Genomic DNA, 72,089 nt, shown 5'->3' on the forward strand with positions numbered 1-72,089 from the left:
CCAGGGCGAGGAGCTGCCTTGCGCATTTGGTCAAGGCTAACCACTCGCTCCTAAGGTCGGGCAGGGCCAAGCATGGACTCCTGTGGGAGGCCAGCGATAGGCATGGGCTCCCGCGGCAGGCTATCACCAGCCACGAGTACCCACAACCGACTAGCACCAACCACGAGCACCTGCAGCCGCCCAACACCAATCGCCACCGGCCGAGTGCTGGTAGACTCATCGAAGTTGGAAGAGAGGGAGACGACCTTACTTGGACCGAAATCACCAGAAACGTTCTCTGTCCTCCTCGCGCAGCTACTGCGCCGCCAACCAAAATTAGGGCAAAAGGTTTGGGATCAGATAAAGAGTTAATGTTGGTGAGGTTAGCACTAACGATTTAACCCAGATTTTGATGAATGACAAATCAGGTTAAGTTAGTTTGTTGTTGTCTAACACTTTGATCGAGTGTGTAGGAGAAGTCCAGACAGGTCGACGGGCTGACCGGATGTCTGGCGCGAAGCCCAGCTAGGTCGACGGGCTGACAAGATAGCTGGCACGAACCCCAGCTAGGTCGACGGGCTGACCGGATAGCTGGCACGAAGTCCAAGCGGGTCGACGAGCTGACCGGACGCTTAGGCACGAAGTCCATCTAGGTCGACGGGCTGACCGGATAGCTGGCACAAAGTCCAGACGGGTCGACGGGCTGACCGGACGTCGGGCAGGTAAGTGAGGTAAGTCACTGGATGGGAGTGACTGCGAGGACGCGTTCTCGGGAAGGGAACATTAGGCGTCGATCCGGCTTAGATCCATTTCGGATATCTAAGTCGAGATCGTGACTAGATTCCGGTCTCGGAAAGATGGAATCTAAGTCATACTCTGTTTTGCTAATTCATACTCAATTTGCTTATCTATAAAACTGTGCTAACAATCTGTGTTGCAGGGTATATTTGCTTCGGACTAACCTTTTCTTGCAGGATAAGGACTTTCTGGAGAAGAGGGGTCCGGGCGCCTGGAGGCGAATTTTATCCAAGCCAAGTCGTCGCCACGTGGAGTTCGCTGATTAGATTTGCCACGTCTCACCAGGGTGCCCGGAGCAGCATATAAAAGAAGCCCCAGGGGTGGAGCTTCATCATCAACTCAGAACTCTTAGTCTGCTTGCTCTGTTACTCTGCGCTCCAATGACGCTAACGAAGCTCCGACAACGCGTTTTTTTCCTTGTAGCTTTCCTTCTGTCGGTATAGCTTTGTTTTACTGTTTATTAGCATTTCTTGTACTGCCTTTGTAATTATCATTTCGAACTGCTAGTAAATTGCCCAACGAAAGTACTCACGGAGTACGGGCCTTCGAGTAGGAGTCGTCACAAGCTCCGAACGTAGTAAAATTACTGTGTCTATTCTTTTAAATTCTGCTGCGCTTAACTCTTTTTCAACGTTGTTTTTCGAATCGATATTCACCCCCCCTCTATCGACGTTTCACGATCCAACAAGTGGTATCAGAGCAGGTACCGCTCTGATTTGGTGCAACCACCAATCAGACAGGGGGTAAAAAAATTAACCTTTATTTTTTTTCCTCGATTTTCAGTTTTACGCTTAATTCCAATCTGGTATTATTACCTGTTTTGGAAATTTTTTTCGTTGCAATTAAATCTAAATTGGTGCAACACCAATTTAGATACTTTTATTATTTTTTCCCGCACTACTAATACAAGACCAAGTCTTGGGATATTTTTTTTTTTGTCGTTATTTACTTGTGTGAAGGATGTCTCAACTAGAAGGGTTCAGCACAGTACGTCCTCCCCTATTCAACGGGGATGACTTCTCGTACTGGAAGAAAAGAATGGAGGTGTACCTAAAGATGGACTACGATCAATGGTTCAGCGTCATAAAGGTCTACCGAGCTCCAGCCGACAACTCTGAAAATCCACTAGACACGGAACAGTGGACTCCGGACATGAGGAAAAAGGCGTCGACGGAAAACAAAGCAAATCAACACACTACACTGCGGTCTAACATGAGAAGAGCTGAACCGGGTCAGACCGCATCAGAACGCTAAAGAATTATGGGACAAACTGATCGAGCTGCACGAAGGAACGAGCGACGCAAAGGTAATAAAAAGAGACTTACTTTTAAATAAAATATTTAATATAAAAATGTAGGAAGGGGAAACGGCAAGTCAACTGCACGCGAGGATCAAGGACATCCTCAACGGACTTCACGTGATAGGCCACCAGATGGAAAACAGAGATTTAATAAGGTACGCACTAAATGCTTTTCCACGTAATAGTTTGTGGGCATCAATCGTAGATGCCTACAAAATTTCTAAAAAATTATCTAAATTAAAGTTAGACGAGCTTTTTTGTGAGTTAGAACTGCATGAATAAACTAATGCTGGAGCCGAGAAAGGTGTTGCTTTATTTGCAGGCTCCTCCAAAGAAAAGAAGAGCAAGTCTGAATCTGAAGAAGATTCCGATCAAGATTCCGAAGACGAAGAATACCTGGTGAACCTGGTAAGAAAAATGTTCACCAGGAGAAAAAGGAGCTTCAAAAAGAAGACCCTCAAAGCAACATGGGACGACTCCTCGGACGAATCGGAGGTAGAAGAGCAGAAACACCAGAGCCACCTCGCGCTGATGGCCCGCGAAGCTGAAACGGAAGACGAATCGGATGACGGGTCCGAACCCGAATCGAGCCATGAGTCCGTACTCGTTTCCGAAGGCCCGGATGAGGTATATTTTAATTTAAACAAAAAAAATTTTAAAATTATTTCCTGCTTAAATAATAAATTAGTTAAAATAGAAAATGAAAACAAATCACTCCTTGAGGAAAATCAAGACCTCAAGGAACAAATCAAAAATTCAAATCCAACTCAAGATCTAACACTTGAGGAGAATTCATCATTCAAATCAGAAATTAATAAGTTAAAAGAAATGGTAGAAAAATTCACTACAAGATCAAAAAATCTAGACTTAATCCTGAACAATCAAAAGGCGTGTTATAATAAAACCGGACTCGGATACAAGTCGAACTCAAATAAAACTTTTAAATCATTAATAACTCAATACAAATTAACTAATCAAGCTTGGGTTCCGAAAGCGTGTTTGACCACGCAAGTAGGACTTAATCAATATTATATACCCAAAGAAAAAATATATTCTATAAACTCGAATAAACCAAATCAAAAACCAAAATACAAACCTAAGTCAAAAAATTCAAAATTTAAACATTTTAAAACTCAACAAAATATAAATTATCACCAAGTTAATTATAACTATAAAAGAAATAGACACAAACCTAAAACGAAAATTTAAATTAAAAGCCAATAATTCAGGGGGAGGCTCCAGAATAGCTGGCACCTCCAAAACTAACTTACCCGACAGGGTAACCCAAATAAACTAACCCGGCAGGGTAATTAGGATTAGTTAAAAAGGGACCCAGTTTAACTTGAATCATGGTACTGGTGAAGTTTTTTGATGATAGTACGTTGGGGAAGCTTGGGCATCGCATGTCTAGAAAGATATGGCTTCAATCTGGTGCATTTGGCCAAGTGGAACCTACCGAAGCTACCTTTAAACGGATCCTAACTAGTTAGACCAAGGTTTAGTACTAAGCTCCGTGGATAGGACTATTCGGAAAACCTCGAAAGGTTGGTTACTTCTAATGACGTTCAAGTGACTCACCAAGCTTAGAAGTTTATCCGAAAAATGTCTATTTGTTGAGACCAAAGCTAAACTTCAATCTAACACAAGTTAAACCAAACTCTATAATTAAATCTAATTCATCTCACAAAATCATAGGATTCCCTGATTGAAAACTTAGATCGGGTGAAGATGACTAAGGATTAAATTAATTAATTTTCAAATTAAAATTAATTAAAATTAAACTTTGAATTTCAAATTAAAAATTAAATTCTGAATTTCAAATTAAAATAAAATTAATTAAAATTAAATTTCGAATTAATTAAAAAATTAAATTTCCAATTAAAAACTAAATTATTTTTTTAAAAAAAATTAACTTAACTTTAAAAATTAAAATTAACTTTAAAAATTATTTTTAAAATTTTTTTATTAAATTAACTTTAAATTATTTTAAAAATTATTAAATTAACTTTACAAATTATTTTAAAAATTATTAAATTAACTTTAAAAAATTTATTTTAAAAAATCAAATTAACTTTAAGAATTATTTTAAAAATTAACTTAACTTTAAAAATTATTTTACAAATTAAAGTAAACTATTTTAAAAACTAAATTAACTTTAAAAATTAAATTAACTTTTAAAATTATTTTAAAAATTAAAGTAACTTTAAAAATTATTTTAAAAATTAAATTAACTTTTAAAAATTAAAGTAACTTTAAAAATTATTTTAAAAACTAAATTAACTTTAAAAATTATTTTAAGAATTAAATTAACTTTAAAAAATTATATTAAAAATTAAAGTAACTTTAAAAATTATTTTAAAAACTAAATTAACTTTAAAAATTATTTTAAGAATTAAATTAACTTTAAATATTATTTTAAAAAAAATTAAATTAACCTTAAAAATTATTTTAAAAATTAAATTAACTTTAAAAATTTATAATCTTAAAAGACTAACCTTAATTCCTACTCATTGTAGGAAATCAAGTGGATTTTGGACAGTGGTTGCTCCAAACACATGACTGGATATCACACCAAGTTCACTCAACTCACTTACAAAAGCTTAGGAACAGTTGCCTTTGAAAACAACGACAAACTCAAGGTAATTGATATAGATAATATTGAATTAAAAATAGATTTCATAATTACAAATGTTCTACTTGTCGAGAATTTTAAATACAATCTCCTGAGTATAAGTCAATTGTGTGATACTAGGTATAAGGTTAAATTTCTATCCACAGAGTGTTTAATCAAACATCTAGATAATCCTACTATAAGCCTAAAAGGTTTTAGAAAATACAACATCTATGCTATCAACTTAACCACTTCTTCAATTAAGTGTTATTTAACACAAAAAGAAGAAACTTGATTATGGCATAGAAGAATGTCTCACACTAATTTTAGAAATATAAGCAAATTAAATGGACTAGTGAGAGGCTTACCAAAATTACCTAACCTAGATTCAACCATATGTAATGCTTGTCAACAAGGTAAACAAACAAAATCCACTCACAAAACAACCAATTAGCCACCAACCAACTCGATATTAGAACTTCTACATTTAGACCTTTTCGACTCCCATGGAGTCAAATCCATAAATGGAAACTTATACTGTTTAGTAATAATAAATGATTATTCTAAGTTTACTTGGGTAAAATTCTTAAAAATAAAGACGAAACTTTTGAAATCTTTACAAACTTCTGCAAACAAATTGAAAACGAAAAAGATCTTAAAATTAAAAGAATCAGGAGTGACAACGGGGGAGAATTTAAAAATTATAATTTTAACAAATTTTATCTTGAAAATGGCTATCATCACGAATTTTTGTATCCAAAAACCCCCCAACAAAATGGAATTGTAGAAAGAAAAAATAGAACCTTACTGGAAGTCTCTAGAACTATGTTAAATGAATATAACTTACCTAAATATTTTTGGGCAGAAGCTGTTAGTACAGCCTGCTATGTGCAAAATAGAACAACATTAAATAAAATACATAATAAACCTTCTTTGAAATATTTTATAACAAACAACCCAACATAAAATATTTTAAAGTATTTGGATGTCCAGCCTTCATCTTAAATACTAGAGAACACTTAGGAAAATTTACCTCTAAAGTAGAAAATGGAATTTTTGTAGAATATTCTCTAAATAGTAGGGGTTACAGAATATATAATAAAATTACGTTAAAAATCGAGGAAACCACAAATGTAAAATTTGAAGAAACCCAAGGGCAAACTCAACTTCAACCTATTGAAATTAATAATTCTGAAGAAACCAATCAATCCCTAGACAATGAAGAAGATGAACACACTCAAGTAAATCAACCCTCTATAACTATAAGAGTCAACCCTAACCATCCAACTGATCAAATAATTAGTGACCCAGACCTAAGGGTTCAGACCAGATCATCATTTAGGAACCTAAGTCAAACTTCCCTGATTTCAAAAATTGAACCCAAAACTGTAGCTGAATCCTTACTTGATCCAGATTGGATCATAGCAATGCAAGAAGAACTAGCTCAATTTGAGCGTAATGAAGTTTGGGATCTAGTACCACCACCTAAAGATAAGAAAGTAATAGAAACAAAATGGGTATTTAGAAACAAATTAAGTGAAACTGGCAAAATTAGTAGGAATAAGGCTAGACTAGTTGCCAAAGGGTTCAGTCAAGTTGAAGGACTTGACTACGATGAGACCTATGCCCCAGTAGCTATATTAGAATCCATTAGAATGTTACTAAGTTATGCAGCCCATAAGGGATTCAAGCTATATCAAATGGATGTTAAGTCAGCCTTTCTCAATGGACTAATAAAAGAAGAAGTTTATGTAGGTCAGCCTCCTGGGTTTGAGAATCTAGAACACCCTGATTATGTCTTTAAGTTAAAGAAAGCATTATATGACCTTAAACAAGCACCCAGGGCATGGTATGAAAGGCTAACATCTTATTTAACATCCAAAGGATTCAATAAAGGTCAAATTGACCCAACCTTTTTTGTTAAATTACTAAATAACGACATATTTATAACACAAATATATGTAGATGATATAATATTTGGTTCAACTAACTCAGACTTTTTAGAAAAATTTATTAACCTAATGGAACAAGAATTTGAAATGAGCTTAGTAGAAAAATTGACTTATTTCTTAGGATTACAAATCAAACAAACAAATGAAGGAAATTACATTTATCAACACAAATACACTAAAGAATTACTTAAAAAATTCGGAATGAAAAATACAAAAGAAATAAAAACACCTATGGCAGTAAACACAATCTTAGACAATGACCCAAATGGAAAACCAGTGGATTTAAGGTATTATAGAAGTGTAATAGGTAGTCTACTTTACTTAACTGCAAGCCGACCTGATATTTTATTTACAGTTAGTATGTGTGCTAGATACCAAACCTGTGCTAAAGAATCCCATTTGACTCAAGTCAAAATAATTTTTAGATATCTTAAGGGAACAACAAATGTAGGAATTTGGTATCCTAGGACCAATAATTTTGAATTAATAGGATATTTTGATTCAAATTATGCTGGGTGCAAATTAGACCGCAAAAGCACAAGTGGTGGATGACAACTACTAAGGCTATCACTTGTTAGCTGGTTTAGTAGAAAACAACACTGTGTTACACTATCTACAACTAAGTCAGAATACATAGTCATAGGAGAATGTGTAGATCAATTATTATGGATGATGTACACCTTAAAAGATTTCAACTTAAAAATCACAAATGTAAAAGTCTTAATTGACAATATTAGCTCAATCAATTTAACAAAAAATCCAGTGCATCATTCAAGAACCAAACACATTGAAATCAGGCACCACTTTATCAGGGATCATGTTACTAAGGGTGACATTGAGCTCAAATACATTGAGTCCAAGTCAAACTTAGCTGACATATTCACCAAACCACTCCCTGAAAGTGAATTTAGCAATTTGCGTAGAAAACTAGGAATGTGCCTAATAGACTAGGAGTTTCGAATTTTGAAAATATTTTCAAAATGATTGTTCTCAAATTATAGGTTAAACATGTTTTATTTTCAAAACTTTCCTAGTTTAGATTTTTAAAAATACTTTTAGCCTTAGACTAGTTCAACATCCTTAGAAAGTATGTACCCATAGGACTAGTTTATGAGCATCTCACCGACACCCTAGGCTTACCTTGCTTGTGTTTGACGAACATAGAAAGGGGTGAGATGCATAGGCCACTTGCCTAAGACTTAAGATGCTTATTTCAGTGCATCGATATAAGTATGGGCGTTAAATACAAAATATACATTAATCAAGTTAAGGTTGAACTTAACTTGACTAACCAAGTGAAAGCTACTATCTTTTGATAGTTAGTCAGTAACAAACTGGTTAGACATTTGATTTAATGTCAGGTTCAGGGGGAGAAATAAAACTACTTTAGTTTTCCAAATTGAATTTTAAAACTTAATTTTGAAAATCAAAGTTTAAAAACAACTTGTTTAAAATTGTGAAAAAAAATTTTCACAAACTTTTTATCCTTTTTATTTAGTTTTTGAAAACTGAACTTTTCAAGTATTTTAAACGATGGTTTTGAAACTAGTACTTTTGAACTTTGAAAAGTTGATTTTGGAAAAAGAATTTTACAAAATTATTTTGAAAACTCCTTCATTTTACTTTCCCAAAATTCAAAATCACTTTTCTTAATGTTTAAATTTAATTTAACTTCACTTTGAAAATTATCCTGAATCCAGTTCTGAAAAATTAGGTTTAACTTAATTTTGATTTGCAAAAACTTAGTGTTGAAAATTACCTTTTGAAAGTGATGTTTGCAAACTTAAAATTTTTACTAAGTTATAAATCAGCTATTTTTCAAGACTTAGTTTTTTTTAAGGATTTAAGAAGTAAAGGTAAAGCTATCTTTTAATTTTAACTCCCCTAGGTTAACTTGACATTATTTTGTCTGAAGTCTGTATTTCTGCTTACTTGACATTAGTTCTTTTGATGAATGTCATAGGGGGAGGGTTAGGTGGTTAAGTTAGCTAAAACCAAACTGAAAATATAAACTAACTTAAAAATCCACATAAATGCATGTTGTTACTTGTTCTTTTCTTGCATATGTGTTTCACTAACTTAACCAGGTTGTCATTCCATCAAAAAGGAAGAGATTGTTGGTGCGGTTAGCACTAACGATTTAACCCAGGTTTTGATGAATGACAAATCATGTTAAGTTAATTTGTTGTTGTCTAACAATTTGATCGAGTGTGTAGGAGAAGTCCAGACAGGTCGACGGGCTGACCGGATGTTTGGCACGAAGCCCAGCTAGGTCGACGGGCTGACCGGATAGCTGGCACGAAGCCCAGCTAGGTCGACGGGCTGACCGGATAGCTGGCACGAAGTCCAAGTGGGTCGACGGGCTGACCGGACGCTTAGGCACGAAGTCCAGCTAGGTCGACGGGCTGACCGGATAGCTGTCACGAAGTCCAGACGGGTCGACGGGCTGACCGGACGTCGGGCAGGTAAGTGAGGTAAGTCACTGAAGGGAAGTGACTGCGAGGACGCGTTCCCGGGAAGGGAACATTAGGCGTCGATCCATCTTAGATCCATTTCGGATATCTAAGTCGAGATCGTGACTAGATTCCGGTCTCGGAAAGACAGAATCTAAGTCATACTCTGTTTTGCTAATTCATACTCAATTTGCTTATCTATAAAACTGTGCTAACAATCTGTGTTGTAAGGTATATTTACCTCGGACTAACCTTTTCTTGCAGGAGAAGGACTTTTTGGAGAAGAGGGGTCCGGGCGCCCGGAGGCGAATTTTATCCAAGCCGAGTCGTCGCCACGTGGAATTCGCTGATTATACTTGCCACGTCTCACCAGGGCGCCCGGAAGGGATCCAGGTGCCCGGAGCAGCATATAAAAGAAGCCCTAGGGGTGGAGCTTCGTCATCAACTCAGAACTCTTAGACTGCTTGCTCTGCGCTCCAACGACGCTAACGAAGCTCCGACAACGCGCTCTTTTCCTTGTAGCTTTCCTTCTGTCGGTATAACTTTGTTTTACTGTTTATTAGCATTTCTTGTACTGCTTTTGTAATTATCATTTCGAACTGCTAGTAAATTGCCCAACGAAAGTACTCACGGAGTACGGACCTTCGAGTAGGAGTCGTCACAGGCTCCTAATGAAGTAAAATTACTATGTCTGTCCTTTTAAATTCCGCTGCGCTTAACTCTTTTTCAACGTTGTTTTTCGAATCGATATTCACCCCCCCCTCTATCGACGTGTCACGATCCAACAGTTAAAAGGTTAGGTTCCTTTTGCGACAAAAATAAACTTGTTGTAAAATTCATCGTAAATCTGCGACGAATTTCAGAATTCGTTCCAGATCTGCGATGAATTTCAAAATTTATCCCAGATCTGTGACGAATTTCAAAATTTATCCTAGATCTGCGATGAATTTCAAAATTCATCCCAGATCTGCAACGAATTTCAAAATTTATCTCAGATCTGCGACGAATTTCAAAATTCATCCCAGATCTGTGACGAATTTCAAAATTAGTCATGGATTTGAGTCTTTTTATATATAAATTTAAATTTTTTTGGGTCGGTTGAGGTACTTAGAGAGCTCAGAATGAGATAAAAACAAGTTCCTATGAGTTTCTAAAAATCCTCTGATCATATAGATGTCCTTAAATATAAATTTTACTTAATATAGTGAGATTATTGATTTTATGAAGGTGATTAATATTTTTTAGACATCTTTGAGGTAAAAAAATCACCGATGGGATAAAATTAGTGCCTAAAGATCTCAGAATAAGATTAAACCAGTTCCTATGGGTTCCTAAAATTCCCTTGATCATAGAAATACTCGTAAAAAATAATTTGACTGATTATATTTATTTCTAATTTGCTAAATCAATTGTGAGCAAGTAAGACTTAGTTAAATTTATATACTAATGTGTATTGAAAAGTCACACTTATTTTGAAATATTCGAAGACAGTTGATACCTAGAGAGCTCAGAATGAGATGAAATCAGTTTTTATGAGTTCATAAAATTCTCTTAATTTTATAAATATCCTCAACCACTAATTTTATCCCACCGGTTATTTTTTCCACAAAGATGTTTGAAAATTATTAGTAACCTTCATAAAATTAATAATCTTAATATATTGGGTAAAATTTATATTTGAGGGCAACCATATGATCAAGGGATTTTTAGAAATCCATGGGATTTGATTTCATTTCATTCTGAGCTCTCCAGGTACCTCAACCGGTCCCTGAAAATTTCTTTTTCTAAAAAAATAATATTCACAATCTGCGATGAATTTTTAAATTCGTCGCAGATTTGAGTTTTTATATATATAAATTTGGAATTTCCGGCTGCTGGGTAAACAAATGATTTTTTATGACGAATACTAAATTCGTCACAAAATTGTGACGAATCCTAAATTCGTCTAAAAATTTACGACGAATCCTAAATTTGCCACAATATTTGCAATGAATATTTTAGTTAGTTGCTAATTTCCAATAAAATTTGCAACGAATATTATTTTGTTGCTAATTGATGATGAAATTGTTTTTGTCGTAAACGTTGTTGCTAATCTGCCACAAGTTCTTTTTTTTTTGTTACAAAAGATGTCACAAATTTGCGACGAATAATTTTTGTCGCAAATATTTGTCGCTAAATTGCAGTTTTTTTTGTAGTGGAAGGAAAAAGTTTGTCGTCTCTTTATAAAAGATAGCCCTATCTGGTATTCAAGGTAAATACGTACTGTAACGCCCCGACCCGGGCGGCCCCATCTAGACCGAACCGGGAACGACACCAGAATTACCTATCGGTTTGATGACTAGCTCCACAGACCACCGGAGGTCCTTTCAGCGTGCTTTGTCCTCACTCGCACGCACCCTGGAAAACTTCCCAGGAGGTCACCCATCCTCAGATTTCTCCAAGCCAAGCACGCTTAACTTTGGAGTTCTTAAGTTTGGGCTTCCGAAAAGGAAGGTGCACCTTGGTGATATGGATAGTACCATCTAACCTTTTAAGTCATATTTAACCAGAATCTCAGAACCGGGGTATTACAATCACCCCCACTTAAAGACACAACGTCCTCGTTGTGTAACCACAAATCACACCACAAACAAATCCCAGAATCTCCCTCGCTAGGTGGTGCCCTGGGTGCTTCTACCACAGGCGCACTCACGGTCGCAAGGTCGCTCTGATACCATCTGTAACGCCCCGACCCGGGCGGCCCCATCTAGACCGAACCGGGAACGACACCAGAATTACCTATCGGTTTGATGACTAGCTCCACAGACCACCGGAGGTCCTTTCAGCGTGCTTTGTCCTCACTCGCACGCACCCTGGAAAACTTCCCAGGAGGTCACCCATCCTCAGATTTCTCCAAGCCAAGCACGCTTAACTTTGGAGTTCTTAAGTTTGGGCTTCCGAAAAGGAAGGTGCACCTTGGTGATATGGATAGTACCATCTAACCTTTTAAGTCATATTTAACCAGAATCTCAGAACCGGGGTATTACAATCACACCTATGTACATCAAAATTCTAATATTGTTCTTTTCCTCATCCTCTAACTTAACGTCGGAGTGGCTATATTTGGCAACCTCTTATTGTCATTCTAACATCTTTTTCTCCTATTTGATGTTGTCCAGGCTCATAGAACCATATCATCCTCACTGTCATCCAATGATTGGTCATTAAATTAGTAACAAAGTTAATTCATCGATGATTCATTCATCGACATTCCTAGACAAGATTAATTTCCAAGCATGTTGAATTTATAAAATAGATGCGCGTTGCATTTATCGAAGTATATTATGTTTAAAAATTCTTTTTGATAAAAATTAGGTTATAAGGTGATTTATAAATTAATTCATGCCTATTTTTACTAAGTACTCGGTGCAACTTATTTTGATTAACGCTAATCTGAAACTTTGAAATTAAAATTTTAAAGTCAGTATAAACTTCTTGACGTAATTTTTTTTCTTGACATCATCTTAAATATTGATATTGATGTTTTTATTTTAATTAAAAAAATTAAAAGTAAAATAATTTATAGGTTATTTACTTTGCTCGTGTTGAATTCGAAAGTCTAATTGATTTATGAATCAATTTACATTTTTTTTAAAAAAAGGAATTTTGGCGAGTTTATAAATACTTAAATTATTTGTGTATTTGATGGATTGTCCATAAATATTCTTTTGATGTCTGCGATGGCATTTTGATTTTCGGTCAACAAGAATTCGTCGCACGTGACGTCTGGGTCCATCGTCTGGCGCATCTATCTGTGCATGATATGAACCATCTGGTCCAATTGTTGACCTGCCTCTCTAATCTCACTCTTATTGGTCATCTCACCCGGCATTAACAGCGCCCGCACCGAGGAATCCGACTGGATTCCACTCCCTACTCTTACCCTGCACCCAGTCACCCGCCCACGCACCTTGCACGACCGATCCTCCGTCAACCTCATCCACACGCACGACGACACGGTGGGGAGGTTACCAGTACGATCGGTGACCCAATCCGATGTGCACGGGCAGCACAGGACCTTGACTGCGCCCCATGACCGGACCCACCAACCTCTTCCGCCCACGTGATCCCAGGTGTGATCACCCTACCGGACCCACCACCGCGTCGACACTTCCTGCCGAGGCCATCCCGCACTCCCTGATTCGGTAACGTCACCGCGCTTACAGCGACCCGCACCTTCGCGAATCCGACACGCGGACACGGTGGGCCCGCTCGGCAGCGCAATAATTCGTGCAGCGGTGGGCCCCGTCGCGTCCGCATACGAGTGCCTTGCGTTTCCGCAGAGTCGGGGGCATTTGGGGGATTCCGAAAGTTAAGCGGAGCCTCCTCGGGACGTGGTGTGTCCGTGCGGCGAGCTGACTGCCACCGCCACTGCCGCCGGATAAAAACTAGCGCGCTACCTGCACGTTGAGATGCTACGCGTACGGCTTACGGGCAGAATGAGAGCGTGACAAACGTCCCGTCACATCACAATTTTCTATTCCCGCGACCCTACTGCAGCGCCGACGGAGATATTGTGGGTACGGCCTCCTTCAGTACACCAAAAAAGTGGTAGGCCAATCGCCGGAATCCCACAGGAACGGTCCGGATCAATTGGCGCCCGCTTGGACGTTGGGGATTGCTGCTGTGAAATTTTATCTTTTTTTGCCTACCCTTTGTGAAAGAATCTATTAGAACTGAAGTGGGTCCGCTCCTTCTTCACGTCAACATCCAATGACAAGTAAGGTAAAATCAAAAGGAGGCGAAAGCGGTGTGCGCAGCGCTACCAAAATAAAGAGCTAAATGAAATGAAATATGAGCCGTTCGATTTGACTTGGGGATAATCCGATGTTGATTATAATGTCACGCATATAGATTTTATGAGGTGGAACCGTGGAAGGCAGGTATTTTTTTTATTAATTTGAATTTTGCGGGCGAGGGTAACCATGAAATTTCGCAATCTTACTTGATTTGATGATATCGTCGTTCATCCGTCGCTGCCCACTCTGTTGCTTTACTGCGTTGGGTTCAGAGATTCTTGGAGGGCTCGGGCGAGGTGGATTCCCATGGCGACCTCGAAGAACGAGAGCTTCTCCGAGCTCGGATGAGCCCCCCTCCTTACCCCGCCAACGAATGCGCGTCCACGACGTCACCCTGTTCGGCGCCGTGAAGGTTGTCGCTTGCTCGCGTCACTTCTTTCTTACGGGGAATGCGTCGCTCTAAGTTATTTTAGGCATGTCAACCCAGCCTTCGCCTTGCCTCTGCGATGCTTGTCTTTACTAGTCGCCACTTCTCGGAGTTAGGGCTGCAATGACGTTGTTTTGGCAGTTTGAAGAGCTTTTGAAACCCTAGGTTAGTTCATGATTGCTTCTTTGGAGCTTCACTTCTAGGCATTGAGTTATGTGGTCCATGAAGTGGCAGGTGAGGTATTGATTAAAGTGGTCCGTAAAGGATGAAGCTTTCGACCGTAGGTATTGGCGAGCAAGCACAGGAAGGTGTTTTTTTAATCGCTTTTATCTTGTGTATTCGTTTAGTCGTCGTGCTAACATACGTGACCTTGGTCTTCGTGGTGTTATATTAGCCGATGAGAAGAGATGCTTGAATTCGGAGCTCTGGCATGCCTGCGCCGGACCACTTGTATGTTTGCCGACGGCCGGTACCAGGGTGGTCTACTTTCCTCAGGGTCATAGCGAGCAGGTAAAATTGTGCAAATGTGTGTTTTTATTTTTAAAATTTTAAAAATGTTTTTACCACCTGCGAGAAGAAGTAGATGCTGACATACTATTATTTTTTTTTATTCAATGTCGTCTTTAATTAAGGTAGCGGTTTCCACAAACAAGGAAGTCGAGGGACATATTCCTAATTACCCAAGTTTGCCTCCTCAGTTGTTTTGCCAACTTCACAATGTAACAATGCATGTGAGTTCATGAATTTTTTATCTAGTCACACGTCCATATTCATTCCAGAATGAACAATCTATGTAATTAATGGATATTACAAATTATAGGCAGATGCTGAAACTGACGAAGTTTATGCTCAGATGACTCTGCAACCTTTAAGCCTGGTAAATTAGTTGAGATAAGCAGTTCCAATGGTCAATTTAGTTTAATGTTGGAAAAATTGTACATTGTATCATCTGCAGCAAGAACAGAAAGATGCATATTTTCCAATCGAGATGGGTGTTCTGAGCAAGCAGCCAACAAACTATTTCTGCAAAACTTTAACTGCAAGTGATACCAGCACTCATGGAGGATTTTCTGTCCCTCGCCGTGCAGCTGAGAAAGTGTTTCCACCACTGGTACGTGGGTTAGACATAGAAGCAAATTGCATTGTTCTTATGGCAATTTATTGGAATCAGCAGAGAAATTAAGTTATTCATTGTTGCAATTTCACTGTATTATAGGATTTCTCCCAACAGCCACCAGCTCAGGAACTTATTGCACGTGATCTTCATGATTTTGAGTGGAAGTTTCGGCACATTTACCGAGGTAAGTGGAATGGAGTTCTAATCTCAGTTTATTTGCAGTAAATTAACCAGAAATACTACTCAAATCAGCAACATATGTTCTGTTATTAAGGCAATTTCTGCTGTCAGAAAATCCATATATGATTCTCGTGGCTTTATGTTCCACTGATAAAATGTGCTTTATTTGCCTGTGAAAAATGATCATACAAAGCCTGAATACTATTTCAGCATAATTGATGTTCCCTTTATGTTACATGATTACCACTTCCCTTATTATTATCATTCAAAAAGGCAAGAGAAACAATGCTTTTCTTGTCAAAGAAATGATGTATTAGGACCTCTGACATAAAAGGAAATCTACTTTGGAAGTTTGTATTGGGAAATGAATAAGTCACAATCTTTTCTTATCCATATGATTATATGAACACCCATTTTTTGTTGATTCCAACGACCATATTGGAGAAGAATGAGATTGTAAGCTACTGAGTTGATGCAGCTTTGACATCCTTATGATAAAGAAACTTTTGCTATGGAGAAGTATGGCTCCAACTGTATTATTGTTATCTATATTGACATTCTTCATTAGTCTTACTTTGATATATCCGCTTCTTATTAATTTAGAAACTCAGTATTCTCTCACTTTCACGAATCCTCTTATCTGCTTTGTCATATTTATTAATATAATCTTCAGTTCTAATTATGCATTATGATGCAGCATGTGATGATCTTGTCTGAAGCTTAGAGAGAAACTAAATCAATTAGACATACTTGATACTAGATGATTTACAAATCTTCATAGTCAATTTCTTCAAAATTGATTGGTGTTTGTTAAAGAGCCTTTTGAGTTTTGCTCCCCACTGAGATCCTGGAATAATTAGAACTGAGTCATTAATTTCTTAACAACTTTATTGTTTTACAGGCCTTTAATTTAATTTTGGAGATATAACTATTAGACCCCTCAAATTCAGCTGCAACTATGGCAACAATCCAGTCTCTCTGTTTAGCTTCTGAATAAGGTGTTTTATTGAATCATCCTAATTTTTTACCTGATGATTGCAGGTCAACCAAAAAGGCATCTTCTGACCACAGGTTGGAGTGTGTTCATTAGTGCTAAGAGATTAATTGCCGGTGATTCTGTTCTTTTTATCTGGTCTGTATAATTTTTCTTCTGCTTTCTGTGAGGTTTCAGATAAAATTTTCTCTACTTCTTTGAATAAAAATTGTTATTCTTACATATAGGAATGAGAAGAATCAGCTTTTGTTGGGAATAAGGCGTGCAAGTCGACCACAAACTGTGATGCCATCTTCAGTTTTATCAAGTGACAGCATGCACATAGGGCTCCTTGCTGCTGCAGCTCATGCTGCCTCTACGAACAGTCATTTTACTGTATTCTATAACCCAAGGTAGCTACAATAGTTTGTACATATCACTTTTCTGTATCAGGGTGCTCACTAAAATAATTTCCCTATTTTTAATACAGGGCGAGTCCATCTGAGTTTATGATACCACTTTCCAAGTACATCAAGGCTGTTTTTCATATGCGTGTTTCTGTTGGTATGCGATTCCGAATGCTTTTTGAGACAGAAGAATGCAGTGTTCGCAGGTGAAATATTATGTTTCTTTGCATTTGATTGAAATACGCTAGTATAATTCTTAAGTCTAGCCAAGTTGATTCCCTTGCATAAACAGCTTTTCTTATTTCAATTTGTACTAAGCGAAGGTACATGGGAACAATTACTAGCATAAGCGATTTGGATCCTGTACGTTGGCCAAATTCTCATTGGAGGTCAGTGAAGGTAAATCTTATACTCTGGTTTCTGTTTATTATGTTAAGTTTTTTGAATTGTTTGATGATTGTTAATTGGGAGATGGTGAGGTCTATTTATGAATGTATTGTTTGTGTTGTCTTTCTATAAGTTTATTATCAATCTCCTTAATGTACGCAAGGAATCAAAGAAAAAAGTCATCAATTTGAAATGATTGGCAATTGTTCTATTTTGGTATGATATTGTTAATTTGGTAGAAGTTTAATGGGAAAGATGTTTTTTTAATATTTATTTCTTTGTGTTCGAGTCTATAAAAATTGTGCCGCCTTAATGTACAAGGTTGAGTCTATAAAAGAAGTGTCATGTTAATAAACTAATCATCTTTCAGTCAAAACTTTAGTTTAATTAATCTTTATAATAGATTCTTTTTCTTCTTTTCTCTGTGAGATAGTTATTCTTGCTAAAGATATTCACTCGTACAAATGTTCTGTGAGTTTTGATTTGAGATTAGGTGTTACATCACTCTTGGTTTTCTCCAATTTTTCTTGTACACTTACATGTGCTTCTGTTCTTTTATTTTTTTTGTGCATCATTCTTTTGAAGCATTAAGTTTCTCTAAGTTATTCTTGCAATGACATGCTTGTTCTAGCTGCACTGTTATGCACTAGTATGCATGCAGGTATATATAGTTTAGCATGCCCTCTAACATGTGTCCTAAATTTGGACCTTTTTCCTGACAAGTTCCTGTGCTCGCACTTTGAAGAAATCATATTTGACACTAGGATACATATCCATTTTGAAAAAATCACTGTTATTTTGACCTCCTTATATAATATTTGAAAAACTAATGTTAATTTGCTAATCTTTAATTCAAATTCCTGAGCCTGCCATTGTAAACTGGACATGTAAACTGACCAGCATGGTGCCATATGGAGTCTAGCTTTCTTGCGGAGTACCCACTTTGATGGTTGATGGATAATGATGTGAGTGCTCGTATGTATCGTACCAAAAGGTTATTACGCTCATCTTAGATGTTCCTCACAGCCTGTCTCCAGGTTATGTGAATGGAGGTAAATCACGGGGTTAGCTTTTAGCCTACCGTCAAGAGGCTAGGGGGAGGGAGGAGTTGTGAGTGCTCTTATGCATGGAACTTGGATGAGAAACATTCATGAGCATTATCATACTTAATAGTACAAACATGAACATCAAATTGGATTTTGATTCGCAACCAAAAATAGGAGATACTTTAAACAATTAGGTCAACGCTTTAGAATAATCTTTCATAATAAAAATCTACTTTGTACATTTACAATCATCCTTGTACTCTTGGGACAACTAACTTCAAACCCATTGCCCGTGCTGTTTCCTTGATGTGTTTTGCAGTTGTTTCTGCAACATCAATATAACTAATAAAATATTTTGTATACTTTGACAGAACTCTACTAAGACCTCATGTGAAAATGAGGTAACCAAACAAGTGAACCACCATCTATTGTCAGTAGCTTAAGTGCCGTGGCTATTACTGAAATGACTGAAACTCAACTAAAGTACAATTAAACTACTTGGAGTGGCTACCATTTCTTTGAAGTTTATTCGAGATGGATCACCTAGACTATTGTGAATCTGTAACGGAGATGCAATACCTTTGCAAGGAGTATGCATATGTATGAGTTGAGAGGTATAGGGATTAACTTGCTCATAATTCTGTTGATCATTGAAGTTAATTTACTAACAAAAGCAATGATGAAGGGAAAGTTTGGAATACGTATGAGGGATAAATGAGACTGCGAAATGAAAGGCTACTCATTCCTTGGCCATCTACAGTCGCATGGAATTCATTAAGTGTAGCTTGATGTAAAGAAGTCATACGGGAAAAAGACTGATCATGATAAATGAGGCATGTGATCTAGATTTCAAGAAGCCGAGGATCTATTGAAAGATGCAGGCTGAGATAGACATACTTCAGGTTTATTCATTGTTGAAGAGAGAAACTATCATCTATGAGGTCTATATCTACCTGGAACTGAATTAGCTAGGTATACACCCTTGTTGAGATGCTCTACCTTTGACTGTTAATGGTCCAGGCCTTCAGGGATACTTCCAATGATGAATTCTCTGTAAGGATGACCAACATGATCGCAGTGGGTACATCAAACTGAATTATATCTTTCTCCACCTTGGCTTCCATTGCCTCTGAATGATGTGTTCCTTGTATCTAAAATAATTGAAATAGCTTAGCCAACATAGCACTGAATACTGACAAATGCTTAACTTCACTTGTTATTGCTTCATGTCCTTGTAACCTAGCATTTGTATTCTTTGTAACCCAGTGTATAGGGAATCTTGTAGGAATGGCTCTTTGTTACTTTGGTATGGATTTTCATAGTTCACAAGCACAGGCTTCTTTGCCTTCAAACACCTACTTAGAGCACACGTATGAGTTATCCTTAATTCCCATCGACTAAAAAGCATATGCCAAGCAAGAAGTAGGGTTGTAAATGAACCGAGCGTTCGTGAACAAGTTTGGTGTTCGACTTGTTAAGAGCTTATTTATGTTCGTTTAATATACACAAGATTAATTAAACAAACAAGCTTGAACAACTCGTTAAACTAAAAAAAAAGCTTGGACACATATATGTTAAGCTTGTTAACGTTCGTGAATAACGTGAATCACGAACCATATTCATTAATAAAACTCTTTTCAATATGCTAAATAAATAATAAAATAAAATAAAATACACAAATAAGTTTAAATTATCATGTTCAATAACCAATCAAACAACTAAAAGTTTCAAACAATCAAGCAAGCTTAAATTGAGAGCTCGATAGCATCTAAACAAATCAAGTTCAAGTCAAGTTTGAATTGAGAGCTTGATAACATCTAAACAAGCCAAGCTTCAAACAAGCTCAAGCTCATAAAAAATAAATCAAGCCAAGCTTGAACAATCATTTCAAAAACTCGGTTCATTTTAAGCTCGGCTCGGCTTGGTTAGCTTATCAAATAAGCTTGAACACCCCAAAGATCGGCTCAGCTCGACTCGACTCGGCTCGGCTCGTTTACAACCCTAGCTAGAAGTGCTCATTTTTACTGCCCTACATTTTCTTCTTCTTCAGGTTCATGTTTCTGTGTAAGGGATCTGTACGTATCTTGACAAAATTAGAGCAGCTAAGGATTAACTTTAACCTGCCATATCATGAATTGCTTCATGAAAGGGGAGATTCATTGGACTAAATTTTCCTCTTTAGGCTTTCAGGAAATCAAGGAAACTATAACTAAGACTCCTTTTGTCCGGCATCTTGGAACCTTTCCAAACTATTCAAGATAGCTTGCTATAGCTCTAGCTTTGGGTTCAAAATTAGAGGAACCCTAACCCAAGAAGGGCACCTTATTTATTTCCTTTTTTTACAAGAAATTCAATGAGACAATAAGACTACAATGAAACTCATGCATGATAAATATTTCTACCCTATTAGCTAAGCCTTTAGATGATGATGATATACCATATAAATTCATACTGCACTCTAACTACAAGACACTTAGTTCATAAAAAGTTAGGCATCAAACATGAATATGATAGGTGAGTTGAATTTCTCCTAGAGATACTTTTATCTTAAAGCACCGACCTTTGCAAGGTTATGAATCCTGTAACTAGGCTAATGCATTGAGCTTAGTTATAGCCATCCTACATAGGATGGAAATAATTAGATTTAAACACTTTAAGGATGAGTACGTCACATGTGTTGATTTTGGGGGATGATTTTTTGAGATATCTAAAATAGAAGCTTTGTGATTGTGTTGACTGGACGGTATGGCTAAGGACAACTACCTATTCAAGGGCATTTAAGAACTTTTTTTGTATGGGTCTCAAAGGACATTTTACTATAATCTTGTTTTCGATTTATTAGTCATCCATGAGACGAGATGTAGTTAGGCTTATATCATAGTGTCATACATGTTAAACACCTAAGCAACTATGCCAAATTTCTCAATTATCTTGAAAGATCCTATGTATGTTGATTGATAAACTAATGTTATTAAATATAGGTTAGGAAATCTCCTTTTATGTCTCATAGGAGAAAAATTAGGTTTTTGGGATTTTATCTTACACTCTATCGAACTTGCTTACCATAATTCTATTAACTAATCCATAGGTAAGAGTCTAGTAATCACCTGATTGTTACTTACTAGTTTCCTTTCTTTTGAGTTTGTTTAGAGCTTTATTAAGCGCATACAAGAGATACACGCCTATTAGGAGGAAGTTACACTTAGTAGTGAACTATAAAATTCATGTAGATGCACATCATAGACAAAACAACAATAACAACAACCAAATCTTATCCCACTAGGTGGGGTCGGCTATATGGATCCTTTTACATCATTGAGCTCTATCTCCGATTATATCACTATCTATATTTACATAAAGTTTATCTTGTTTTATTATTATTAATTAAGTCTTTTTTGGTCTTCTTCGTTTGATATGCGCGTTTGTTATAGTTTCACATCGTCTAACTAGAACATTTATTGGTCGTCTAAGTACATGCCCATACCATCTTAAACATGTCTCTCGGAGTTTTCCCTCAATAGATGTAACTCTGACTTTCTTTCTAATGTTCTCATTTCTTATTCTGCCCATTCTTGTATGTCCACACATCCACCTTAACATCCTCATCTTTGCAACTCTCATCTTTTGCTTATGTGCTCGAGTCATAGCCCAACATTCAGCTCCATATAACTTAACAGGTCTAACTGCGATTTTGTATAATTTTCCTTTTAAGTTTTAGAAGTACTTTTTGTCACATAAAACACCCAACGTTCTCCTCCATTTCAACCATCCTGCTTGTATTCTATGTAAGACATCTCTCTCAATTCCTCCATTTTGTAAAAATGATTCTAAATATCTAAATCTCTCGGTTATGGGCAACTCGTCGTTTCCTATCTTAACAATTCTCTCATATATCTAATATTGTTAAACTTAAATTTCATATATTCTGCCTTTATTCTACTAAGTCTAAAACCTTTCCCTTCTAGTGTTTTTCGCCCAGGTTCTAGTTTAGCATTTACTTCTTCACGTGTTTCATCTATCAAAATAATATCATTTGCAAGCAACATGTACCACGGTACTGTCTTGAATATGTGCAGTGAGTTTGTCCATAATTAGTGTAAAGAGATAGGGACTTAGAGTTGATCCTTGATGTAACCGTATCGTTATTGGAAATGTTTCAGTTACTCTGCTTGAAGTCTTTACTCTAGTCGTTACATCCTTGTGCATATCCTTAATTAATTCAATATATGTTACGCTAACATCCTCTCTTTTCTAGAATTCTCTATATAATTTCTCTTGAGACTTTATCATAAGTTTTTGCTAAGTCAATGAATACATGTGTGGATCTTGTTTTTGCTCTCGATATTTTTTAATTAATTGTCTAATAAAATGTATAGCTTTTATTGTCGACCTTCCCGGCATGAACCTAAATTAATTTTCAGTCGCTGTGGTCTCCTTCTTTAATCTTCTATTACTTTTTCTCAAAGTTTCATGGTATCACTCATTAGCTTAATACCCCTATAGTTTGCACAATTTTGTACGTCTCCCTTATTTTTATATAAGGAAACTAGAGTACTTATTCTCCGATTAGATATTTTTTCATTTTCAATATCATGTTAAATAATTTTGTAAGTTATTCAATACCTTGTTTTTTTAGACACTTCCATACCTCTATCAAAATATCATCTGATCCAACGACTTTTCCATTGTGCATTCCATTTAAAGCTTATTCTACTTCTGAAGTTTGAATTCTACAATAAAAATTTAAATTTCTATACTCATTTGATCTATTTAAATTACCTAAGTTAAGTTGATCACCTAAACTTTTATTAAAAAGTTGATAAAAATACCTCTTCCACCATTTTTTTTTTTCCCTCGTTTACTAGTGCCTAATTATATTAATCTTTAATACATTTTATTTAGATAAAATCTTTTGTCTGCCTTTCTCTCACTTTACTTATTCTATAAATGTCTATTTCCCCTTCTTTTGTATCCAATTTTTGATATAATCATTCAAAAATTTCATTTTTTACTTCATTCACTACTCTTTTAGCTTCTTTCTTGGCTATTGTATATATTTTTAGGTTTTCCTAATTCTTACAAATATATAATTCCTTATAAGCTATCTATCTTTCCTTACTTTCTCTTGTATTTTCTCATTCTACCACTAAAATTCCTTATTTAGTGGTGCATGTCCTTTTGACTCACCAAGTACACTCTTAGCTATTATTTTTAACTTTGATACCATCTTATCCCATGTTGTATTAAAATCACTGTATATTTCACCTAATGGTTCTGCTTCTACCTTCTCCTCGAATATATTTAATATTTCATCTAAGTCGTCTCAAAATCTTAATTTGGAAGTTTCATCTAATCCTACTTACAATGCATATATGCTAATTATGTTCATAGTTTCTTTCGTCACTATTATCTTAAGGGTTATAATTCTATTCTTTTTTCTAACTACTCCTACAACTTCATCCTTTAAAGGACTATCTATAATAATACCCACTTCATTTCTTGCTTTACTCTTTCATGATACTATAACTTAAAATTCGAATTCTCTATTAGTTTTGCCTTCTCGCCTACTCATTTTGTTTCTTGTACATACAAAATATTAATTTTTCTCTTAATCATCGTATCTACTACTTCCATTGATTTACCAGTGAGGGTTCGTTCCATGTTCCAAATCTTAGGTTATTAGTTTTCCTATCACATTTGTTCTTATCCAACCTATGGTATGAGAACTCATGCTTATTTAACACAACACCCAAGTCCTCGGAGATGTAGCGGTCCTTGCCGATACGTTACAGTCGGATCTTGCAACGCGAACTCTTGCATATTTAGCACTACACCCGAGTTCTGGAGATGTAGCAGTCCTTGTCGAGACGTTATAGTCGAACCAGCAACGTATTCCTTTCGGGGAACAACCTAATATTAGTACAATAATTTAATGAATTCATTCATTAAATATTTATCATAGTTTTAACGCTGACTGACAACTTAACGCAACCCTCCTCTTTTATCCGGACTTGGGACCGGCCATGATTAAGTTGTCACGGGCGGAGTATGCACATCATAGACAGAAAGAGTGCAATATAGGAGAATATGCTTATTTGTATTCTCTCTAATCAGTTTCCTAAAAGGTCTGACTAGAAAATTTGTGTGCCATTAACTGATTAGCCCTTTTGACACTATGAGAAAAATAAATCCCTAATACTTGTACATACTGAATTAAAAAAAAAATCTTTAATACCAAGGATCTATTCCATTTTGAGGGAATTCAAGCCTTCGTATTTTGTTTCATGATTGGAGGTCATATTTCTGCTATTTTGGAATCAATTCTTTCTCCTTTGTTACAGTGGACTCCTAAAATTAGGAGAGCTACTGTTACGCAAGCAATCATAAATTCCTCCAAAAAGGACTCCCTAATATAGATGCTTGGATCATAGAAAAATTGCCCCTGGGGCTATGGTACAGTGGTAGAGCATCCAGATTGTCACCCAGTTACCTGCGATTCGAGCCTTAGCTATGGCGAATTTGTAAGAATTTTTCCTCCAAATGGGGCACGCAACTAAAGGATGTTGGACTCCTGGGCTGTCCGCTGTAAGCGCTTCTCGATTTACTCTGATGGCCGGTGGAAAACTTTAGTAGGATCTGGCCGGTCACCCCAGGCTCAACGTTACTCAACCTGGTTAATCATTTTTTTTTTTTTTTTTGATCATAGAAAAACTATGACAAATGGTTGTTAACTTTCATGTTGCAATTCAATATGCTTAAGAACCCTCTTCTTTAGAGGCGCCATTCAATATGCTTAGGAACCCTCTTCTTTAGAGGCGCCAGTGATTGCCATTTGCTTGACAATTATATGTGGTGGTGGAAAGTTTGACGAATCATGTTACTCTTTTAAATGGAGTCGAGATCTTTTAATAGGGGAGAATAATGTAGATGGGTTTTCTTAGTGTCTTTAAATTTTTTAAGTTGAATATTTTTTGAATCTAATAGGTTGTTATTTTACAAAAAATTATCGTATGGTCCCTTTAATCTAAAGGCTTAACATCCCATGTAATCCTTATCTATTGATTAATAATACTTTTTTCTTCTCTTTGCGAGTTTTGAGTGTTTAGGGTAGCTTGGTGGTATATCAGATTGCCATCTAGCCATGCCAGTCCCATCTACCTATAGTGAAATACATATTACCCTTTTATTGAACTTTTTGTAGGCTTATATCACTGTTGAATCACTTCTATCATGGATTTATATCTTGCTTTGTTGTGGTTAGCATGAGGGGAAACCTATAAACTAGTCAGCATAAGGAAAACATAATGAGTGAAAAAAGCTTTCATTCCACTTCAAGTGAGACAAATTACAACCGTGGTCTGAAAGGCAAGTGAGCACTGAGTATTTTCTTTTTCTCATTCATCTTATTTCTCGCCATCATATTTTTATCATCCTTGTTATGTTCCATTTGTGGATGTGACATAGGTAGGATTTCTTTAAACCTTGATTAGATTATTTACTAGTCTATCTAAATTTTTGAAGGCGACAAACTTGCTTTGACTCCTAGCAAAAAAACTAGGAGGTTGCTCCATAGACACCTCCTGAAAATATCAAGTTGATGTAAAGACTAATGATGAGTAGCGGCCATTGAAATAAACAATCAAATCGATGTCAACTTTACAACAAGAGAAAAAGTGTTCGAATAATTCACACCATAGGTTTGAGTATAGCCTTTAACGACAATACATGCTTTTAATCTCATAAGTAACTCATCCGGATTGACTTTAAATGTGAATACTCATTGCATCCAATAGCTTGTTTCCCAAAAAGGTTGATCGTCCAAGTCTCAGGTGTCATTGTTATCTAAAGCATTAATTTCCTTTATCATTGCATCTTTCTAATCGGGGTGCAATATGGCCTTACAGATAGGCTTAAGAATAGAGATAGAGTCAAATGAAGTAATAAAAGAACAAGAGAAAGATGACAAGCCGTTATAAGAAACAAAAGACGAAGTACGATAAGTACACTGAAGTTTACCTTGCGTAACACAATAGGAAGATCATCGCTCGGGACTGGATTTAATGACGAAGTAGTAGGTGCATGACATGAATCAAGAGGTTGACATCTGGAGTAGACTTGAATAATAGAAGGCTTGACAGGAGCTGATTCCGAGATGGGTGCATAAGATGTTGTGATAGAATACACTAATAAATCATCCTCCCTTTGATGAGTCGGAATATTTAAGGACGGGAAATAAGGTGTGTCTTCTATGAAGGTAACATCAATTGAGATAAGATATTTGTTAATACCGGACAATAACACCTATAACTTTTTGAAGATGAGAATAACCAAGGAAGATACACTTCAAAGACTTGAGATCTAATTTAGTGACATGCGATTGAATATCTTGAACAAAACAAGTGCTACCAAATATCCTAGGATTAACATGAAACAATGACTTATTGGAAAAAAGATTTTTGTAAGGGATCTCATTATGATAAGAATAGAGGATGACATGCGGTTTATGAGAAAATATGTGAAACTGCATCAACCCAAAAAGCTTTGGGAACATTCATTTGAAATAAAAGGAACACCATTTTTGGATGGAGTATCAACACATAAGGTTTCATGAAACATTCCATTCTGGCCTATATAAGATTGGAATAAATTGGATGTATCACTTTGCAAAGTACATATAAACGCATTGAATTGAGTTTTAATCTCAGCATAAAAGGTATAAAACAGAGAAAATAACGTTGTTAACGATTTTTCATTAAATATAACCAAGTTACATGAGAATAATCATTCACAAAAGTAATAATGCCTAAAATCAGGTTTAGACAAAATAGGACAAGGATCCCAAATATTAGAATGAACTAATTCAAAATGAATAGTAGTATCTTTATTTACTCTAGAACTCGAATTAAGACGGTGATGTTTTACAAACTGACATGACTCACAATCTAATGAAGACACCTTACAATATTATGGATAAAGCTTTTACAACAAAGAGAGATGGATGTCCCAACCTACAATGAGTCTTGAAAGGAGAAGTGACACTCGAGCAAGCAAGAGAATTTGGGAGCGGTGTGTCAAGAATGTAGAGGTCTCCAAACTCATGTCTTTTACCAATAATTTTCTTCATCAAAAGATCTTGAAATAAATAATGATAGAAAAAAATGAGATGCAATAGTTAAGATTACGAGTTAGTTGACTGACAGTTAGCAAATTAAAGGATAAATTAGGTAAATGTAAGATAGGGGGCAGAGGAAGCAAAGGGATAAGATTGATACTGCCAGACTCACAAACATAAGATGTAGACCCATCAACTAAAGTAACTATAGGAGTGTTAGTTTTGGATTGAAAAGTAGAAAAGAGACTATATTACCCATCATATGACCCGTGACATTAGAATCAAATGACCCATTTGGAGGATGAGGAAAGAAGAAATGCATTTTATTTACCTGAATCAACAATAACAGACATAGAGGGAGATGAAGATGGGAGTGATTCCTTATATTTTGAGAACTTGGCAAATTCATCTGTAGAGATAAGGACCAATTTACCCGTGGCATCATTAGTGGATGTAATATGGGACAAGTGCTTTTGCTGATTTTTATACTGTATCTTTTTACACAAACTTCATATAACTTGGATTATGATAGTAGTTGCATATAATACCACTCGAATTCGACGTTCAAGTCTTCAAGTTTCAAAGTCATGTGAGCCATCTCCTTTGTTTCCACTGTTGCGACTCACTAAAACACCACTAAGCGGAATGGGTGCAGTTGGAGAACACGACTAAATACATCTTGTAAACAGGAGATCTCAAAATTAGAGAGAACTTGTGACTTCACAAACTCAAAGTTAGGAGATAAGCTAGCAAGGAAGCTCATGATAGCCATCTACTTTCGTTGGCGTTGTTGAACCTTCACATCAGAACTAAATGACAGCAACATCCTAAGCTCCTCATTTGTTTTTTGAATGCCATAAAATAATTGATTAAATGTCTATTTTGTTTTTTCACACGGTAAAATGTTTTACAAACCTCATACATGCGAGAGAGATTCCTTTTCCCTACTTAAAAAATTCCTAGTAATCCACTAGTTCTTTAATAAATCCACAATGATTGATCAAACGAATTATCTCACTATCAATACAATTTCGAATCTAAAAGAACAAGTGAGTATCCTCTCTAAGCCATATCTACTTCAAATAATCCTGAAGAGGGTTATCAGTCAAATGACCATATTTGTCAATACTTCATAGATAAAGACGTACAGTCTTATTCCAATCCAAATAGTTCAAATCATTTTGCTTATAGTTCGAGATTTTAGGAATCACAAACACCACATCATCACAATAGAAGATTTATTTTCAGCCATGAGACTTTATCCTAAAGAAGGTCAAAAAGAAGAATTGAAGGAAGATCTAAACCAACAAGTATAGACAAACCCACTCACACTTAGGTGCTGCTTGCGTCGAGGAAAGTAGGGTGACAGGTTTAGGGTAGCAGCAAGGATTGCTGGTAGCCGAGATTGGGTGACATCGACAATGCTTTTGATGATGCGTAATGAGAGAGCATTGATGCGGTGGCTGCTCGGTCGGAATTTAAGATGACAACGTCGTGGAAGGAGAGCAGGCGCCCCGTGCGGCAGTGGGTCAGCACAGGAGCAGCCTCGTGTGTTGTGTGTCGTGGAGTCAGGAGGCGCAACAGTGACTATTGCGGTAATGAACAATGATCGGTGTGGTAACGAGATGCAGCCGACTTTCAGCGCGGACAGAGGAGGGAAGGAAAGAGTATTGGCGAGGAGGTCGTGGCTGGTCCGTGGAGGTGCATGCGTGTGGGCGGCGATGAGGCGTTGACGTGCTGTGGAGATGAAAGTACGTGAGAGGTAATCCTAATTTTGAATCCCTAATTTTGAAGTTGCTCTGATACCATGTTCTTTGAGATAAAAAGATTTGATAATCTTTATTGAAGAGTAAGACATATTTATATACAAATTAGGAATCTATTTTACCTAATTGACAATTAACTAATTGATAGATATATTAACTAATATATAATGATAATATGATAACTAATATACTCACACACACACACTATCCAAGTCTTTGGTCTTTCTCTTTCTTGTTTAATATATGTATTTGTCATAGTTTACATTGTCTAAGTGGATCATTTATTGATTATCTAAGTACATATTTGTATCATCTTAAATGTGTTTATCAGTTTTCTTTTAATAAGTGCAACTCCGAACCTTGGTGTAATGGTAAAGTTGTTGCTATGTGACCTGGAGGTCACATATTCAAGTCTTGGTCTCTTGCAAAGTAGGATAAGACTGCGTACAATATATCCTTCCTCGGGACCTAGATTGCCAGGAGCTTTATGCATTTGACTGTCTTTTTTTTTTTTAAGTGCAATCTTGACTTTAGCTCTAATAATCTCATGTTTTATCCTATCTATCCTCATATGTCTATACATATATCTTAACATCTTGAAATTTCTGTTACACTCATTTTGTGAGTTATATCTTAACATTCAACTTCATATAACATAGCATGTTTAATTGCCGCTTTGTAGAAAATTGAGTATAACATTTTATAAAATTTATATTAGATCCATATTGTAGATAAAATGAATATAAGATTTTCTATAAACTACAACAAAACAAAAACTTTAGGCCCACTCCACTAATACTTTTTGCATTGTGAGAAAAATATATTCTAAAGATTTTATTTTTGATTTATTACCTGAATTAAATATTAGTTCAATTTTCATTATAGAGGATCTAATATCTTATCAAAGACATTCAAACTCCTTGCTTTGTCTATTAATTTGCCCACGAGTTGTACTTTGCAACTTTGGTTCTAGCTCTTCCTCCCTTGGGCAACCAACTCATACATGCAGATAATGCTAGTTCCAATGAAAGTACGAAAAGATACTAGTCTATTGGAAGAACTCAACACATAACACCTAACTGATTTGCTAAATCCAACAAGAGGCACTAGAGCTCTCATTGTCTGCTTATAAAAGGGCTTAAGATCCCTTTGTATTGTGACATCTTTCAATTAATAATATTTTCCTCTTTTAATGTTTCGAGTTATTCTTGGTGCTAAATCAGGTTGACCCTCATTTAATCTTGCACACTTGTTGAACCAATGTGACTTTGTTTTGTCATTGTCCATGCAATCTAATTGTTTCGGATTCTATCTCACACTGATGAGAATTATATTGACTAGTAGTGTAGTTATGTTATTGCTATGTAATATTAATTCAACTGATTATGAGATCCATATGTTTATTGTTTCTATTGTAAATATGCCTTGTGGGAGGTGATCATAGAAGTGAAATTGGCTTAAAATTTGGACAGGATGGTCTGTCTTGTCTCGACCTATTTGTGGGTATGGATCAACACTGATGACCATATTATTTCAACTAGAGGCTGAAATAGGTGCTGATATCAAAATTTTAGACCTTGCTTTTAGTCATCAACTGGAGTTTTCTTTTGCTTTCTGTGTATCCCTCACTCTTCTAATCAATTCAACTTGCCTAATTATAAAATCTAATTATTATTTTTTGAACATGGTCATTCCGTTTTACATATTTTTTCACATTGCATTCTCCTAAACTATACTAGTTGCTCTATTATAGAAGTTTTTTTTTTAATGTTTTTAGTAATCACTCACATTTCATGAGAATGGATGTTTGAGGTTCTTTAAAAAAAATAAAATTAAAAATTTTATGATGTAATTTCTGATATTCTCTGATATCAATACTAAGATATTGAGTAGGGATAATTTTTGGTTTTTATATTGTTCATTTGCTGCTATTGAACTGATATACCATTCTAGTAACTGCAGGTTGGATGGGATGAATCTACGACAGGTGAGAGACAGATGAGGGTCTCATTGTGGGAAATTGAGCCACTAACAACCTTCCCTATGTATCCATCTTTGTTTCCGCTCAGGCTCAAGCGTCCTTGGCATCTTGGTGTCCCCTTTCCTAATGGTAAATATTTGAATTCCACTAGTACATGTAATCCATTCAATGCTAAGAATATTTAACCATGTTCATCGTCAGGAATGGATCATCTTGCACTAATCTTTCTCAAATGGCAAGTATTTAACAGTGTGCTGAATACTAGATGATATCCATGTTTTAGCGACTGATCATAGAAAATAGTGTGCATTATCAGTAAATTTGACAGTGCATCAAAAATTAGACATTTTGGTAAATTAAGCACTTATGCATTTTCATTACATTTAGAGACCAAACAAGATGAGCTAAATGCTCTTATGTGGACGAGGATTGGGTCTGGAGATCAAGGTTTGCAGTCCTTCAATCCCCAATCACTTGGTATGAGCTCATGGATGCAACAGAGATTTGATCCATTGTTAGTAGGGAGCGACATCAATCAATATCAAGCTATGACTGCTACTGCTTTGGAGGACCTGCGAGGGAATGATGTTCTGAAGCAACAATTGATACAAAATCAACAACCATTTCAATTTATTCAACAGCCCTGCTCAACTAGCCATTTGATGCCTCTTCTAGATTTTCAGCAGGCTCTGCAACAGCATATTATTAGTTCTCAATCTCAACATTTACGGGAGAACCAAGCAAATTCTGGGCCCCACCAGCAGTTGCAACAGTTACATAATGACCAGCAAAAGCCTCAGGCTCAACAAGCACATGCCTATGCAGATACATTTCTAATGCGTAATAATCATGAGCAACAACAGTCTACTTTGCCTTCCCAATTTTATGAAAGGTCAATCTTTCCTGATTCAAACTTAATTTTGTCATCGAATGTTCCGTCAAGTTCTGTACCTGGTGTTGTAGAATCTGCTTATCCTGAAGGAAACAGTGACCTCTCTAACTGTTCCCAACTTGGTCTTTCGATGATTAACCAGCAGAGTCAGCAGCCATTAGTACTGAAACAAACTATGGCTCAGGTGACTCCTTTTGATAGTAAAGTTATGCTTCCTTCATTTGTGGAGAACGATAGTTCATTTGTGGAGAAAAATAATTCTGATGATATTGAAAATTCTCCTAGTACCCATAAACATGCACCATTTGGGCTTAGCAAGGATCCATCCTTCTTCCGTTCTATTGCAGCTCCTAAGTTAACTTTGAATCCAACTGTCAGTGATCCATCTAGCACTGCATTTGTTGCTTCAAATGTTCATAGCTCTCTCTATGGGTATTTGGATGAATCTTCAAACTTACTGCAGAATGCTGGAGAGATTGGTCCACTGGCCCAAACATTTGTTAAGGTAAGAGCTACAATCCAGATGAAGGTTCCACTTCATTAAGTTGGATCCCAAACAATTGCATTCTCCATGCAGGTTTATAAATCAGGATCAGTTGGAAGGTCATTAGACATATCACGGTTCAGCAACTACGATGAACTGCGCATGGAACTGGGTCATATGTTTGGTATTGAGGGTCTATTGGAGGATCCTCGTAGATCAGGCTGGCAGCTTGTATTCATCGACAGGGAGAATGATGTACTTCTCCTTGGAGATGATCCGTGGGAGTAAGAAATTGTTCCAGGCATCTTTAGTAATGTTTAGATTAGAATAAGAAACCACTGCATTTGTTATTGGTTTATATTTTCTGATTCATTTAGAAGTTGGCTAAATTTCATGATTTATTTGTGGTGTTTGCATGCTATACTTATGCTTAAATATTAAGTGATTGCTTTGAAGATTGATTAAAAAGTGCATACTCTATATGTGCTTTGTAAGAATATGCATGCAGAGAGGGATTGTCATAGCATGTGCATTTTTTTCCTGGACCAGGGGAATTCTGTTTTTTTACATCATGACAGATCTTTCTGGAATTATTCTGCTTTCTTTTTCATTGAAAAGAAAGTGGACTGATTGGAGTTTCACATGAACTTTCAATATAGATTCTGGGGACTGATTGTACGTGTAGCACATATTTTTAATGTGGGTGTTCTCAGTAGATAGGATTTGAAAAGCTATGTTGCTCAGAGTATATGAAATATCCAGCATTTGTTTTGGATCTAGCTGGCAAACATATCCTACCAAATCTTGAATTGGAACGAGGGAGATTGAGGTGCCTGACACTTCATACTCTTACCAAGATCTTATCAGGTTGACATGGGTGCATGGTAACCCAAAAGTCTAGAATTTAAATTTATTTGCAGGAAGAAGTAGAGTAATAGATGTCTTGGATGAATGATCGAGAGAAACAGAATTTTGAAGTAGCGCACAGTTTAATGTGAAATAACGCTGAAATTGGTTGACTCAAATGGTACACTTAAATGACTAAGTTTTGATTATGAGCTATTGGATATGCATCAACTGCTTATTCCTTGTAACTAATGAAGTCCACTACAATTTTTTTGTTTAGCTTCTACATGATTTATTGTTTAAATACCTTCATTTGGCTCTAAATGCAGATCATTTGTGAATAATGTTTGGTATATCAAAATACTTTCTCCAGAAGAGGTTCAAATGATGGGAAAACAAGGGATTGAATCCATATGCTGATCCCCTTGCACTTCAAGGTATTTGAAATATATGCAGCCATAGTGATGGCCTTATTTTCCAACTAGTCCCAAATAGAATCCATGGTTAGTATGATTTTAATTTAATTGAATTTTTTTATGTTTATTCCTAGTCAATCTATTTGGTCCAAATCTTACACCATCAGTTTAATATAGGCTTTCATTTCATTGTTCATTCAATGAATCAATAATAGTCTCTCTCTCTCTCTCTCTCTCTCTCTATATATATATATATATATATATATTGTAAGCATACTGTTGCATAAAAATCTTGTTCATGCTGCATCAATTGTAGATGTGTTTGAGAGATTTTAATTATTTTCCAACTTTGATGGATGAGATGGTTTTCAAGAGTTGCCTCCATCAGATATTACATTTTTACCTTTCCCTAATTGGCTGGCTTACCTTATTGATGTGGACTATTGAGGAGTTATAAATTAGAATTCCAGGTTTTAAATTTTTTTACTTTGAGTAAGTCAAGAGAAAATTAGTAAATTTGTATTATTATGATGGGGAATAAGTGATTTGTAGAATAGGACTTTTATTTCCATGTTTAAATAAGTAGGATTATTTCTTTTCAAATTTAATTTAGTTTATTTTTAAGTTTATTTTGGTTGGGGTCTTTGGATGCTAAATCTTTCCTCTATTTTGAGGCATAGACAAAGGCATGCAATGTAGGGTAACATTCATGCCGTGTGACCTTGAGGTCACGGGTTCGAGTCGCGGAAACAACCTCTTATAAATGTAGGGTAAGATTAGGTACAATAAACTCTTTCTTGGGACCCCGTATTGGTGGGAACTTCGTGCACCGGATTCTTTTATTTTTTAGAGACAAAGGCACGCAATATGTGCAATGCAGAGCCACAGTTTCACCTTTTTTGTTTTGGTGCTTTATCAAGTGGTATTAGAGAAGTTTGCCAAACTCCTGGTTCGATATTCATTGTGTCTCTCTAGCCCAATTCATCGTCTTCCGTATTTTCGCACAACTCAAACTTCTACACATTCTGGGTGCCCAAATTGAGCCTCCATACACCTACCATTGCACCGCCCTCAATACAATTTAATCGACTTTCACTTTGTGCATTGACTGTTTCCTAGTAGATGCTGCATGAGTCTGTCCTCCGTGCGAGCCCTTGATAAGTTTACATCCAGCCTTGCTCATCCATTGAAGCATAATGGCAAAACTTGCGCACCATGGGTGAAGGCCTCAGCAGCCTCTACCAGCATTGGCCTCTTCCAACTTCCTCTTGAAGCACCAAATTCATGGAGGATCACAGCTACAATCTATCCTCATCGAGAGCCTAAAACTGTGCTTACTGAGTGCCAAAGCACCACATAGAATGCTCATGTTTCAGCATATCACTTCACTATAGATCCACCTTACATCTGTCAAATCCAGCCACAAGCAATTCATGCAACTTTTGCTTGCACCTAGAACTATCGGGTTCATCACCTCTCACATTGTAGAACAACTGCTTCTAGTTTTGACACTCAGCCTCAATGGCCACCTTCAATTTGCAGAAGATTCACTTGCCCAAAAAGACCTATGAGTTGGCAGATCCATCCTGTTCTTCATTGACATTGCCAGAAGGAAGAAGACCATCTCTTAATCTCCCTTGTTGTCGATGCTAGATTCCAGATCCGCAACCAAGAGCTTAAACCAGGACCTATTTGTTTCCCCATTCACCATTTTTTCCCCTTGTGTGTGCTCCAGTGAGATTCCAACTGGCAACACCTGGGTGAATCAATCTTGAGTGGATCCCATCTATAAAAGAGATTTGAATAAAAAAAATGTTGCAAGTATTTCCCATTATTAATTGAGATATATTGCAAGGTGTCCGGTCTTGCAAGAATTGGAACCAGTTCTAGATTTGAAATCTTAGTGAAGATAAATATCAAGTCCATTCTCTCAGCCATGTGATCAAAATGATGCCTTGTGCTAACCTCTACAAGGGATAGACTCACATCATGATGGTTCAATCATTTTAAAAATTGTTTTTGTTTATTTTATTAGTTATTTTAGATTTTATGCATGAAATTTTTTCTCATAAAACTGCTAGATATCATTATAACGTATTTGCAGAAAGTACCATTATATTTAGTTTCTTGGGCTGCACCTTTACTTTGCATCCCTCGTCTAGTTGTTCATAGAATAGATCCATCATTCAAAAATGAAAATAATATTCTCTTCATCGTGCTCTAGTTTCTTATAATGCATTGTATTAGTATCATTGTTTGTTACTATGCTTAGGTTGTCATAACGAGAGTACACACCATCACTGCTATGTTGTTGAAACAACTGCATATATAGAGAGAGGATAAAGCAGGTCAGAAAGGCCTTAAGGATTTATATGTGACTCAATGAATAGCATAAACTTTCCTCAATGGTCATATTACTTATGAGCCATTTCTTAAATGGAAGTAGATCAATTTTTTTGGAAACAATAATCTATATAGATCTAGGCATAATAAGGTAGGAAATCCCTAATTTTGACTATTCATTAGATATGAATGCATTTCTTGATTGGTTAGTTGAATTGGAAAAGTATTTTGATTATAATACTCTCTAGTGAATGAGCACAAATGATCAATAAAAGAAAATTGGCATAATGTTTAAAATCCAAATTTACTTGGATATTTAGAACTCGAACCCATTGCATATGGTCCCAGATAAAATGTTGACAAATAGAAAAAGTCGGACAGGTATTGCAATATTAGGGAATAGGCTTGGTGGTCCCTTTTATCAGTTCATTAGCGAACTCAGGTTAGAGTTTCTAAGAGAAGTTAGATTAGTTTCATTTATTTCAGTAGATGAGTCCTATTATAAATCTACAACTATTCAATACTATAATCAACACAAATTTTCATAACAAAAAAAAAAAAAAAAAGGATAGTCCGATCCACTAAGTTCCTGTCAATGCGGGGTCTTAGTAAGGGTCTATTGTATGCAGCCTTATCTTGCATAGGGGTGAATATTCGGTTAAAATCAAATTTATTTTTTCGAACTAACTGAATCGACTGAATTTTTAAAAATAACGGAACAAATTGAATTAATCGAATTTTTCTAATTAGGGTATAAAAATTCGGTTTCGGTTTAAAAAATAGGGTATAAAATTCATTTTAGTCTAAAAATTTAGTTTATTCGGTCTACTCGGTTTAATTGAATAAGAAAATTTAAAACCAAACCTGAATCGAATTAATCAATTTTTTAGGAAAAAAAATTGAAATTCTGAATAAACCAAATCGAATTTTAAAATTCTGTTGGTTTGTTTGATTTATTTGAATTTTTGCTCACCCCTAATCTTGGATTGCAAGAGGGTATTTCTAGGCCTCGAATCCGTGACCACCAGGTCATATGATAAAACTTTATCGTTGCGCCAAAGTTTTTCAGATGAGTTTCGGCTTTAAAGAAATAACCGAAAAACATGCAAAATACAAGTTGAAAAAGAAATATCCCAAAGTGAGTTCCAACTTTAAAGAAGCTGCCCAAAGCCTTTAGTTAAAATCTGATTGATCTTTAATTGAGTTACCTCATTTAACTCCAAAAGGGTCTTATGATGGTAGCTCTTTTAAGAGGCATCTTCGCTAACTAAAAGATGACCAATATCATTATCTCACCTAGTGATGCATCTCCTGAGGATAAGGAAGCTTTAATGAGTTGTAAGACTAGACCTTAAAGGTGTCCCTTATGACTTGGAGCTTTTAGGGAATATTCAACATACCAATTCATGACTTAGACTTACAAATAATGACACATTCTAGCTACCTTGAGAAACCAAAAGAGAAAATTCAAAAAAAGGGAAAAAAAGATAAGAACATGAGTTTTTTTTTTTTGACAAACACTAATTATTTTTAGGCTTTTATTGGTATAACCCTTTGTAATCATTTATGAGGGTAAAGTCCATAAAGTTGGTTGTCTTCTCTACTTTTTTCCCATTTCATTCAATGTTTTATTGAGCTTGTGCAAGACACATGTTGATACTCGTAATGAGGAATCATTATTATAAAGTATATGGTGAAGAAATAGATTATACTTCTGCATTCATGAGCTTAAGCAGTCTCACAACAGCTCTTCTAAGAGATTTCTTGTCTATTTTATTGAGCTATATTATGACAAAATTAATTTTAATGTTTATGCACCTAGCTTGCTAACTTAACAATAGTTTAATTTCAAAGTAGAGGATTTGTTATCTCACTAGAAGATGTTCGAGCTTCCATCCTTGCATCACTAGAAGATGTTTTGATGCTTTCAACATCATCTTGGAAGTGTTTTTGCCTCATGATTAGTCATGATTTTTCCTTATTGGAGGAGACAAGACACATTGCAAATAGAAGATTCTCAAGGATCACTAGATAAATTGAGATGCAATTATATTTACTCTTTGGAGGAGATGATTAAAGGAAATGTTGATGCAAAAATTATGTTTTTTGTGTTGGATCGAGACACACGTGAGAGAAGAGGGGGGGGGGGGGGAGCGGTGAATCACTTGGTTTTCAAAAACTCATCTTTTTGGTTTTGAAATCAAAGTATAAGTAGCGGAAAAAGAAAATGAAAATAAAGAACGCAAGAAAAACACGGGCGATTTTACTTTGTTCGGAGTCTTCGGCGACTCCTACTCCAAAACCCAGGTCCCACGGACCTATCGATGGGTAAATCATTATAAACCTCTTCCGATACCTCCGGAAGAGAGAATCGAGTACAGAGAAAGAAGGAACAAGTGCAACACCCTACACTTGTCTTATTGTAAATAACTAAAATTTAATTACAGCTCGATACCCAACACCTTCGAAGATTGCTACCTTTGGCTCGGTGTCGATCAATTCCTCTGCAGTAGTCGGACGCAACAGCGTCGTAGCAGGGTCACAATAGTAGGTCGGAACCTCAATCGGATGCGTAAAAGTTTGTATATCAGTTGTTTTAGAAGCTTTGAGCGAGCAGCCTTAAATAGAGCATGGAGGGCGCCTTCCATGGCCATGGAAGGCGCCTCCAATCAGGCAAGTTTGATCCCGAACAGCCCGACACTTATCCGTTGCGACGTTAAAATTTTATTCTGTGGAAGGCGCCTTCCATAGTCGTGGAAGGTGTCTATGAACAGTACGAAGGCGCCTTTACTGCTTGAAGGTGCCTTCAGACACTGTTCATCCGAAGATAATTTTCTTTCTTTTTTACCCTGCAAAACAATGCTAGTCCAAAAATACCATGTAAAACAAGTATTAGGACAATTTAATAATAATACAGAGTAGTAATTAGTTCATATCCTTCCAGGACTAGGAACTAGTCAAGGTCTCAGCTTAGGGATCCTAAATGGACCTAAACTGAACCGACGCTTACTGTCCCTTTAACCGGGACATGTCCTCACTTGGTCACTCTCCTCCTGTGGCTTATCTTAACTTACTAGTTTTCCAAACATCCAGTCAGTCCGTTGACCTGTCTGGACTTCGTGCCAGCTATCTGGTCGGTCCGTCGACCTAGCTGGATTTCGTACCACTATCCGATCGGCTCGTCGACCTAGTTGGATTTCCTGCACACTTAATCAAGTGGTTAGATCACAACAAAGCCTAACTTAACTTGTCATTAATTAAAAACTCGAGTTAGACCGTTAGTGCAAACCGCACCAATAATCTCTCCCTTTTTAATGCAATGATAACTTGGGTTAAGTTAGGGGAAAAAATGCAATGATAAATAGACACATGATATGGTTTAAGTTTTTGGGATTTCGATTTGTTTCAACTTAACCCATTAACTCTCCCCTTTTGGTATTCATCAACAAAACCATGAATAGACAAAAAATTTGCAAGAGAAAGTAAGAAACGTTTTTACGATAATTCTCAGGATTTCTTTTGAGGGAGGAAAGAAAAAAATGTATATACATAAAAACTTGTTTAAAACATATATTTTACAAAAAAATATGTTTAAAGATGGTTTTGAAACCACTTAGCTTTTCAAAAACAACTTATTAAAAATTTCATAGTTAAAAAAATAAGTTTTGAAAAGAACTTTTTCAAAAAAAATTTCAAAGTGTTTTCAAGACATCTTATAAAGTAGATTTTAAAGATTTTTTTTTTAAAACACTGTATATTAGTATTTTCACAAGAGAAATAAAGTTAAAATACTTTTAAAGCTACTAATTTTAGAAACTTTAATTTTTTCAAAAAAAAAAAATAGAAAATGTTGAGTTCTCAAAAAAATTTTTAAGGTTAAAGTTCTCCAAGATAAAAGTAAAAATACTAAATGTTGCAACATTAAAAATTGTTTTAAATTAGTTTGGAGAAAGTTAAACAGCTTTTAAAATAATTTTTCAAGACATGTAATAATTTTAAAAATGGATTTTTGAAAAAGTAAAACGGAATGTTTTCAAAGTTTTGTGGACTTATTTATCCTCGCATGAACCTGAGAGTACTTTAAAATAATATAATTAACTATAAATTGTCCGTAACTGTCCAACCGTTGGTTACTAACTAACTATTAGAGGATAACAGTGTTCATTTGGTTAGTTAGGTTAAGTCTTTTTATCCTGTTAGTATTTGACTAACCTGGATTACTTAACCCAATTACTATAAATTTTAGGGGTGTCAATTCGGGTGGGTCGGGTTGAGTTTTTTTTTTTTTTTTTTTAACCCAACCCGCTCCCGAACCCGACCCATATAACCCGAAAATCCGATTCAAAACGACTTTTTTGGGCTATTTTCCCTATAATTCTTCACTTTTATCTCAATATTCCATCATTATCATACAAACATGATATTAATATACATAAAAACATCTAAATTTTTAAAATAAAATTTGATTTAACTCTAAAAAAACCCACAAAACCCTATATTTAAGCCAACCCCCCGAACCCGAAAATGCCCAACCCGAACCCGATTTTTTTCGGGTCGACTCGGGTTGGGTCGTCGGGTCGGGTTCATTTTTGACACCCCTAATAAATTTGGTATTTAACGTCTAGACTTATATTGATGCACTGATATAAACATCTTAAGTCCAGGCAAGCTGTCTATGCATCTCACTCATTTCTAAGTTTGGAATACACAAACAAGGTAGCCTTAATGTGTTGGTGAGATGCTCAAGTCCTAAATCTATAGAAGCATGTTTTCTATGGGTTCGATCCAAACTAAGGCTAAAATTGATTTTGAAAATTTTAAAAATAAGGGAATTTTGAGAAAAGTACATAAAAAATTTTGCCATAGAATTTGGAAATGTTGAAAATAATATTGAAAATATTGGTCCTAGTCTATTAAACACATTCCTAACTGACATCGTAAGTTGCTAAATTCACTTTCAGGAGGGGTTTGGTGAATATGTCCGCTAAGTTTGACTTGGACTCAATGTAATTGAGTTCAATGTCACTTTTAGTGACATGATCTCTGATAAAATGATGTTTAATTTCAATGTGTTTGGTTCTTGAATGATGCACAGGATTTTTTATCAAATTAATTGAGCTAACATTATCAATTAGTACTTTTGTTTTTGTAAAGTTTAAATTAAAATCTTTTAGAGTGTGAATCTATAACAATTGTACAACGCATTCTCTTATTGCTATATATTCTGCCTTAGTAGTAGATAAGGCAACACAATGTTGCTTTCTACTAAACCAACTGACAAGTGATGACATCCACTACTTGTATTTTTACGGTCTAGTTTACAGTCAGCATAGTCTGAGTCAGAGTAACCTAGAAGTTCAAACTTGGTTGTTCTAGGATACCAAATTTTTACATTTGAAGTTTCTTTTAGATATCTGAAAATTCTTTTTACATTAGTTAAGTGAGATTTTTTAGCACAGGTTTGGTATCTAGCACACATACTAACGGTAAATAAAATGTCAGGTCGACTTGCAGTCAAGTATAGAAGGCTACCTACGACACTTCTATAATATTTTAGGTCAACTGGTTTTCCATTTGAGTCATTATCTAAGATTGTGTTAGTTGCCATTGGAGTTTTTAATTCTTTGGTGTTTTCCATTTCAAATTTTTTTAAATAATTCCTTAATATATTTTTGTTGGTAGACATAATTTCCTTCATTAGTTTATTTAATTCGTAGACCTAAAAGGTAAGTTAGTTTACCTACTAAGCTTATTTCAAATTCTTGTTCCATTAAGATTATGAATTCTTGTAAGAATTCTGAATTAGTTGAACCAAAGATTAATTATGTCGTCTACATATAATTGGGCTATAAATATATCTTGTTTGATTGATTTTATAAATAAGGTTGGGTCAATTTGTCCTTAACTGAACCTTTTGGAAATTAGGTAGGAGGTTAATCGTTCATATTAGGCTCTAGGTGTTTATTTAAGACTATACAAGGCCTTTTTAAGCTTAAAGATAGAAGGATGATCTAGACTCTCAAATTCAGGTGGTTGACCTACATATACTTTTTCTTTTATTAGCCCATTTAAAAAGGCGGATTTAACATTCATTTGATAAAATTTAAATCCTTTATGGGTTGCATGGCTAAGTAGCATTCTAATAGATTCAAGTCTAGTTACTGGGGCATATGTTTCATCATAGTCAAACCCCTCGACTTGACTAAACCCTTTAGCCTAGTCTTATTTTTAATAATTTCTCCATTTTCACTTAGTTTATTTCTGAAAATCCATTTTGTTTCTATTACCTTTTTATTGTTAGGTGGTGGTACTAAGTCCCAGACTTCGTTTCTTTCAAATTGGACTAGTTCTTCCTGCATGGCTATGATCCAGTCTGGGTCAAGTAAGGATTCTTCTATCGTTTTGGGTTTAATTTTTGAGATCAAGGATATTTGATTTAAATTTCTAAAGGATGACCTAGTCTAAACTCTTAGGTCTGGGTCACCAATTATTTGGTCAATTGGATGATTTGGCTTTACTCTTATGGTTCTAGTAGGTTCATTCAGTTGAAGTTGATCTTCTTCTTCGTGACTTAGGTTTTCACTTGCTCCCCTTTGACTAGTGGTACCTTGAACAAATTTGATTGTTTGATTCTGGGGTTGTTCTAGGTTTTGGTTGGACTCTTCAAATTTTATATTTGAGGTTTTTTTACTTCTTAGTGTAACTTTGTTATATACCCTGTAACCTCTACTGTTTAGTGAGTAGCCTATAAAGATTCCATTCTCTATTTTTGAGGTAAATTTTCCTAAGTATTCTCTTATATTTAGTATATAGACTGACATCCAAATACTTTAAAGTATTTAATATTAGGTTATTTATTATAATAGAGTTCAAATGATGTTTTATTATGAGTTTTGTTTATAGTGGTCCTGTTTTGTACATAGTAGGTTGTGCTAATAGTTTCTACCCAAAAATATTTTGATAGGTATATACTCATTTAGCATTGTCTTAGAGAGTTCAAGTAGAATTCTATTCTTTTTTTCTACTATTCCATTTTATTAGGGTGTCTTAGGACATGAATATTTGTGATGATAATCATTTTCAAGGCAGAATTGATTAAAGTTGTGATTTCTAAATTCGTCTCCGTTGTCACTTCTGATTCTTTTAATTTTTTGGCCTCTTTCATTTTCAATTTGTTTGCAAAAATTACTAAAGTTTTCAAATGTTTCATCCTTATTTTTTAAGAATTTCACCCAGGTAAATCTAGAGTAATCATCTATTATTATTAGGCAATATAGACTTCCATTTATTGATTTGATCCCATGGAAGTCAAATAGGTCTAAGTACAATAGTTCTAGTATTGAATTTGTTTGAAGTTGATTAGTTGATTTGTGAGTATATTTTGTTTGTTTTCCTTGTTGATAGACATTATAAATTGTTGAGTCTAAGTTAGGTAATTTTGGTAAGCCTCTAACTAATCCATTTAATTTACTTAAATTTCTAAAGTTTGTGTGTGATATTCTTCTATGTCATAATCAAGTTTCTTCTTTTTGTGTTAAATAACACTTAAGTGAGGAAGTGGTTAGGTTAATTGTATAGACACTGTCTTTTCTAAATCCTTTTAGACTTATAGAAGGTAACTAAGTGCTTAATTAGACATTCAGAGGATAAGAACCTAACCTTATATCCAGAATCACACAATTAACTAATGCTAAGAAGGTTGTATTTGAGATTTTCAACAAGTAATACTTTCTTAACAATAAAATTAGTTTTAAGTTCAATATCTATCTCAATTACCTTGAGTTTGTCATTGTTTCAAAGGCAACTGTTCCTAAGCTTTTATATGTTAATTGAGTGAACTTGGTGTGATCCCCTGTCATGTGTTTGGAGCAACCACTGTCCAATATCTACTTGGTTTCCTACAATAGGTAGGAGTTAATATCAATTTAGATTTGAGCTTATTTTTAATTTTTAATTTTTAATTTTTGTTTTAATTTTAAGTTTAATTTTAAATTTTTAGTTTAAGTTTAATTTTTAATTTAAGTTTAACTTTAAATTTTAAATTTTTTATTTTAATTGATAAATTATCATTTTGATTTTTAATTTTAAGTTCTTTAGTCATCTCACCCGATCTATATTTTCAATCAGGGAATCCTATGATTTTGTGAGATGAATTAAGTTTAATTTTAGGGTTAGGTTTAATTTTGTTTTAGATTCAAGTTTAGCTTTGGGCTCAATAAATAGACATTCTTTGGATAAACTTTTAGGCTATGGTGAGTCATTTGGACATCATTAGAGTAACTATGCCTTCGAGGTTTTCTAAATAGTCTTATCCACTGAATTTAATTTAAAATCTTGGTCTAACTAGTTAAGATTCGTAAGGGGTAGCTTCAGTTAGTTCCACTAAGTCAAATGTACCAGGTTGAAGCTATATCTTCCTAGACATGCATAACATAGTTTTCTTAACCTACTATCATCTAAAACTTCACTAGTATTTTTGTCAAGTTAAATTGTTGCCCTTATTTTAATTAGTCCTAATTACTGGATAAGTTATTATTTTGGAGGTGCCAACTAATTTGAAGTCTCCCCTGAATTATTGAATATTTTATGTTTTGGGTTTATGTGGATTACTTTTATAGTATACTTGATTATAATTTTTGTTTATATTGTATTTATTTAAGTTAAGTTTAAATAACTTAAGGTTTTTTTTTTGTATTTATTTTTGAAGATTTGACTTTAGAGTTTAAGGGAGAGTTTTTGATTTATATAATAATTTTTATCTTTATATATGTAATATTGATTGAGTCTTACTTGCGTGGTTAGATACGTTTTCGGAACTCAAGCTTTACTTTGATTTTCATAAGTAGTTAATTTCCTATTTAAGCATGTAATGATTTTAAAGAATTTTTTATTTAAACTAAAGTATATTTCAACGGAACCTTTGGAAACGAGTACGGATTCGTAGCTCAACTCGCGCTCAGATCTGTCTTTCGATTCACTTTCCGATTCTGGTCCGTATGCCATCAGTGCGAGGTAGTTGGAATGCTTCATTTCTTCGCTATCTGAATCTTCCTTTGACGATTCGTCCCATGTTGCTTTAAGAGCCTTCTTCTTTTTCAGATTCGGACAGTCGGTCTTGTAGTGCCCCTTCTTGTTGCATCCGAAGCAGGTCACATTCTTGTTGTTGGAGTTGGAGGTGGAGTTGATCTTTTTGCAGGTTCTCCTGGTGAATATTTTTCTTATCAAGTTCACTAGGTGTTCTTCATCATCTGAGTCTGGGTCAGACTCGACTTCAGGTTCTGGTTTGGATTTGGACATGTCTTTTGATGACCCTGCAATAAGAGCAAGACCTTTCTTGGATTTGACGTTAGTCTATTCGTGCAGTTCTAGTTCACAGAATAATTCATCTAGTTTTAACTTTGACAAGTTTCTCGAAATCTTATAGGCATCGACGATGGATGCTCACTGTGCGTTTCGAGGAAATGCGTTTATGGCATACCTTATCAGATCCCGATTCTCTAATTGGTGGTCAATTGTGTGGAGTTCGTTGAGGATGCTCTTTATCCTTCTTGCGTGCAGCTGATTGACAGTCTCACCTTCCTGCATTTTGACATTAAACAATTTATTTAAAAATTAATCTCTCTTTGTTACCTTAGTGTCGTTGGTTCCCTCGTGCAGTTCTATGAGCTTGTTCCAAAATTCCTTTGCGTTTTCGTGTGGATCAACGCGGTTCAGCTCTTTTTTCGTTAGCCCGCACTGCATTGTGTTGAGAGCTTTGAAGTCGATCTATGTCTTTTTCTTCATTTTCGGATTCTAATGTTCCGGGTCATTGGAATTTCGGCGTTGTCGACGGGAGCTTTGTAGCCTCTGGTGATGCTAAACCACTGGTCGAAGTTGGTCTTCAGGTACACCTCCATCCGCTTCTTCCAGTAAGGGAAGTCGTCACCGTTGAATAGGGGAGGATGAACGGTGTTGTACCCTTCAAATTGTGTCATTTTATAGCTATAGAAAGAAAAACTAAAACGAGGTACGAAGACTTGGTCTTGGATTAGCAGTGTTTGAGATAAATAAAATGTAGAAAAATTTAAGAGGTGTTGCACCAATCTCAAATTAAAATCGAACGAAAATAATTATCTGAATAGGTAAAGTTTTATCAATTCAGATAGAACAAAAAAAATGGCAATTCCCCCGGTTTGATTTGTGGTTGCACCAAATCAGAGCAAGACCTGTTCTGATATCACTTGTTGGATCGAGACACACGTGAGAAGGGAGGGGTGAATCACGTGGTTTTCAAAAACTCGTCTTTTTTGTTTTGAAATCAAAGTATAAGCAGCGGAAAAAGAAAATGAAAATAAAGAAAAACATGGGCAGTTTTACTTGGTTCGGAGCTTTCGGCGACTCCTATTCCAAGACCTAGGTCCCGCGGACCTATCGATGGGTAAATCACTATAAACTTCTTCTAGTACCTCTAGAAGAGAGAATCGGGTACAGAGAAAGAAGGAACAAGTGCAACACCCTACACTTGTCCTATTGTAAATAATTAAAACTTAATTACAGCTCGTTACCCAACACCTTTGAAGATTGCTAGCTTTGGCTCGGTGTCGGTCAGTTCCTCTGCAGTAGTCGGGCACAACAACGTCGTAGCAGGGTCACAGCAGTAGGCCGGAACCTCAATCGGATGCGTAGAAGCTTGTATATCAGTTGTTTTAGAAGCTTTGAGCGAGCAACCTTAAATAGAGCATGGAGGGCGCCTTCCATAGCCATGGAAGGTGCCTCCAATGAGGCAAGTTTGATCCCGAACAGCCTTGCACTTATCCGTTGCGACGCTAAAATTTTATCCTATGGAAGACGCCTTCCATAGCTATGGAAGACGCCTTCCATAGCTATGGAAGACGCCTTCTATGAACAGTAAGAAGACGCGTTCACTGCTTGAAGGCGCCTTCGGTCACTGTTCATCCGAAGGTAATTTTCTTCTTTTTGCCATATAAAACAATGCTAGTCCGAAATACCCTGCAAAACAAGTAGTAGGACAATTTAATAATAATACAGAGTAGTAATTAGTTCCTGTCCTTCCAAGACCAAGAACTAGTCAACGTCTCAGCTTAGGGATCCCAAATGGATCTAAACTGGACTGACACCTACTGTCCCTTCAACCGGGACGCGTCCTCAGTTGGTCACTCTCTTCCAGTGACTTACCTTAACTTATCAGTTTTCCAAACATCCAGTCATTCCGTCGACCTGTCTGGATTTTGTGCCAGCTATCCGGTCGACCCGTCGACTTAGCTGGATTTCCTGCACACTTAATCAAGTGGTTAGATTACAACAAAGTCTAACTTAATTTATTTGTCATTCATCAAAATTCGAGTTAGACTGTTAGTGCAAACTAGACTAACACCAACACTTTGAACATCAAAATTCAAATGTTGTTACTACCATTTCTAACTCATTCAAAAGGATGCCTGAATTACAAATTGAAGATTCTACCAGCTCCTTTGGAATTGAATTGTGAATGTTGTGAATTACTTAGGAAGTTTTTAATTTGGTAGTTTCAAATTAGAAAGTTTAAATTTTACAAGGTGTAAGATTTTACTCTTGAGAATAGGTAAATTTGTATTGTTATTTTAGGGAATAAGTTATTTAGAAAATAGGTTATTTGTTTACAAGTTTGAATAAGTACTTTAGGTAGCATTATTCCTTTTCATGCTTGTTTTGGTCATTCTGAAGTTTATTTTGATTTAGGCTTTTTAATATTATGAATTTAATAAAATTTAGGTGGTTCTGCAATCTTTCCTTTGATGAGAGATGTCAGTGGAGGCACGCAATAAACGAGATGCCAATGGAGGCACATGGCTTTATCTTCTGTCCTGGTGCTGCATTACTTACTATGAACTTTGTAGATCTTAGGACAATTCCCTTTAGGAATTTAAGAAATTGTGACGAGTAGTGGAGGATAGGAATGAAATGATAGTGGAACTACAATTAGGAAATATTTCTATTATGAGTTCATTTGTGTGATCAACCATAGAAATATTGATTCTATTTAAATTGAATTCATGGGGAATGTATTATTTTTCAATTCAAATTCATAGGGTGGAATGGGGTGGCTATCTGCCCACCATAATTTTTTCCTTTGTAACACATTCATTACTTGTAGGATCCATCATTTTTTAGGGAATCAACGCGGTGTTAGTAGCCTCTTTTACTCGTGGTATGTGAACTTCATGACATGCAAGTGATGCATCATGTTACTAGAGAAACATGGAGAAGACCACAAGAAGTTATCATTTGAATGAACTACATCTCAAGTTGTATCGGTTTGTCAACTATGTGGGTTTTGTTTGTTTCAGGACACCCTCACCCTCAGATAAGAGAATTGATAAAGCATTGTTAGACTCAACTACCGTCCTGAATCATCTAAACTTATAAAGTTACTTTATTAGCTCATAGCTTATCATGTGGGAGTAAATTAGGATATCTTCTTTAAACTTATAAAGCTTCTTTATCAACTTAAACTCATTATGTCAAATTAAATTAGGCGTTGCAGATTGAATCTCATTTCTGGTGCTCAGTGTGAAATTTGTTTGATCAATTAGAACATGAGCTGTTTTTGGGTTGTTCTTGAGAAATTACGTATGCCTTATCAGTTACTTTTCCTTTGAAGAAGATGCCTTTTTATGTCAATTTTTACTAAATTAACTTTCCATCTTTCTCTTATACAGATTTCGAGGTTGTGCTCCTGTGATGATTGATCGTATGCAACAAGATAATTAGGACGTCCCATAGCATTCCAAAGATCAACCATCGGTTTACTCTGTTCTACTAGTTGTATTTGGCAAGTACTTGTCAGCTCAAAACTTGTTATTACGATGATGATATGAAGTTTGAGCTTTGCTGTGTGTTGTATTTTCCAGAAGCACAAATCTCCTTAAAATATATTGTCGTAAACACTGATAATTACTAGATTGCTGTTTGCAGATTAAGATGTTATTACTGTTTGCTGAAGAATTTTTAAAGTATTGAGCATAAACGTGGTGGATTTTATGGGGTTAGCTGTTCTTGATGTTTATGTTTAGGGTGGAATTCTTATTGAATATATTTTCTTCAAAGGCAAAGTGCTAATAGTAAGTCTGTGATTCATGCAATGAATTGATATTTATAGTGAATAGAATATTTACTTGTATGGAATCTGAGTTGGGGAATGAAATAAAAACATGTATTTTTGAATTTGATTTAGAATATAAAATAGATGGAAACTTTTCATAGTTGCGTTAACTTTGTTGTAATATTATAAATAGTATGCAAGGATCCGCTCGAACTAAAATTATGGTTCACTTAGTGTATCCATTTTGTGTCATTTGTTTGGCGTATCTATGTCTCTCAACCAGTCAGTTCCTTTGGTTTGCTAGGCTCAGCTATTTTGGCCTTCTGGTATATGCACTTTCTTTTTTGGCACTATAAGTTTGTTTAGCCTAATGTACCTAGTCTGAGTAGGCTACTTAGTTCAACTAGGTCAGGTCTCTCGAGGACTCGACCTTCGTCTAATTTGTCGAGTTTGTTCGTCTCATTTTGTTTGCCTAGCTTAATCTATTTTGATCCATTGGGCTTGTTTTGACTTTGACAGTTCAAAAATGTATTTTTTTAACTAATTAAATTTATGAGTTTTGCACATGGAGTGTTATTGTTATTCAACTCAATTCATCATCAAGTTATAGAAAATGGACATAGATAAACCACAGGCCTAGGACAAACTCAGTGTATCAACCCAGATTGTTTCACAAAATGACCAGAAAACAAGTGGCAAAACACAACCTAACCACCTCCTCCATGATAGTCCTCAACTAACAATGCTTGGTGCATAAACACCGGCGGCGGAAGCCCTGGCAATGCCCTCCATAGAAGCCTTCAGTCTTGCAAACATTGGCACAGTTGCTGGCCCTGATGCAGAGCCCCTTAAACTTATGGCTCGCCGATTCGCATATCCTCGCCTCTACCTCTTTGATCCCAATTCCTTCCACACAGAGAAAAAATGTATACTTAGTACATAAGCACTTTATTCTTACTCAACAAGTTTCAAATATGAAGATATATAATTGAATCAGTAGAGAAAATAACCAGAGGAGGTCAGAAGCAGAAAGAGTAGGAGAATGGCTGGAAGAAGTCTCCTGGAACCCTCCATGGCTGATCACAGGGAAGTTGAGTGAAACTGAAATAAGTGGTTCTTCCTTATATAGGGTAGAGGTTTAACAGGGTATTTGAGACATTTTAGTTGGGAATGTCACCCGTTTTCTAAAAGGTCCACTAGTGCATTATCATATGGACACTAGATATGATTCATTGTTGCTGTTCTCACTAGTTTTATGGTCTGGGATTCTGGCCTTTGTTGAAAAGCACTCATAAACATGTGTCCATAAAATAGAGTGGAAAGATAAGATAGTGTAGAAAAACAATCCTGACAAAAGTAAAAAAAATTAAAGGCGAATAAATGTATGTGCCGACTTTAGACCATCATCAAGAGAGTGGCCACTAGAACTCTCCCCTCTGGAAATGAAGGTTCAAGAGAACTTACAGATGATCAAAGTTTGCACAACATGATCAGGTTTATGGAGCACCTTAAACTCACTTTTTCTTTCATATTAAGTGAAATTGTTAAAAATCGAAAAAGTAAGTGAGGAGCTGGCATTATTTAGTGTTTCGACCATTGGCTTCTGTTATCCATCTTTTTCCAAAGCCTACTCGACTCAAGTGGGTGGATGACAAAAGCAGCTGGCACAACGAAGAGTATCCACAACTTTTAAAAAATACTTCATAAAGATGAGAGAAATCTCAAATGCAGTATTATACTACTGCCTACCTTGGTCCATTCCAAAAATAAAAAATAAAAATAATCTCAATTAGTCTTATTGATTATCTCTAGTGATCGGTCCAGTTTTATGGAATTTTCCTACCGGTCATTAGGATAAATCAAGAAGCGCACGCAGCAGTCAGCCCAGAAGTCCAACATTCTTTGGTTACGCCCCTCATTTGGAGGAAAAATTCTTGTAAATACGTCGTAGTTGGGGTTCGAACCGCGGATGCTTGGGTGACAACATGAATATCTTACCACGACACCATGATCCGAGGACTACCTTGGTCCATTCAAGGTGGCAAAAGGCGAATACGCTCGCCCCCAGTGCCCCCGAACCTTGGTCCATTCAAGATCTTAGAGATGTAGAGGCAATTATCGAAGTGTTATTGTTAGACTCAGTCCAAAAAATCCATGCTCTTGTAACTTGTTAAGTTTGCTCACTGATTTGTTTTCATGGACATTGCTCATACCAGTCTGCAATATTGTGCTAATGTCTGCAGGATTCCACCCCTTGTCAGCTGTGATTTCCAATATAGATTCAATAAAAATGTCATTACAATATGCAGCTAGCCAATTAATTAACAGATAAATTATCTGCTATTTTCATTCCAGCACATGGACAACAAGAACTTTTTCTTCAGACTTAGCTCTTCAAATCCATAACAAGTATTTGGTCTTTCCACCTTGAGAGCACGGATTTCACATTTACATTTTGAGCTTCTGAATATTATATCACATCTGGAAGTCTAATTTGTGTAAATCCAAGTTTGAATAATAGAATTATCCCCTCTTGCAGATCTTCAATCACTTTTGGACCTTTGCTAATAGTGAATCCCAACATTTTGTTCTTTGGTTTGCCAAAGCCTAGCTAAAGGCTCAAGTATTTGATTGTTTGAAGATCCGCAAGTGGGAATTCGAAGAGTTGTGCTAACTATCACCATTCTCTTTATCTTTGCCTCCTAGGAGAATGAAAACTTTGAAAGGTTACGTTGATTCTAAGTTCGTTGTAATGCGAAAAGGCAGCCAATATGATCTTTTAGTTGCGAACGGAGTCCTAATTTGCTCATGGTAAGAGGATAGTGCTATCCACAAATTAATGGATTTGAAAATCTTGATGCATACACTTCTTTGTGACCGCTCAATCAGCTCTAAAATTTGATGCAAATATCAGTTAATAAAATGGATAAGCAAGGAGACAATGAGTTACCACAACCTCTTCTTGCATCGAAGCCATTGCCCCCTCTTGATTATTAGCCAAGACAACTCCTTTTGTTATGAAAAGATTGAGGGTAGATCGATTACTACAATTTCTACTCCTTTTTTTGTTAGTATTTTTTGTTGAACTAGTTCAAGAATTTCATGGCACAGAAGAAAATAACCTATAATAATTTGATTTGCGCTCCTCGACAATAGATCTAAATTCCATAGCCCTACACGAACCTTCCACTTTATGGATCAAAGTCCAATAGAAGTGATTCAAATCACTCATCAGTGATGGTTCCTTATAGAAGTATCAAATAAGGAGAGTACATCTTACCCCAATACATTCCACATTGAGAATTAAAATTCAACATTAAAAGTGTTGGGGCTTGGGCTTATATCTTTGATCCGGTGGTAAGGTGGGCCCGCCCGACAGAAGGTCAAGGTGGTCAGCGCCCCGGGAGTTTGTCCGATCGGGTGACCCATCTGCTAGATCGGTGCGGGGGATACCCGACCCAACACTACGACAACTCGGTTAGATACCGAGCTTCCGACGCTCAAAAGACTCAAGTATGGAGGAACGAGGCCGAGCGACCGTCCCGCTTGGGCGAACAGTGGACACATCCCCAACCAAGTAGGCATGGCTCCCTCGTTCGACAGGATGGAGCCAAGATAGCAGATCATTGGCCGAGCGGACATCCCGCTCGGCCCGGTCGCGATATCAACCGGACGACAGACCGCCGAGCGGCTCCCCTGCTCGACCCAGTAATAGACAAAAGGAGTAGCTGGTGATATCCTTTTGGGAACTCGCGCTACTGGCAGACGGCGTGATTGGCGGGCGGCATGGTCAGGCGGAGGATCGTACAGTAGAAGCTTCCGTTGTCAGAGATATGCTTGGGCTATTAAGGTATAGTGTCAGGAACGCTTTACTGACACGTCCTTTTACGGTAAGCTTTGAGAAGTGTGCACGCACGCTCCCGGGGGCCCTATATAAGGAGCCCCAGAGCTTTATTGGAGGTAAGTTCACTACTGTAGCTACAGTTACGCTGCTACTCTTTTTTCTTCTCTACTTCATTCGCTTGCCGCCGGTGACTGACTTGAGCGTCGGAGGGGCATCGCCGGGAAACCCCTCCCTGGCTCCGCACTAACAATTTGTGGTTGCAGGCTTAGCTCATTGGAGGTCCATGTCATCTTCAGTGTACATCCAGTCAACGTGAGCGCCATCTCCCTAGCGCCCGTCGACGCGATTCTCGGATAGGATCAATCTTTTTCCCCATTCCTTTGATTGCTACACAAACTCAAATATATAGAAATGTTGTAATATCAAGAAACCTTCAAGCTCATTTGACAGGTATAAAGAAGAATTTTCTCTTATTCAGTTCTTATAAGTTTTCCCCATGGCTGTTTCTAAAAGTGACATGAAGTTAATTTTATCTTCTCCTACCATTTTCAATTGAATGGAAGTATTTTGTGTGATCTTCGTAACCTTCACCCATCATGTTTTAGCTCCTTGTCGTCAATGCAATGCTTTCCGCCTGGAGTAGTTGATTCATTTCCATTTTGTTTCTTTTGTTCAATCTTTTATGTTGGTGTTAAGAGCAAAACATTTAACCTAGAGTTTTGATGTATGACTAGGGTTAAAATTAGATTTGTTATGATCTAACAAGTTATGTCAAGTATGCATAAGCAAGTTACTTGACGAGTGACAAATTCTTAGTGAAGCTAGGAAAGTGAAGTCCTGGTTATGAATCAGGCAGTGACTAAGTCCTAATGGAGCTAGGCATCTGAAGTCCTGATTGAGAGTCAAGTAGGAGCTAAGTCTCGGTTGGAAACTAAGTAAGAAAGTCCTAGCTGTGAGTTAAATGAATCAAGTCCAAGTGGAGCCAGTTGAGAACTGAAGGCTTGACAAACAAGTTCAAGTGGAGTAAACTGGGAGTTGAAGCTTTGCTGACAAGTTCAAGTGGACAAAGCTGTGAGTTGAGACTGAAGAAGGGCTATATAAAGAACATTGAGGTAGAGCTTGAAAATCACTCAAACACTCATTCTCTCAATCTCTGATACTCGTGCTCTAGTGCTCTCTCGCCTTCTATGTTGCGACATGCTGCAACTTGCACTTCATTTCTGATCAGCAACACCTAAAGTAACATTTCATTTGTTTTTGTGTTGCCATATTCATTGTACTTGTACTTAACTTTTTAAATTTTTTCCTATAAGGTTTTCTCAACTCCAAAGGCTTTCTGGAAAGGAGAAATTTGAAATAAGAATCATATTTTTATAATTGTTGCACATCTCTTTGTTTCTAATTTGGTTGATCAACTACTTGCATGCTCAATTTTTAATTAAGTAATTTGCATGCTTTCATTGTTTTGCTACACTTGATTGAATCAATTCTAAGTTATTTTTATTTCTATTGTGCTACTCTATTGATTCAATTATTTCAATTATTATCTGCTCATAACATTCGTAACGCTATTCATCCCCTCTAGCGTCAAGTTCGATCCTACATTTTAAAGTTCCAAAGTAATAAAAGCTTCTCTACAAAACTAATTCTTTAACTTACCGCAAACGGTTCTTCATTTGGAGTTTTAAATACTAGGAGAGGTTCTAACAGATAAAAATACCCTCCTGACATATTTTTATTGAGGAAAAGTTAACTCAGTATAATTTTTTATTAGGTATTCAGATCTTATAACCCAACTAATTTTGAGATATATAGTCTGGTTCCACATTCCACCCACTAAGTAAATCTGAGAAGTGTGGTGGCTCCTGACATGACATCCTAGCTTCACTAATAGTTTAATCACTATAGATATATCCTATGTAGAAATTGAACCCTAATTACTTAAAAAATATACCCTACTTCTTACCACTATACCCAAGCTTAGGTGGCAATATAGTCAGTTATTCTCAGATAGTAAAAAGGTTTTAATGCTTTATCAATGCTTCAACTTTTCTATTGATATTAATTCTATCTAAATTATTGCAACTAGGCACCCCACATCTGATTGGACACCAAGTATATCTTTTGTTTTGAATTAAAAGGCATAAGATGAGCGGCTCCACAAGTCAATTTCTTATAGGAAATTTACCTCCAAGTTGTTCTCATGTCATTCGACCGTTCTCTACCTTGAAAGCATAATTAAAATCTTCTCACATTTCTTTTATCCAAGCATCCTCCATAAGATCTTAAAATTATTTTTTCCGTCTCCACAAGGTGCCCAGTTAGCTAGAATGTGATATATTTACTGATGCGGATTACACTAACGATCTAACTCAGGATTTGATAAATGACAAAGTAAGTTAAGTTAGCTTTAATGTGATCTAATGATTTAACTAAGTGTGCAGGAGAAGTCCAGATAAGTCGACGGGCTGACCGGATATCTGACACGAAGTCCATCTTGGTCAACGGGTCGATTGGATAGCTGACATGAAGTCTAGATAGGTCGACGGACTGACCAGATGTCTGGCAAAGCGGTAAATTAAGGTAAGTCACTAGAGGAGAGTGACTTGATGAGGACGCGTTCCCCGTTTGAGGGAACAGTAGGCATCAATTCAACTTAGATCCATTTGGAAAATCTAAGTTGAGATCTTGACTAGATTCTGATCTCGAGAAGACAGAATCTAATTACTACTTTTGACTATAATTGTGCTAACAATTGTTTTATAGGGTAATATAAGTTCTATTGTCTCGGACTAACTTCATTTTGTAGGAAATAAAGGTTGCTGGAAAAGTTGGTATGGGTGCCCGGAAGGAATCCGAGCGCCCAGAGTGGTCCAGGCACCCAGAGTGATTCGGGAGCCCGGAATGTCCAAAATCAATCTTGTTGGTATCTTGGAACGTGTTGATTGGATGGCTGACATCATGGTCCAGGCGCTTGGAAGGGATCCAGACGCCCGGAACTGCCTATATAAGCAGCCTTCCACTAGGAGCTCAGCACACAACTTATCTCTGCAACTGTTTTCTTGCGTGCTGCTCTAAAGATGCTCTTGCGATGGTGTGAAGTCTCTCTGACAACCTGCAACTTAGTTTTTATTTTCCTTGTTATCGATAACTTTATTTTACAGTTCCTGTACTTATTTTGTAACTCTTTTGTGAACTATTAGTGGATTGACCAATAAAAGCACTCTCACGCGCGGGCCTTGGAGTAGGAGTTGACGAAGGCTCCGAACCAAGGAAAACTTGGTGTGTTAGCATTGTTTTCGTTATTATTTTTTGCTGTGTATTTTGACTCGATAATGATTTTTCAACGATCGCTATTCACCCCCCTCCCCCCCAACATTCTTTTTGATCCAACAAGTGGTATTAAAGCAGATACCGCTCTGATTTGGTGTAACCACCAATCAGGCAAAGAGGGTGAATTTTTGTTTTCTTATTTTCCGTTTTAAGTTTTTCGACATAATCCAAATTGGTACAATTACCTCTTTGGAAATATTATCTCATAGCAAACCAATCTAAATTGGTGCAACACCAATTCAGTCTTAATATTTTTTATGTTTATCCCACACTACTAATCCATGACCAAAAGTCTTGGGACCATCTCTGTTTTTTTTTATCGTGTGTAAGAACAATGGGCCAAAATGAGGGATACAGCACTGTCCGTCCTCCCCTCTTCAACGGCGATGACTTCTTGTACTGGAAGAAGTAAATGGAGGTCTATTTGAAGACTGACTTTGACCAGTGATTCAACATCACCAGAGGCTACAGGGCTCCGGTCGATAACGTCGAAATTCCGATGGACCCAGAACAGTGGAATCCGGAGATGAAGAAGAAAGTTCAAATAGATTTCAAGGCTCTCAACACCCTCCAGTATGGGCTAACGAAAGAAGAACTAAACCGCGTCGACCCACACGTAAATGCGAAGGAACTGTGAGACAAGCTCATCAAATTGCACGAGGGAACCAGCGACACGAAAGTTACCAAAAGAGACCTCTATCTAAATAAAATATTTAATATAAAAATACAAGAAGGAGAAATTGCGAGTCAACTCCACGCGAGGATAAAGGATATCCTCAACGAGCTTCACAACATCGGCCACCAGATGGAGAACCGCGACCTGATAAGGTATGCCTTTAACGTGTTTCCTCGAAATGCACTGTGGGCATCCATCGTGGATGCTTACAAGATTTTGAAGAATCTTTCTAAATTAAAGCTAGATGAACTATTTTGTAAAGTCAAACTCCATGAACAGATTAACCCAAAACAGGTCGAGAAAGGAATTGCCCTTTTTGTAGGTTCCTCCAAAGACAAGCCAAGAACCAAATCTGAACCTGAAGGTGAGTCTGACCAAGACCTAGAAGATGAAGAATACCTGGTAAACTTGATAAGAAAAATATTCACCAGGAGAAAGAAGAACTTCAGTAGAAATGACCTGCAGAAGATCAACTCCACCACCGATCCTAACAACAAAAACGTGACCTGCTTCGGATGCAACAAGAAGGGGCACTACAAGAACGAGTGCCCAAAGTTGAAGAACGACAAAACCAAGAAGAAAGCACTCAAGGCGACGTGGGACGAATTATCTTCAGATGAATCAGACGTCGAAGAATAGAAGCATTGAAGTTACCTCGCGCTAATGGCCTGCGAATTAGAATCGGAAGGCGAATCGACAGACAGGTCCGAACCCGAATTGAGCCATGAGTCCGTACTCGTTTCCGAAGGTTCCAATGAGGTATACCTTAATTTAAGCAAAAAAAATTTTCAAAATCATTGCATGCTTAAATAAAAAATTAACCAAAAGTGAAAATCAAAATAAAATACTCTTTGAGGAAAATCAACATCTCAAGGAACAAATTGAATTCTAATCCAAGTCAAGTTGTAAAACTTGAGGAGAAAACTTAACATTAAAAATTGAAATTAACAAACTTAAAGGGTTGTTATAAAATTTTACATCTAGATCTAAAAACTTGGATCTAATCCTTAAAAATAAAAAATCTGTATACAACAAATTTGGGCTTGGATACAAATCCAGTTCAACAAATAAATCATTTATATCACTCGTAACTCAAAATAAAACACAAACTAAAGCTTCAGTTCCAAAATCGTATCTAACCACGCAAGTAGGAATTAACCAATACTATATACCCAAAAACAAAATATATTATGTAAAATCAAATACCCAAATCAAAGTCCAAAACATAAAACTAAATGAACTAAACCGAAGACAAATCATAGAAAGAACTACAGAACCAACTCAAACCCAAACTATCATCAAGTCTATTATAATTACAAAAGTAACTAACATAAACCCAAAACCAAAACTTAAGAAATCCAAATCAATAATTCAGGGGGAGGCTCCAAACTAGTTGGCACCTCTAAAGATAACCTACCTGGTAGGGTAATTAGGATTAGAGTAAAAAGGGACAAAAGTTTAACTTGACCTACGGTACTGGTAAAATTTTGGATGATAGTAGGTTAGGGAATCTCTGTCTATGCATGTCTAGGAAGATATGGCTTCGACCTGGTGCATTTGGCTTAGTGGAACTAATTGAAGCTACTTCTTATGAATCATAACTAGTTAAACCAAGGTTTTATACTAAGTTCAGTTGATGAGACTATTTGAAAAACTTTGAAGGCATGATTACTCTAATCATGTCCAGGTAACTCACCATAGCCTAGAAGTTTATCCAATGAATGTCTGTTTGTTGAACCCAAAGCTAAACCTGAATCTAACACAGGGTTAAACCAAATCCTGAAATTGAATTTAACACATCTCACAAAATCATACGATTCCTTGATTGAAAACATAGATCGGGTGAGATGACTAAGAACTTTAAATTAAATTAAACTTAAAATTTAAAATTAAATTAAACATAAAATTAAAAATTAAATTAAACATAAAATTAAAAATTAAATTAAACTTAAACTTTAAATTAAATTAAACTTAAAATTAAAAATTAAATTAAAAACTTAAACTTAAAAAAATAAATTAAAAACTTAAACTTAAAATTAAATTAAACTTAAAATTTAAAATTAAATTAAACTTACAATTAAAAATTAAATCAAACTTACAATTAAAAACTAAATCAAACTTAAACTTAAAATTAAATTAAAATAAAAATTAAAAATTAAATAAAACTTAAAATTAAAAATTAAATAAACTTAAACTTAATAAAATTAAATTAAAAAAAAAACTTAAACTTAAAAAGTAAATTAAACTTAAAATTAAAAATTAAATAAAACTTAAAATTAAAAATTAAATTAAAAATTAAATAAAACTTAAAATCAAATTAAAAATTAAATAAAACTTAAAATTTAAAAAGTTAAATTAAAAACTTAAACTAAAAAAAATAAATTTAAAACTTAAACTTAAAAAATTAAATTAAACTTTAACTTAAAATTAAATTAAACTTAAACTTAAAATTAAATAAAATTTAAATTTAAAAATTAAATTGAACTTAAAACTTAAATTAAATTTAAACTTAAAATTAACTTAATTTAAATTAAAAATTAACTTAACTAAAACTTAAGTTAATCTCAAACTTAAATTAAAATTAAAAATAAAAAATAACTTTAATTAAATTAACTTAAAATTCAACTTAAATTAAATTTAACTTAAAATTTAAATTAGATTGACTTAAATTAACTTAAAATTAAAATTAACTTAAAATAACACTAATCTTAACTCCTACCTGTTGTAGGAAATCAAGTGGATATTGAACAGTGGTTGCTCCAAATACATGACTGAGGATCACATCAAATTCACTCAATTAACCTACCAAAATACTTTGGGGTAGAAACTGTTAGCACAGTCTGCTATGTACAAAACCGAATCACAATAAATAAAACTCATAATAAAACTTTATTTGAAATATATTATAAAAAATAACCTAATATTAAGTACTTTAAAATATTTGGATGCCCAACCTACATACTAAATACAAGAGAACACTTAGGAAAAATTACATCAAAAATAGAAAATGGGATCTTTGTAGGATACTCATTAAATAGTAGAGGTTATAGAATATATAATAAAATTATACTAAGAATTGAAGAAACCTTAAATATAAAATTTGAAGAGTCCAACCAAAACTTAGAATAAACTCAGATTCAACCAATTGATTTTGTTCAAAGTAACACTAGTCAAGGGGGAGCCAGTAAAAATTTAAGTCAAGAAGAAGAAGATCAACCTCAAATGAATGAACACACTAGAACCATAAGAGTCAATCCAAATCATCCAATTGACCAAATAATTGGTGACCCAGACCTAAGAGTTTAGACTAAGTCATCCTTTAGAAACTTAAGTCAGATATTCCTAATCTCAAAAATTGAACCCAAAACAATAGCTGAATCTTTACTTGACTCAGACAGGATCATAGCTATGCAAGAAAAGTTAGTCCAATTTGAGAGAAACGAAGTCTGAGACTTACTACCACCACCTAAAAAAAGATAATAGAAACAAAATGGGTATTCAGAAATAAATTAAGTGAAAATGGAGAGATTATTAGAAACAAGGCTAAACTAGTTGCTAAAGGGTTTAGTCAAGTAGAGGGGCTTGACTATGATGAAACATATGACCCAATAGTCAGATTAGAGTCCATTAGAATGCTACTTAGTTATGTAACTCATAAAGGATTTAAACTTTATCAAATGGATGTAAAATTTACATTTTTAAATGTGTTAATAAAAGAGAAAGTTTATGTAGGTTAGGCACCTGGGTTTGAGAGTTTAGATCACCCTGACCATGTATTTAAACTTAAGAAAATCTTATATGGTCTTAAACAAGCACCTAAGGTATGGTATAAAAGGTTAACCTCTAACCTAATTTTCAAAGGGTTCAACCAAGGACAAATTGACCCAACTCTATTTGTCAAATCAATCAACCAAGATATTTTTATAGCTCAAGCATATGTAGATGATATAATCTTTGGGTCAACCAATTCAGATTTTTTTATAAGAATTTATAACCGTAATGAAACAAGAATTTGAAATGAGCTTAGTAGGTAAACTAATTTACTTTTTAGGGTTACAAATTAAACAAACAAATGAGGGCAATTACATTTATCAACAAAAATATATTAAGGAATTACTTAAAAATTTTGGAATAGAAAATAATAAAGAAATAAAGACACCTATGACAACTAACACAATCTTAGATGATGACTCAAATGGAAAAGTAGTTGACCTAAAATACTATAGGAGTGTCATAGGTAGCCTTCTATACTTAACTGCAAGTCGTCCTGATATTTTATTTACAGTTAGTATGTGTGCTAGATACCAAACCTATACTAAAGAATCACATTTGACTAACATCAAAAGAATTTTTAGATATCTCAAAGGAACATTAAATGTAGGAATCTGGTATCCTAGAATACCCTATTTTGAACTCATAGACTACTCTGACTCAGACTATGCTGGCTGTAAACTGGACTGGAAAAGTACAAGTGGTGGGTGTCAGCTACTTGGCCCATCACTTGTCAGCTGGTTTAGTAGGAAGCAACACTGTGTTGCCTTATCTACTACTAAGGCAGAATATATAGCTATAGGAGAATGTGTTACCCAATTATTATAGATGATGCACACTTTAAAATATTTCAATTTAAACTTTACAAATACAAAAGTATTAATTGATAATGTCAGTTCAATTAATTTAATCAAAAATCCTGTGCACCATTCAAGAACTAAACATATCAAAATTAAACATCACTTTATCAGGGATCATGTCACTAAAGGTGACATTAAACTCAAATATATTGAGTCCAAGTCAAACCTAGCTGACATATTCACTAAACCCCTCCCTGAAAGTGAATTTAGTAACTTGTGTTGATAATTATGAATGTGCTTAATAGACTAGAATTCTTAATTTCAAAATTAATTTCAAAAATTAATTTTTAAAAATTCTAGGGTAAAATTCTTTATTTATTTTTCTCAAAACTTCCCTTATTTTTAGAATTTTCAAAATTACTTTTAGCCTTAGTCTAGATCGAACCCTTAGAAAGCATGCTCCTGTAGATCTAGGACTTGAGCATCTCGCCAACACACTAGGACTACCTTGTTTGTGTATTGTTAAACTTAGAAAGGGGTGAGATGCATAGGTAAATTGTTGGAACTTAAGATGCCTATATCAGTGCATCAATACAAGTCTGAGCATTAAATACCAAACTAACAGTAATCAAGTTAAGTTTTTCAGCTTAGTCAAACACTAATTGGATAAATTAACTTAACCTGACTAACCAAGTAAAAACTACTATTTTCTGATAGTTAGTAAGTAACTAATAGTTAGACAGTTAAAGACATTTTTTTAGTTGTCTATTTTGTCAGGTTCAGGGGGGAGGATTAATAACTTAAAATTATTTTGAAAATTGCTTCATTTTTTTACTACTAGCATTTTCAAAACGGTAAAGTTTGTAAACACTTCAACTTTATCATCCTTAGTGTTTTTAAATGATAGCTTTGTAAATCAATTTGACCACTATTTAAGTTTTTGAAATATTATTTTAAAAGATATTTTAAAAAAAAATATTTCAAAAGTTATCTAGCTATCTTCAAAATATTTCTTATTTTTATTTTGAAAAATAATTTTAAATTTTCTAACCTTAAAGTTATTTTTGTAAAAAAAAATTCTTTTGAAAACCTTATGAAAAATTAATAGATTTTGAAAACAATTTTAAATTTTCTAATCTTTAAAGTTATTTTTTACAAAAACTTAGAATTGTTAAATTTTCTAATCACCTTATTTTTGGAAAGCCTGACATAAAGTTTTTACTTTTAAAAATCACTTTGCAAGATGTCTTTAAAGATTCTCTTCCAATTAATTAACTCTCCAAAGTACTCCTGAAAATTTTCTATTGTCAAAGTTTTTTTTGGTTACTTTACTTAGCAAATTTTTTTCCATGCATTGTCTATTCCTGTTTTTTGATGAATGTCAAAGGGGGAGGGTTAGGTAGATTAAGTTAGCAAAATACCAAGCATAACATCAAAACAAGACTAACTTAAAAACCATGTCATTTATTTTTCATATTATTTTTTCCTAACTTAACCCAAGTTGTCATTGCATCAAAAAGGGAGAGATTATTGGTACGGGTTGCACTAATGGTCTAACTCAGATTTTGATGAATGACAAAGTAAGTTGAGTTAGGTTTAATGTGATAACAATTTAACTAAGTGTATAGGAGAAGTTCAGATAGGTCGACGAGTTGACCGAATATTTGACAAGAAATCCAGCTAGGTCGACAAACTGACTGGATAGCTGGTACGAAGTCCAAATAGGTCGAGGGGCTGGCCGGATATCTGGGACGAAGTTTAGCTTGGTCAACGGGTCGATCGGATAACTTGCATGAAGTCCAGATAGGTCGACAGACTGACCGGATGTCTGGCAAAGTGGTAAGTTAAGGTAAGTCACTGGAGGAGAGTGACTTGGTGAGGATGCGTTCCCCATTTGAGGGAATAGTAGACGTCGAACCAACTTAGATCCATTTGGAAAATCTAAGTTGAGATCTTGACTAGATTCTGGTCTCGAGGAGATAGAATATAATTACTACTCTTGACTATAATTGTGCTAACAATTATTTTGCAGGGTAATATAAGTTTTATTGTCTCAGACTAACTTCATTTTGCAGGAAATAAAGGCTGTTAGAAAAGCTGGTCTGGGCGCCCGGAAGGGATCCGAGAGCCTAGAGTGGTCTACATGCTCGGAAGTGATCCGGGTGCTCGGAGTGGTCCAGGAGCCCACAATGTCCAAAATCAATCTTGTCGCTAGCTTGGAGCGCGTTGATTGGATGACTGACGTCACGGTCCAGGCGTCCAGAAGGGGTCCAGGCATCCGAAACTGCCTATATAAGCAGCCTTCCACCAGAAGATCAGTATACAACTTCTTTCTGCAACTGCTTTCTTGCGCGTTGCTCCAAAGACGCTCCTGTGTAGGTGTGAAGCCTCTTCGACAACCTGCGACTTAGTTTTTATTTTCCTTGTTGTCGGTAACTTTATTTTATAGTTCATGTACTTATTTTGTAACTCTTTTGCGAACTATTAGTGGATTGCCCAACGAAAGACTCTCATGTGCGAGCTTTGGATTATGAGTCAACGAAGGCTCCGAACCAAATAAAACTTGGTGTGTTAGCGTCATTTTCATTTTTATTTTCCGCTGCGTATTTTAACTCGATAATGATTTTTCAACGATTGTTATCCCCCCTAGCGTTCTTTTCGATGCAATAATATTTGCTACAATATAGCATAGGCGATAAGCGCATGAAAACTCTGGGGTAATGGTCAAGTGTCGATTCTCAGGAACTGACGACATGAAATTTATTCTACCATGTGCCTAACGCCTGTATACATGTATTTACCTCCCTCTATATTCTGGGGTTGGCACTAGAGGGGTCATTAAAGTAACGGATCTACCTTTTTTGAAATTATTTTTCCTATCTCCACAGGGTGCCCAGTTGGTTAGAGGGTGACATATTTGTTACAATGGGGCAGAGATCAAATCTTGGCGGGTGCATACTCTCAGGGAAAAACTCCTCTCAACTAGGGTTGTAAACGAGCCGAGCCGAGCTTTGGGGTGTTCAAGCTTGTTTGATAAGATAACTGAGCCGAGCCGAGCCGAGCTTAAAATTAACCAAGCTTTTGAAATGAGTGTTCAAGCTTGGCTTGGTTTATTTTTTATGAGCTTGAGCTTGTTTGAAGTTTGGCTTGAGCTTGGTTCGTTTAGATGTTATCAAGCTTTCAATTCAAGTCTGGCTTGAGCTTAGTTTGAGCTTGGCTTGAGCTTGGTTCGTTTTGATGTTATCAAGCTCTCAATTCAAGCTTGGCTTGAGCTTGGTTCGAGCTTGACTTGAACTTGGCTTGAGCTTGGTTCATTTAGATATTATCAAGCTCTCAATTCAAACTTCCTTGATTATTTGAAAATTTTAATTATTTGATTGGTTATTAAGATTGATCATTTAAATATATTTATTTTATTTTATTTTATTTTATTGTTTATTTAGCATATTGAAAATAGTTTTATTAATAAATATAGTTTGTGAACATTGTTCACGAACGTTGTTCACGAACATTGTTTACGAACGTTAACGAGCTGAACACATATGTGTTCAAGCTTGTTTGTTTAGCTTAACGAGTTGTTCAAGCTTGTTTGTTTAATTAATCTTATGTATATTGAACGAACATAAACAAGCTCTTACCAAGCCGAACACCAAGCTTGTTCACGAACGCTTGGTTCATTTACAACCCTACTCTCAACCTCTAGCCACTTTACAATCGGCTATAAGCTGACATTGTGATTTACCTTCCTTCACATAACTTGAGGATATGCTATGAGAGGCACTTGGAGTGAACGTAATCACATTTTTTGCTACAATTGAAATTGTTTTTTCTACCCGCAAGGTGGATTCGTATAACACCACGAATCAACCCTCAGCTGAGATATGTGTGGACACTTAATTTAGAGGAAAAGACTTGTGTTAAGGGATCCATGGTTCAAATACCGAGTTCGGGGCACTCACAACCCTATAGTGATTGATGGCCTGTGGAAGTCGACTGTTGACGTACTACCGTGATCACTTTCGAATTGATGGGCAAATTAGGGGAGGGCCACCCATCTCCTGAACTAGTTGGGTCTATAAAAATCTGCACACCTGGATTAATAAAAATAAATAAATTATCTTTTCTTTTTAGTTTTTCTTTTGATATATTGATCCTCATGAGTTAGTTTGTGATCAATATGAACAAATATGATTCTCTATAAGATTTCACTTTGTGTGAAGTATCAACGGTTCTAATGTTGATAAATATTATAAATATCTCTTCACTCTATGATCCTCCTTCCTAATACATCCTAAGAGGGTACCCAAAGAATAAGTATTTTTATATCTCCATCTCTCGCTTATAAAATATACAACACTTAGGAGTGTTTTGGAGGAGGTTGAATCTTGACTAAAGTCAATCATTGTGTAATATTGGCTTTAATAAACCTTATATGAAGAGTTAGGAACAGTTATATTTTAGATGAAAAACAGAGAAAATTATTTATAGAGGTGTACAAAATTATATTTATTAAATGTTGAGAATGAGAATGTTGAAAGTATTCTCTGATTTGACACTGTAATACAGTGAGATGCTATTAATCTCCGGATATTGTACTCTTATTTTATCTTGATATATAAAATATGCTTATCAAAAATAAATAAAAAATGTTACGGTAAATACTATTAAAAGAGAATTAGACCATGCTAGTTTAAATAAATATCTTACTATTTTATTAAAAATCTCTTCCGTTTACTAACTAATTTCAGTGAAGCCTAAAATATATTTACGTTAATGTCCTTTTTTCTATTTACACTAAAAATAATTCCAAGATTTATTAGTAATTCCACAAACGAAACAATCAGTGCTCTAGAGTTCGAGACTCAGTTACAGCATATTATTATGAATTTTTTTCATCATTAATTTTCTCTGATTGTTTTATATTAAAAAATTATAATTATCTTTAGTCCTATATTTTAGAATTGACAACACTATTATCAAAAAAGATTCTATAAATATTTTAGACAGACGATATTAAAAAATATATTTTTCTTAGTTTTTTTTACTAAGATAAGTATAATTAATTATTGATTTATAAAAATAATACTAAAAAATTCAAATAATTTAAATTTTATATATTATTATATTATACCACGAGTACTTCACACTAGTCTAAATAAAAGAAAAGGACGGTGGACCAAAATTTCTTTTCTTTTTATTTTTATTTTAATATAAAAATGATATCCTCAACTATGGAAACTCAAGCATTTCATTTTTACATTCCTACTATATTTGGATTGACTTTACCAAACAAAAAATATTGTTTTTAATTTTAACCTCACGGTCTTCCGGCGACCGCAGCCATGGCATCGCCGTCACCGCCTCCAGCTCCCGGTGGATTCGCCTTCCTCGACGCAGAATCAATCCGCCGCGTCCTTCCCCTCTCTGCCCTCATCTCGCACCTCCGCTCCTCCCTCCCATCCCTCGCAGCCGCAGTCCACTCCCCTCCTCGCAGCGCTTTCCCCCTCCCCTCCTCTCCCTCCGCCTCCCTCCTACTCATGCCCTCCTGGTCATCTTCCCCTTCTCTTCCCTACCTTGGCGTCAAAATCGTCACCTCCTTCCCCACCAACTCCACCCTCCACCGCCTACCCGGCGTCCACGCCTCATATTCCCTATTCCACGCCGCCACCGGTGTTCCCATTTCCTCCCTAGACGGATCCCAACTCACTCTTCTTCGCACGGCCGCTGTCTCCGCCGTCGCTGCTTCATTCCTCGCCCGAAACGACTCACGCATCCTCGTTATGGTCGGCGCCGGTGCCCTAGCTCCCTACCTCATCGCCGCCCACCGCATCGTCCGACCAAGCATCGAAAGGGTCATCGTCTGGAATCGGAACCCCGACAAAGCTCGGATCCTGGCCGAGAAATTGCAAGAAGAGGAGACCGAGGCCGGCAAAGGCGTGACCTTTTCATACTCGGAGATCTTGGACGAGGTGATCCCACTGGGTGACGTAGTGAGTTGCGCCACGAGCTCCGAGATTCCGATCGTGCATGGGGAGAAGCTCAAGCCCGGGGCGCATCTGGATCTGGTGGGATCGTTTACGCCTACGATGAGGGAGTGCGATGACGGTGCGTTGGCTCGAGGAAGGGTGTTTGTGGATTTTGAGGTGGCGATGGAGGAAGCAGGGGAGTTGGTCGGCGCATTTGAGAGAGGTGTTATCTCGCCTGCGGACGTGGGCGGTACGCTGATCGAATTGGTCAGTGGAACAACGGCGGGGAGGATGAGCGACGATGAGGTGACGGTGTTCAAGTCTGTCGGAACGGCGGTGGTCGACCTTCTCGCTGCACAACTGGCATATGAGAGCTCTTTGAAAGGTAGTTTTTTGCAGTTCAATTCTATTTGTCTTCTTCATTTATACTCGATGGTCAATTTTGAGCGGTACCTGCTCAGTAGATATGGGAAATTATCCTACTTTTTTACAAGTTTCAATCTAGTTTTTGAAAATTTTGCAAGTTTCAGTTGTGCTCTTGCAGTCCTACAAGGTAATAAATACTAGTTACCTTGCTCAATCAGAATGCCAGAACTTCTATGCATGGTAGTACCTTTTCATGTCTCAATGTACTGAGTTTCTATTCCCTTTTCATCCTTAACCATTCAAATTCTAGAAATACTTATTATTCTTCAAAGAAAACATATTGAATAAGGTGGACAGTTAGTTCAAACAAGGTGAACGTGCCGACGGGTGTAGGTGGGTTGGAGAAAGCAAGTAAACTAGTATATTGGGCGATTGGTGGGCTAGTCTGTTGCATAGATTCAGCTAACCGAACAGGAAGGACAAACCGAATGGCCTAGGCAAGCTAAGCAAACCAAGCAGGACCATATTGGTCAGATGGGCTAGGTCAGCTAAGCAAGTTAGGTGGATCAAAAGCATGGAGTGACCAAGTGCATAGGGAATTGAAAGGGTTGAGTGGAGCACAAAGGCCGAGCCAAACCAAGAAGGTAAGGTAGATGGGCACAGGGGTTGGAGTGGGAAAATTGGTCATTGAGTAACTAAGCGAGCCAAGGGGATTCGATGTGGCATTTCTTATCAGCTTTAAAATTGTTGTCATCCTTCCTTCTCAGTTGCATATAACATTTCTGTGAACCAAATATAGAAATGAGAAGGATTCATGCATTTAATTCCATGAACCTTAGTTCTTGCCACTGCCAACTGATAGCTGTTATGCTCGAATTGCTCCTGGTACTCATGAAGTCTTATCCAATTTGATTACTCCAATCAAACAGGTTGTTGTACAAATTTTCATTGTGTGAAATTGTTGTGTTTTGTATTTCGCATCTCATGGGCAGTAGCAAGCAAGGACAATCAACCATGCATTTCAAAGAATAACCCTGCTTTGAAGTTGGAAGTCATCCGAACATGACATCATTTTATGCTTGAAGTTGAAGAAATCTTACTCTATGTGCTTTTCCTGTGACTCGGCGTTCACCCCTTAAGTTTCTCATCCTGAAACGTTTACTTTGAACTGTAATGGTGCATGTCATTGTCTTCTGCAATTGTATTCCGGCTATAAGTCTTACTGATTTCGATATTTCCTTATCTGTGCCACAGGATCCTCCTCCATGTTCAGAAATTAGTAGCTGACAGAGAAAAATACTTCCAACTTGCCCTGGCTGTGCTTCGATGGATTCAGATTAGATGGATTGAACACTTTAATACACATTTTGATCTCCATTCTCCAGACGAATGCAGATGTAGGTAACTTGGCATCCGCGCTCACCTGTTTTCATCACTCGTCTATGTAAATGTGTGTGATTCGACTCTCTGAGCTTCTCTTTGAGAATCACTATTTTTCTACTAATAATTGCACCCTATCCCTACTTTCAGTAAATCAACTCTCTCTTGGACTCAGCTCTTGGCCACATAAGACGTACTTAAATTGCTCCCCTTTTCAGTTTGGTCAGTTTAATTAATTCACTAATGATGAGACGAATTGACATTTTTTGAACTGAATCCGTCGAGTAGAAACAACTAGAGGTCTGAAACTCTCAAATGAATTACAGGTGAAAGGTAAAATGGTGAGTGTATGTAAACTAAAATCAATGGGAGCAAGTCCAAATTCAATTTTAACACCTAAATCTAAATGTCTTCATACTGGATTTTGATATCGACAAAACCTTGTTTATGGCAGATACTAACTAGCAACCTGGTTCATTAGGGTTTTGAGAGTTAGATATGTGTCATTGCCATGTTCATTTAGAGTTTGTTTACTTGGATGGTGTATTGGGAAGATGAATTATAGAGGGGATGGTTATTTTAAACTGTTCAAGTTTGCCATTGTCTATCTGAAAAGGTCTTCAGAAAGGAGGGAAAAATTTAAATCGATAACAGTTTCCTCTAATTCACCATTTTCATTCCATCCAAGTCAAATGGAAACTAAATCTCGTCTTACTGAAATATGTTCATCTGTGACTATTTGCAAAATATTGTGCGCCTATGATTTTATTTATTTATTTATTTTTCAAAATGTACTCTTGTGACTCTGGAACATCATAATCTCATCGTCAAGCTCCAATGTTGAACTCATCATCGCACCCCAGCACACATCTACGCCGATTGAATTACTAGTGAAGTTGAGGCACATCCATGGCTTACGCATCATTCACCTTGGGATTATCAATCAATCATTGATGAAGATCAGTTCTAGTACACCCACATTGCATTTAGATATAAACCTAAACTTAGATTTGAAACTAGATCAGAACTAGATAGTACACGTGAGATTAAAGATTATTTTGACAAAAATTAATGTCGAGTATGATCTGAATCGTACAAATATAATGAACAAAACTTAAACTTGTTGGTTTGATTAACAAATAATGACAGCTTATCGAAGATAAATATGTCACGTATTAAGAAGAATCAATAACACATTAAGTAGGGATGAAACTAATTTTAAGTAAAAAAGTATTCTAATATACTTTTGATACCAACAGAACATTATGAGAATCAAACTAAATCAATCAAATATGAGCGTAATTAAATATCTAAGTATATTTTAAACCTTGGGAATACTTTTGTAACCTCGAATTAGACTCTAGTGACATCTTAATTCACTTTACAAATGGATTAAGACCTGAAATACAAGCTCAAATTCTAATACCAAAATACTTCTATTTTTTTTTTTTTTTAAGATAGTCTGATTTCTTGAAATGAAGCTGTTAAAATTATCTAATTTCTTTAAAGGAAGCTGTTTGAACAAAAATAATAATAATTAAAAGTTCGAGCAAAAAGAACTTTTATATGTTTAATTATATAAGATAAATTATTTTTAAATTCAGACAATAAGGTATAACAATCCCGTTGATTTTTAAAGATCTTTTATTTAGGAAAAAATAAAATTAATTAATTTTAGCTAGTTAAGGAGAAAAATATCTATTTCATTAATTACTTATAAATTTATTCACAATGAAACAAAAATATATATAGATTTATATATAAATTTTGAAATTAAATGAGCCTAATTTAATTTTACTAAAAAAAATTAGCAAATGATTTAAAGGTATAAAATTAATTAAATTTAATCACTCAAAATGATTGGGCAAAACAACTATAGCGATTGAAATCAGCTAAGCTGAACTATTATTATCTCTAAAGATAAATACTATTAGTTTAAATATTTTTCATTTTTTTATAAAATATGAGTTGACTCAAATATAAGATGGTTTCTCATTTTATAAAATTAATAGACTGAATTAATAAAACACAAACGTTTCTCAGTTTGCGAGGCCAATAAACAAATAGTTCAAAATAGTTAAAAAAATGCTACTATCTACCAATCAGCGACAATTAGTGACACACGTTAATTGACTAAAATCTAAAAAATACGAATTATTAAATATCCATTACTCAGTTTCTCAGTTTGCAGATGATATTATTTTGATAGATGAAATATGTGAATGAGTAAATGTTAAGCTTGAATCTTGGAGGGAAATACTAAAAGGGAAAGGTTTTAAGTTTAGTAGATTAAAGACAAAATATATAGAATTTAAGTTTAGCAATATTAGAAGTAATGAAATAATTGTTAAGATAGGAGAGGACGAGTTGCTCGGAATCGAGAGATTTAAATATTTAGGATCATTTTTACAAAATGATGGAGGGATTGAGAGAGATGTCTTACATAGAATACAAGCAGGATGGATGAAATGGAGGGCAGCGTCGGGTGTTTTATATGATCGTAAAGTACCTCTTAAACTTAAAGGTAAGTTCTATAAAACCGCAGTTAGACCTGCTATGTTATATGGAGCTGAATGTTGGGCTATGACTCGAGCACATGAGCATAAGATGAGAGTTGCAGAGAT

The 72,089-nt window shown here is 35.7% G+C and overlaps 3 protein-coding genes across 4 annotated transcripts; 2 read left to right on the forward strand and 1 right to left on the reverse strand.

The window, feature by feature from the left end:
• Window positions 1-14,066: 14,066 nt before the first annotated feature.
• Window positions 14,067-49,263, forward strand: LOC121969702 (auxin response factor 12-like). Of its 2 annotated transcripts, XM_042519931.1 has the most exons (16): window positions 14,067-14,463; window positions 14,533-14,606; window positions 14,693-14,808; window positions 14,931-15,029; window positions 15,119-15,175; window positions 15,254-15,409; window positions 15,515-15,599; window positions 16,637-16,727; window positions 16,817-16,981; window positions 17,059-17,181; window positions 17,299-17,374; window positions 31,249-31,396; window positions 31,655-32,664; window positions 32,737-32,927; window positions 33,819-33,926; window positions 48,947-49,263. In XM_042519931.1, the coding sequence occupies exons 2-15, from the start codon at window positions 14,564-14,566 to the stop codon at window positions 33,907-33,909; spliced, it is 2,451 nt and encodes an 816-aa protein (XP_042375865.1). In that variant the 5' UTR covers window positions 14,067-14,463; window positions 14,533-14,563; the 3' UTR covers window positions 33,910-33,926; window positions 48,947-49,263. The 2 variants fall into 2 exon arrangements, with proteins under 2 accessions (XP_042375865.1, XP_042375866.1); XM_042519932.1 differs by lacking the exons at window positions 14,067-14,463; window positions 14,533-14,606; window positions 14,693-14,808 and having other exon boundaries at window positions 15,123-15,175.
• A 639-nt stretch (window positions 49,264-49,902) lies between these two features.
• On the reverse strand, window positions 49,903-50,427 carry LOC121973206 (defensin Ec-AMP-D2-like). Its single transcript, XM_042524772.1, has 2 exons — window positions 50,340-50,427; window positions 49,903-50,235 (listed from the first exon to the last, which is right to left on the reverse strand). The coding sequence occupies exons 1-2, from the start codon at window positions 50,401-50,403 to the stop codon at window positions 50,066-50,068; spliced, it is 234 nt and encodes a 77-aa protein (XP_042380706.1). The 5' UTR covers window positions 50,404-50,427; the 3' UTR covers window positions 49,903-50,065.
• A 16,573-nt stretch (window positions 50,428-67,000) lies between these two features.
• LOC121969703 (protein SAR DEFICIENT 4-like) lies at window positions 67,001-69,619 on the forward strand. Its single transcript, XM_042519933.1, has 2 exons — window positions 67,001-68,104; window positions 69,340-69,619. Exons 1-2 carry the CDS (start codon window positions 67,096-67,098, stop codon window positions 69,363-69,365), a joined length of 1,035 nt encoding a protein of 344 aa, XP_042375867.1. The 5' UTR covers window positions 67,001-67,095; the 3' UTR covers window positions 69,366-69,619.
• Window positions 69,620-72,089: the final 2,470 nt, after the last annotated feature.

This window comes from Zingiber officinale, chromosome 4A (assembly GCF_018446385.1).
Source record: "Zingiber officinale cultivar Zhangliang chromosome 4A, Zo_v1.1, whole genome shotgun sequence".
NCBI classification, from domain to species: domain Eukaryota; kingdom Viridiplantae; phylum Streptophyta; class Magnoliopsida; order Zingiberales; family Zingiberaceae; genus Zingiber; species Zingiber officinale.

Bases quoted from the DNA above. Each gene is read 5' to 3' on its own strand.
- LOC121969702 (XM_042519931.1), top strand. From the start codon at position 14,564: ATGAAGCTTTCGACCGTAGGTATTGGCGAGCAAGCACAGGAAG. The intron at 14,809-14,930 runs GTAAAATTGTGC...TCTTTAATTAAG, and splicing joins CTCAGGGTCATAGCGAGCAG to GTAGCGGTTTCCACAAACAA. The intron at 32,665-32,736 runs GTAAGAGCTACA...TTCTCCATGCAG, and splicing joins TGGCCCAAACATTTGTTAAG to GTTTATAAATCAGGATCAGT.
- LOC121973206 (XM_042524772.1), bottom strand. From the start codon at position 50,403: ATGGAGGGTTCCAGGAGACTTCTTCCAGCCATTCTCCTACTCTTTCTG. The intron at 50,236-50,339 runs GTTATTTTCTCT...TCTGTGTGGAAG, and splicing joins TCTGCTTCTGACCTCCTCTG to GAATTGGGATCAAAGAGGTA.
- LOC121969703 (XM_042519933.1), top strand. From the start codon at position 67,096: ATGGCATCGCCGTCACCGCCTCCAGCTCCCGGTGGATTCGCCTTCCTC. The intron at 68,105-69,339 runs GTAGTTTTTTGC...TCTGTGCCACAG, and splicing joins ATATGAGAGCTCTTTGAAAG to GATCCTCCTCCATGTTCAGA.